A 60,948-nucleotide genomic window follows, 5' to 3' on the forward strand; every position below is an offset into this window, starting at 1 on the left:
TGCACTATACTATACAGTGCACAGTGTACAATATGTAGTTATATCATTACTGCAGCCATCTTTGACGGCAGACAATGGAGCTCAGAACCAGCGGATCAGAGGGTAGCGGAGAACAACAGCAGGTAATATACACCCTGGAGGTTTGCTTTAATGTATTGTATGTCCATGCCAGGGCGCTGATAAATAACGCTCTGTCTACTATGGGGATGTGCAACATGTCCACAAAAACAAAGGCATCATAGAGCCATGCTGAATCAAAAAAAAATTAAAAAACCTTGAAACAATGCAAGGATAAAATAAAATTCATGTGGTCACCAAGGCTAAAATTGGTGTCAGGTACAGCTGTTCCTCCGCATGTCGTCTGTCTCTAGCTGAGTCGCTCCCATTAAGAGACTGTATCTTGCTCTGGTGGACCCGGCCCATCCATGTATTACATGAACAGATTGGAGTTCACTAGAGATGAGCGAGCATACTACTAGGTGCGGTCTGACAGCAGAATCTACTAATGGGCGAACTCTAGAGATGAGCGAGCATACTCGCTAACGCAAACTACTCGAGCGAGTAGTGCCTTATGCGAGTACCTGCCCGCTCGTCTCTAAAGATTCGGGTGGCGGCGGGGGGCGGGGAGCGACAGGGGAGAGCGGGGAGGAATGGGGGGGAGATCTCTCTCTCACTCTCTCCCCCCTGCTCTTCCCTTCTCACTCCCGCAACTCACCGCTCTCCCCCGCCGGCACCCGAATCTTTATGCTATCCTATACGTCTTTTGACGATGGCTACATCAGAAAGCTGGCGCGGGTCTCTTGTGCCAGGGAGAGGAGGTGCTTGACTGTCGGATGACAGTCTGACACTTGTTCTAACAGCAGGTACCGAAGAAACCTCCGATCCCCGCTATTTAACCCTGTACATGGGTACATACCTGGTCATTGCCACCACCGCTCCCTGATGACAGGCTGGGTATGAAGAACACAGCGCTCCAGCTCTGTTCTCCATACCCCGCACGGAGTGCTCGGCTGTATAACAGCCAGGCGCTCCGTGCAGAAAACATCTAGATGCAGAAGACAAGTGCGGCCACCCCGCTTGTTTTCTGAATCTTCTACTGGGAGCGCTAAGCTATATGACAACTGGGCACTCGGAGTGGGGAACAGCTGGATGCAGAAGGCGAGCTGGGACACCCCACTTATCTTCTGCATCCTCCACTCTGAGCGCTCGGCTGTATAACAGCTAAACGCTCAGAGCGGGGAACAGCTGAATGCAGAAGACAAGTGCGGCCACCCTGCTTGTCTTCTGCATCCTCCGCTGGCAGCGCAAGGTGATCGCTCATCTTGAGCAATCATCTTGCGCTGTAAATGACGCAACGATTATCGCTTAAAAGTCGCTTGAGCGACATCTTTTAAGCGATAATCTTTGCGTATAAATGGGCCTTAACACAAATAGTTCATGGTTAAAAAAATAATACAAAAAACATGGCCGTGAATCCCGCCCTCATATCGCGTTCACCATCCATGGGAAATCCCAGAGGATGCAAGGTGTTTTCATGGCAAAACAGCCTTGCATCACTTCGAAGAAGAAGGGAATCCCCTGGAGGATCGTGGAGTTTCTCCCATTGTTTTCAATTGGAGATCTCGCATCGCATGCACAGAGCACATGGTGAGATGCTGCCACCGCTTCCATTGATCACAATATAGGCGCTGCGATGCAAGAGCACGCAGCAAGATAGAACATGCCACAAATTGTTTCCTGCATCACAAAAGAATGGAGTTCATAATTGTGCGAGATTTGTGCATCTCGCAACACACAGATCTCCCGCCCGCTGATTTACGCCACAGGAGTGCCTGCTGGTGATCGTGGAATTCCGTGCGGATTTGCGCGGACTTCATTAATGCTATATTAATGGACACCTCCCGCAGCGTGAATCCGCGGCGAATACAACATGTGATTTTTTTTCTGCTGCGGAAATCCGTGGCAGAATTCCACGTGTAAGCATTACCAGGCAGAAAGCTTTTAGGTTCAATAAAACCTAATAGCTGCAGAATTCATGCGCAGATTTCCCCGGCAGGAAACGCAGAAGTAATCCGTCCACGGGCATTTATCCTTAGTAAATCTTGTCATGGGGCACTTACTTCTGCAAGACCACAGAGGAAGCCCGCCTGTGACTAGGAGCAGAGACTGGAGCAGCATGCTTCTGCCGCTGAATATCCTCGGGCCCCTCTGGTGCCGAGAGTTTCTGCACTTGCATGATGGGCGCCAGTCAGGGCAACAGTGCGGGGACGGAAAGTAAATGCTCCCCCAGTGATGTATGTATTTGTGTGTCTGTAAATGGATGTGTATGACCCAGAGTTGTCACTGCTAATCGTACTCTAGAAAGATGGGATACAGTAAATGTTTTATGTGTTTTACATGTTATGATGGTTTAATATCTTTTAATATCCTTTGTATGGGATGAATTGATGTCTGCATTGGAGTTGGTGACTAGCGGATCAGAGAGTTTAATATAGAGGGATAGAAGAGCCTCAGTTACTCAGGATTTAGTGTGTTTGTCCTCTCCTCTGCCCCTCAGCTCTATGCTGCTGATCTATTCTAGAATCTTATGATTCAAAAGAGATTCATCTTGGAGGGTATCAGCTTTATCCTAAATAATAGTTATTTCAAATTTAATAATCAATTCTATATGCAAACCAAGGGGACGGCAATGGGAACTAAATTTGCCCAACCTTTACACGGGGGCATTTGAAGAACAAGTAAAAGACCCACATATTAAATTCTATATCAATTCTATAAACCCTTCATATACTTCATCCTATTTATATGGGATGGAACCTTGAAGGAAGTATATATTCAAAATCTAAAACAAATTCCTGGGGTTTGAATTTACAGGTTCAATTTGTCCTACGTCACTTTTCCGGAACTTTGCAAAACAGTGGAAGAAGTATGGACCATTTGGCCAGTTCAAACAAATAGGGCAGAATTGCTCCTCAACTCAAGTTTTAAAGGAACAATCAGAGATCCTTTATTAAAAGATTTAGGGCCAAATGATATCCTGAGAACCTTATCCAATCCTCATTCAAAAGAGCTGAATTGGAGGGAAGGTGTATGCGAAGAAATGAAGGTGAAACGGTAGAGATCAAAGAAAATAGTTCTGGGTTATACTTTATAACACAATATAATTCGAGACAAAATGAGTTGAAGAGCATCATTAAAGATCGTTGGAACATTTTGAAAGGTGATCCCATTTTTGTCAGAGCAGCTCTCAGACAATCCGAACATCGTCTTCAGAAGAAATAAGACCTTGAAGAACGTCTTAACTCCTTCGCATCCACGAAGGAGCCGTACTCTTCCTGTATCAGCAAAGTAGTGCCCTCTATTTTAGGTTCCTATAAATGCGGAAAAACTGGGTGCAAATGCTGTGAAAACATCTGTCACAAACACAAGACAGTAGACTCAGGATCTGTAAATATCCAGTTTCAAATCTCTCTCTCTCTCTCTACCCCCCGCTAACACCCGCCGCCGCCCTCCCGAACCTGCTCAGACCAGTAAGCAGTTACTTGAGCAGAGCGATGCTGGCTCGAGTAACTGCTTTACCCGAGCGTGCTCGCTCATCCCTAGATAAGATATCTTTTCAATCAAAATAATTTTTAGATAATAATTATCATACTTATCAGATGTTTTATATGTCACATATAGCTATCTGATAAAATTGGCTATTGTATGATATATTATACAAGTAATCTAATAATTTTCTGTTTTTGATAACAAGTTTTTGTGAATGAGTATTATGTAAAACCTATTAAGTTGAGTGTGGCTGATTTGACCCACCCATCTACTAGTCCAGACTGAGGATAATACCAATAAAGAACACCATTAGGAGACTGGGGTTGGAAGGATTTATGATAACATAATTATACAGTTCATCTCAAATTCACCACTTTTTAATAAAGCTAATTAATAGATGAACTAATGTCACCATATTTGGTTAATAGATTTCATAATTGTGTCCAGAAAAATATCCAGTTAGATGAAATACACCCTTTTGAAAATTAAGTGATGGGTGCATTGATGTCATTAAGCTTCTAATTGGAACGCACGTGATTATGCTGTTACCCCCCCCCCCCCCCCCCGTGTTAAAGCACGTGGGTTTCTGAGTTACGTGATGGACATATCTACGTCATCACCTCACACAAATGGAACGCACGTTCCGTGTACTAAAAAGAATTCCCGAGTCACGTGATGGATGTATGCACTTCATCACGCCTCTCTATTGGAGCACAGGTATGCGCTGTAAATGAATTCCTGGAACACGTGTTACGCGACGGATGGTTGCATCATCAGATGGTGCCACCACATCGCTGACACGAACGGAAAGGATGGGCAGGGGAGATAATGTTTTATGTGTGTGTGTCTATATGTGTAATTACTGAGATGTTTGAGCAAGGCTCTTTATAGAGCCGAAACGCCTTGCATATATTTTCCTGGAATAAATGGATTCTTCAGATGAGGAGTACTAGTACTGTATTGTCCGATTGGGAAAATCCCCCTGCTGGGAAAACTATTACCTATCTGGATTAGGGGTGCACTGCGAGGAGGCACCCCTGTAAAAGTAAGTGCCTTTCCACTTTCCAACCGTGCACTGGAACGCAGTTTTTTTTTTTAGTTTGGTGCCATTCACCTTGCACACTATTATTTTACTTTTCCGGCTATATATGTCTATATGCATTGGTCCCCCATTGATGCCCTCCACCATGTGATGTCCTTAGGACCAGTGCGTGCTTGCTGACCAGGATTTTGGACGTACCGTTGTTCCCCTAATGTGAGGGATACCCGGTTACGTCAGGGTGGGTCACCAACTCATCATTTTGTCATCCTATCATATTTGATTAAAATATTATATGTGAATGCTCTCTGACCCAGCTCTGGAGTGCTGCCTAGTTTGATTGCCGTGGAAAATATGCAACGTATACATCACATGTAGATTTACCCTAAAAGCACATTTAGTGTCCTTCTAAGGCTCTATCAGAGACTGTGGCACAGATCTGGCACAAGTTTTGTGTATGCAGGACTTTTTTATGCAGTAAAAATGCTTTGCCTGGGTAGGTTCGAGTCACTGTCTGCCATGGCAATTTAACACCACACCTCCATTCAAACTAATAAAGACCAACACCATATTTTGGATTAAATTGGCCACAGCAGCCATTTTTATTTCTCATGAATTTTATTAATTCTCAAAAGAGTAATGATACATTCCAAAAAAAAAAAGTAAACAACGCAGTCGATAATAAATGAGCAGTGGGTGAGGTGTAAAGATGATCGAACGTGCTCGTTTAGGGCAATTACTCGATCGAGCATCGCTTTTTTTGAGTAACTGCCTACTCGGTCGAAAAGATTCGGGGGGAGGCGGGGTGGAGCGTGGGGTAGCAGGGGGGAACAGGGGGGGGGGGCTCTCTCTCTCCCCCTGCTCCCTCTCGCAAGCCCCTGCTCACCCCCGGCGCCCGCCAAATCTTTTCGACCGAGTAGGCAGTTACTCGAAAAAAGCGATGCTCGATCGAGTAATTGCTCTAAACAAGCACGTTCAATCATCTCTAGTTAGGTGTATATCAATTTAAAAAAAAAAAGGCCTGTACAACACCTCTGGCAACCATAAGGAGATAACATTCCTCTTTTACTCATGCACAAAAAATTAGGTATATTGTTTATAGAAATACCGTACTAAGAATTCGTACCAGGGGCTAAGACACAAAGGGAAAGTAAGTATGGGGGTTAGGTTAAAGTTGGGCATATTTGTCTCCCTATGTCCCACTGAGTCCCTCCACTCTCATAGGTTCATTCAGCCCCTTCCCCTTTAACCCCTTAAGGATATGGCCTATTTTGGGCTTAAGGACTTAACGATTTTTGGCGGATTTTCTTCTCCATTTTTCAAAAGTCATAACTTTTTTATTTTCCGTCGACGCGGCCGTATAAGGGCTAGTTTTTTGCGTGGTGAACTGTAGTTTTTGATGGTGGCACTTTTGGGTACATTGACTATATTGTAAAACTTATTATTTTTTTATGATAGCAGGGAGAGAAAACGCATCAGTTCTGCCATAGATTTTTATTTTTTTACAGCTTTAATCATGCAGCATAAATGACACAATCCATTTTTTCTGCAGGTCGGTACAGTTACAACGATACCAAAATTCTTACATTTTTTTTTTAGGTTTTTATAACTTTTCTGCAATAAAATCTTCGGAAATCTTTTTTTTTTTTCTAAATCGCTGCATTCAAGGTCCTGTAACTTTTTTATTTTTCTATGTACGGAGCTCTGTGAGGGCTTATTTTTTGCGTGACGAGCTGTACTTTTTATTGGTACGATATTGGGGTATATACGGCATTTTTGATCACTTTTATTGCATTTTTAGGAAGGCAAAATGCTAAAAATTAGAATTTTGCCTCCGTTTTTTTGTGCTTTTTTTATGTTTTTTTCCGTGCACAGTCAAAAGCATATGCAGCTTATTGTATGCGTTGATTTAGGATGATTGGGTTCCAGATTTGCATGGTTAGAGAATATTGGTACCATGCTGCCCAGGTGCGAAGAGTTCTTGCTGGTCCGTTAGCAGGGAAGCCAACTTCTCATTGGTCATAGTCCACGAAAGTTTAACCTTAACAAGGTCTATGCGGACCGATGCCTTCCTCCAGGAGCGCGATAGCCATGCGAGCAGACAAAAAGCACAAGGAGCCCCACCGGGATGTATGTTTGGGTGTATCAGGTATCAGTCTACTCAGGAGCGCCTCCTGTGGGGATTTACGCAAATTTAGATTTGTGATGGAAAATATCAAGTTAAAAACTTGTATCCAGAATCGTCGTAACCTGGGGCGATTCCACCAGATATGTAAGAAAGTGCCCTGCCCCCCACAGCCTCAGAAACATAAGCCTGATGCCCCTGGGAACATCTTAGAAAGCCTCTGGAGGCTTAGGTACCACCTCATAAGGAGTTTATATCCTGCCTCTGTAATAGATGCATTTATAGACAACTTAGCCGTTGCACTAGCCATTTTATGCCAATCAGATGCTGGAATCTCCTCTCCCAATTCCTCCTCCCATTTACTCATATAACAGAGTTTACTCCGTGATATCGTAAATTGGGAATACATCTTGGAAATAGCTCCTGTGCCCCCTGGGCTTGAGTTGCAAATGCTTTCAAAGACAGACCTATTAGCTAGTGCGCGCCTATCCTCAGTCAGAGCACAGCAGCCATTTTTATTAAAATATTTTAACAATATATAACACAATCTTTTACTCCATAATGAAGTATACGAGGGGAGGTCCCTGGAGCCACACAATCTGGTGCTTATAAAATAACTTGAGTAAAATAGAACCTTGCCCTCAACCGTACTAAGCATTTTGAGGACACCACTAGCCACCTTAAGTGGCTTATATTACCGTAAAAATGGGCAGGGAGAGATTTCCCCATAGGTCTTTTCCCACAGCACCAGACACTAACATAACATCAAGATGGGAGTACTCAAGGTGAGGCCGTTCCCACCAGCCTCCGCACATCAAACAATATAAAACTGACTCCAAGGACCCACCCACCTGCCACAGCCAGCACGGCTTATATCTAAGCCTGCGCAGCCCCCACCACCGCTACCACTATCTATGCCACCGTACACCGCCAAAGCCTACAAATCAATCCCGATATCATTCAGGTGCACACCATCCACCAGCCCAAAATTACCCACCCCGGACTCAATATCCACATGTTGCACACTTACACCCCCATTTTTTACCACGAAAGCGGAAATATGTTATCCTGGCCTTATTAAGCTTTTCCACTGACAGCGCTAGCCTCCAGGACTTCCAAGGGACGATCTCCGACCACACAACCACCATATTAGGATACGGGGCACACAAATGTAAGATGATATATTAAATGTCCCTCCGCAGCTCCCTAGCCGGGCGGCTGCAGGGGTCGGATCCCCCCCCCCATTGTAGTACCAACACCTCCAGCACTCTATCCCTTGCAACAAAGCCATTCACCTTAGGCAGCACTCTGCAACACTTCATTCCTCTAGACCCCAACCAGCGAATAACTGCGATGTCTTCAGAAAATCCAAGCTGACTGCCGTTCTGTCTTCTCCTTGCTCTTTCTGCTGCCCAAAAAACAAAAGAATGGCCTAAAATCCATACCAAAGCTGCGGCATCCCGTCCTGTGTAAACAAAAAAAACTCATTATCAATGTGACCTTGCACCCCTTCCCCCAGATCGCCTAATTAACATACATCAACCAACTGAACACTACTGCCACCCCACCTCCATTTATAGCACCCCAATTTAACCTAGTCCAGACCAACAAACCATCCTTCTGACCTGACATAAGAGAGATATCAGTCAGATTCCTATCGCCCTGTCTTCTTCACAATATCCAGACTCAAACCCCACTCTGCGGCCTCCGTAGCCTGCGAAACAAATGCGATGAAAAACTCACCCCCTGTAAATCCAATTCCGCCAATACTTTTTTAAACACTGCCTTAAATTGAAATTGTGACAAAAACGACCCACCCAAATGCCGCAAAAAAAGGGCCTCCTGTCCATGCGATATAAGTCCGATAGGCCATAACCCATTGTACTGGGCACATGTTAGCATCAATCACCTTACACAGCTTCACCTTCAGCCCCTTACCCACCTGATCTGTTTAAGACAGACGCAACCATATCTCTACCCCAGAGGCGTAACTTGAAGCTCCTGGGCCCCAATGCAAATCCTAGAATGGGGCCCCCAACTATAACGCTTTATTCAAAGTACTGGGCTCCCTATATGGAGAAGAGAGGCCTTATAGGCCCCCGAAGGCTCCTGGGCCCGGGTGCAACCGCATCCCCTGCATCCTCTATAGTTACGCCCCTGCTCTACCCCCACATCCTTGAGGTGTATATCCAATAAGAAAAACCTTCCTTCCTTTGTCCTACTAGGCTAAACCAGTTCACTCAACGTAAAAGCCCCCAAAAATGCCAAAGCGAAAGCACACCAAAATAAACAAACTTCAAAAATGTTGACACAAATGTTTTCCAGGATGTTTTGTCCTTCCTCGCCTTTCCTTTTCAAACCCCCCTCAGGGCCTGTATCACCAAAAAATTCTTCGTAATGCCAATCAACCCCAGCATTTTAAAACCAAAGGCTAAGGTTGCTATCAAACGACTAACCTTGGACACCGACCATCCCATCACCATCCATTAATAACTCAGTCAAAATGATCAACCACTTCAGCCATAAACAAAGATTTCCCATTGTATTTTTCCAGAAAACTCCGCCAAACATCCAAATCGTTCTTCAGGCCCCCGGATAATCGTACAATGATGTGGCGCTTTAACACCTGACATCGCACTTCAAAGTAGTCGACAAAAACACACCTGATCTACATAATCCCACAGGCAATAATTCAATTTTCCCAGCAAGGAGTGTAAAGTCCTCAAGGGAATTTTTTTGGACCTTTGAGCCGTGATCAAATCCAGTCGCAATTATTCCAGCTTACCCTCCGGAAGCCGGCATTCTTTTCTCTGAGTATCAATAGTAATCCCCAGAAAACTAATGCACGTCACTGGGCCTTCTGTTTTTTCAGGGGCCAATGGGACACCAAAACGTTTGGCCATTGTACCGTGTCTAATAATGAGGAGCAAACCGCGGAATCAGCAGGACTCACGCAAAAAAGTATTCCAAGTAATGAATTACCGACTTCAGACCCGACAACCCAAACGACCCATTCGTGAAAACTGCTAAACGACTCGAAATACGCGCCGGAAATAGAACAACCCTTGGGCAGGCATTGATCAACGTAAAAGAAACCATCCCAGAAACACCCCAAGAAGTGGACACTTTCAGGATGCACTGGAAGCAAACAAAAAGCCAACTCAATGTCTGTCTTAGCTAGCAACGCGCCTGCACCACATCAAATGACGTTTAGACCACAGAGCAAAGATCGAGGTCTATACCGTCATTTACTGATACCCCTTTGGGGTACAACAAATGATGAATAAGCCGAAATTTATTCGGCTTCTTCTTTGGCATGACCACCAAAGACCACCACCAAATTTGAAATAGGAAGAGACTGAAATTGGCCCGCTATCCGGCCCAATCTCACCTCCTTTTCCAACTCTTCACCGACAATGGCCGGATAGCGCAATCCAGACTGCAAATTCTTAACTGAAAACTGAACTTTATGTACGGGAGAGGGAATACGAAATCCCTCTGCAAAACCCAACTGTAACAAAAGTGCTTTCTCCCTGTCACGATACCTACTTAGAAATGGCGCCGTCTCTTGAACCTTCACTGTGGTCATCCCTTTGCCCAGCACCATCCGTTTCTCTACCCTTTCCACGTTTAAAAGAACGTGATGCCCCATGCGATTCCCCCGCTACACATGGAACAGGCACGCTTAAATTTACAGTTACCTCCAAATTTACACTGCCCGTTGTTAAACTGCCCGCAAAATCCAGGTTTGTGCCCACTCGACAAACCCGATTGGGTGGCAGAACCGGCACTACTTCCAGAGTTGGATGCACCGGCCTAAAAGGGCTGCCTGTAACGCGATGACACCATAAACTTCAACCAAAGCCCAATATCCTTGTGATCTTACTGGATGTTTGGCCTGACCACCATTCTCTGATGAAATTGCTCATCGTAGCGGAGCCAAGCCTGGCCCCCATAGGTCCTGTAAGCCTCCCCAATAGAGTCAAGGTAGCAGAACCATGTCGAGCAATTCTCGGGCGCCTCTTCCTCAACTACCACCACCAAAATTGCAAAAGCCTGCAACCAATTAGTGAAGGTTTGTGGAGTAAGCTGCCACTGCCGCTTCTCATCATCCTCTTTCTTGGACACAGTCCTCTTCACCTTGTCTAGATTAAAATTTTCCAAATGAAGCAGGGAAAAAAAAATGTGACATACTTGTCTTCTCAAATATTTTCCCGCACTTCCTTTTTTCAAATGTGCTACCGATGCCCCTTAAAAGCATACTTTTATCTCCTCCTTATCGTCAAGCCGAATAGCATCCCCATCCTTTTCCGTCTGGATCCACATGGTCACCGCGGAACTGTGATCCGAACTCTGCCCCTGACCGAATACTGTTACCCCCACAAGCCGCCACCATGCTAGATACTGCCTGTGGAAGCCACGCTGCTACAGGAGAAGGATTTACAATCATCCCTTTACCCCTCCCCACTGCACACAGGATAGCAGCTTCTGCACATTACCCAACAACACCCGCAAAGCATCACCCACCCCTTGGCAACGGCATCCCTGTGAACACCTGGACCTAAATCTAACAACTCACCCCCAACATTACCCGCAATTGTATCATTAAATGAACAAGACATAGAATCATGCTGACCAAGCTGCATAAGAGCTGTGATCCCACCAGCCGGTCCGGTCCCATCTCCTGCTGCCACCAGCCGCTGTCGATGTCTCCACTCTCCCGGAACCACCTGGGCCAGGTTGTCGCCCGTCCTGGCGAGAAATTATCACTGCCAAATGTACTCGCGGGGGCCTTTTATTCCTGTTCCCGCCTGCTGCGCTCCTCCTGACTAGTGCCTGGGTCACTGCGCACCATCACTCCCAACTGCCTGCACGGACTCCTCCTGCGCTGCCTTCCCCTGCCCCTAGGTGTAGAGGGGGAGCAACAAAGCAAAGGGTCCCCCGGAAGGACTCCTCAGGCACTGAGAATCACCTTCTCTGCGATGAGCCTGGTGGGTGGCCTGCTCCGTTGCGCTGGTCTTCCCTGCTCCTGCACTCCATGTGTCGATATCAGGAGCCTACTCAGCGCCCCCGCTGCGCAGTCCTGCAACCAGCCAGCGCCGTGAATGCTGGCAACTGCCCTCAACTCCTGCAGAACCTGCTCGATGTCAGCCATGCTGTCTCCATAATTATGCACTCACTGACTTTCACTTGCTCCTGCTACCTAAAATGGCATCCCCTGACCAGTAAACACCCCCCTTTTATACTACTCCACCCTTCTTTAAAATTAACCCCCCCCCCTTTAGACTATGTCATGTTAACCCTCCCCTCACTACTCTACACATTACTTAACCCCTTCCTGCCCCTTTCCTAACCCCCCTGTCATGCAGGCCCTTCGCTATGGCCCCTTCCTGGACAGGTGCAGGAACAGAATGGATCCCCTTATAGTGAATGGGGGTCCATTTGTCACAGTTTGGTTCCGTTATGAGACAGATGTGTTCATCCAAGGGATTCCGTTTTCCAGCTTCCACAATCAAGCAGGAAGATGGAATCCCCAGTGCAGATGTGAATTCAGCCTTGTCTGCATCCGCAAGCATTTAAAATTTGCTATATTGCGGTGTGAGAAAAAATTCCTACGTTTGGGGCAGTTTTTGTAAACCTTGCATTAGATTTTCAAATGTTTCCAGGTCCCTACAAAACAGAAGACAAACTGTAAGGCTAGTAGGCCGCTGTCACACAAGTGTATATCAGCTCTGTATTTGGTCTGTCTTTTGCAGACAGAGCTAATGTAAATCTTTGTATCTACATCAAAACACAAGCTCTTCCTGGCTGTGACAGTGGATGTTGCTCTCAGGCTGACACAGTACCTGGCCACTGGGCGCTCTCGGGCTGACACAGTACCTGGCCACTGGGCGCTCTCGGGCTGACACAGTACCTGGCCACTGGGCGCTCTCGGGCTGACACAGTACCTGGCCACTGGGCGCTCTCGGGCTGACACAGTACCTGGCCACTGGGCGCTCTCGGGCTGACACAGTACCTGGCCACTGGGCGCTCTCGGGCTGACACAGTACCTGGCCACTGGGCGCTCTCGGGCTGACACAGTACCTGGCCACTGGGCGCTCTCGGGCTGACACAGTACCTGGCCACTGGGCGCTCTCGGGCTGACACAGTACCTGGCCACTGGGCGCTCTCGGGCTGACACAGTACCTGGCCACTGGGCGCTCTCGGGCTGACACAGTACCTGGCCACTGGGCGCTCTCGGGCTGACACAGTACCTGGCCACTGGGCGCTCTCGGGCTGACACAGTACCTGGCCACTGGGCGCTCTCGGGCTGACACAGTACCTGGCCACTGGGCGCTCTCGGGCTGACACAGTACCTGGCCACTGGGCGCTCTCGGGCTGACACAGTACCTGGCTACTGGGCACAGAGGCTTATTGTCAGGGTCAGTATTCAGCAATGTCTCATGCTATTGATCTGTAGTTTCCCCTTGTTGCAGGATTGATTTTTCAAATAATAAGTGAAGCCACAAAGTTTCAAGCCAAGTAATGAATGGTGAAACAATATATGCTAGTAGGTCAGCAGCAGAAGATGCGGACCTGCCTGCCTGACCGGGTGTAAGTGAATGAATGTCCGGGTGGAGGGGGGCGAAAAGCAGATGTCTCCTTGGAAAACTGGGAGAGTTGACATAGCTGCATTGATGACCTATCCTGAATATTTGTGCCTGAAAACCCTTTAAGCTAAGAGTTGCTTTACATTGTAATCAGAAGAGCATTGTGGTCATTGTATAAGATTCTTCTTTTTCCATTGCTTCTTTCAGGCCGTCTCGTGTCTGCAGCCGCACTCCTAGAAGATCTGGAGTCATTACAATGGATGAGAGGAAGCCGGCTGTAAGTTCTTATTTGTTGACCCCGTCTGATTCACACAGTGGCTAATTAAAACGCCTCCATGGTTGTTAAGCAGTTTTTGTTATAAATATTAGGACTAGCGACAAATAACCTTATACTCTATGCTCGCTTACTTATCTAAAATAACCATCAGACTTTCTGTTGGGTAAAATTGTGGGGTAGGCCACAGCTTTATTAAACCAACGCTTATCAAAAACTTTATTTTATTAAGAAAAAACCTTTGTGAGAAAAAACCTTTTCCATGCCGTAAACGTCCAACTTTGAGTCCACAATAGTCTCGAGGAAATTCGTGAGCCCAGGTCCTTGGCTGCTAACCTTCCTCGACTCTCCTTCTCCAGCATGGAAAAAACTCCAGGCCACGCGGAATGCGTCGTTTACTCCTACGCATGACGCCCCACCCCACCAACTCGTGCCAAAGCCATCTCCACCCCATCTTGCAAACCTGACAGAAAAGTGTCCAGACCGACATCGCTCAGGTGGACTCCATCATCTCTGAGTGCTCCTCTCTCCTTTTCTTCCAACTCCCAATGTCTGATAGCGATGCCGCCTAGCGACTGCACGAACTTTGAAATCTTTGAAAGTTAATTAATCTCCTGACCCTGTCTATCGCCTCCGGATCACGCACACCTCGCCAAATCCTTCTGGCCACTATATCTGACCAAACCAAAATTCCTTCTTGGAAGCAATCCCGGAACCTTAGCATGTCCTGCTTCATGATGACCAGTAAGTCTCTCATCTTCATCCTTCCTAGGTCATTCCCCCCGGCATGAATGACCAGTACGACTCTTCGGGGGGTCCACCTGCTGATGTCCATAACAATTCGTAACAAACTAGGCCACTGAAGCCCTTGGACTCCGCCAATTTACGGCAGTTCCGGTTAAATTCAAACTCCGACCTGATGGCCGTACGGCTGCCCTCTTTTTAGCCCAGTAAATGTAGGAATGTCCTATGATCCACGGCTCCACAGCTGGAAGTAAGCACAGAAAAAACACAAGAAAAACCCCGAAATGGCTAAGAAAAAACGTAACAAGCAAAAGAAAATTCACGGCCGACGAAAATATCATATAACCATCAGATCTGGCCTCACATACGATTTATATGCCTGAGACCTCCATCTTCCCAACCTTTTAACTTCTTCTTCGTTCATCCCGCCTAACTCGGCCGTCGTTGCCGCACCTATTCTGAACGAATGTGTGCCAAACTCCGAAGCCTCTAGGCCTACCGCGTGCAACGACGCGCGTAACACCGACGAAAATTGAAAACGAGTAAGCGGTAGTCCTGATGCATGAACCAAGAATTGCCCGCTTGTGACTCTTGAAGCCAAATAACGCTTGACCGTGTCCACCGGACACCAACGTGCACCCAGGCTGCCAATTGACAGCCATTCGCCTCTGCCATAGATGTCCGTTTTCGACCGACTCGCACGCGTAATGTATCGTTTAACAGCAACACGTCGTTAAAAAGGAGGCCTCCCTCTTTCTTCTTACTTGCGGGGACTAACTCGCTGATCCTTAACGCTGCGAAAAAAGCTAACATGAATGCAGCTCTAAACAACATCGTTTCCTCCGCACTAACGCACGTGGTTTCCAAAACGTCTAACAACTTGCATAATAAATTGTATGTAATGGGCCGGCGGGAATCCACCCGCCGCTTGTCCTTTTTCCACCCGCGCAATATTTGCCGGATGGCAAAGTCCTTTGTAACGTCCTCTAACCTGTGTAACTTCAACAAAAAGGCGACACCCGCCAAATGTTTCTTGGCGACGTCAAAAGACACTCGACGTGATCGTAGCGCGGATAACATATCCATTACTGCCCCGCGCGCGACGGAGCCCCCCGCAACGCGGCCACCTGTGAATGCCAACCATGCAGACCAGACCGAATTATAACTTCTCCACGTTCCCTTTGAAACCGACGCTTCCACCAGCTTCAACAACTCTTCTCGACTAGGTTCCATAAGAAAAGCGGGCAACGTACCCCCTCGGTCTCCGCCCGCGGGTGCCGTTCCCTGAACAAGTCCATCTGAAAACGAGAGAGTGCGTCAGCCGCTCCGTTCAAAAACCCCGGCACGTGCTTAGCGCGTAAGTATATATTCCGTTGCAAACAAATAAGTACGACGTGCCTCAGTAAAGCCAACACCGGCTGAGACCCCAAAGACAGTTTGTTGATATTTCGCACAACTGCCGCGTTGTCTGACCAAAAACAAATCTTGCTGTCCTGGAGCTCCGCTCCCCATAGCTCCAGGGCCACCACGACCGGGAAGAATTCCAGTAACGTTATATTTTTTACCAGCTGCTGTTGTATCCACGACCTTGGCCAGGACTCCCTGCACCAGTGGTCTTTGAATATCACTCCAGAACCGGCCGCATCCGCAAACAGGTTGACGTCGTCCCCGACCACTCCTCCTTTTGACACAACACTTGCCCGTTGAAAGTTTCCAAAAAGACTCGCCACATATGCAAATCATCTCTAATCCCGCGCGTGACCCGGATAAAATGATGGGGCTCGCAGACCCCCGCCGTAGCTAAAGACAACCGTCTAGAAAACGCGCGGCCCATGGGGATGACCTTGCACGCAAAATTGAGCAGCCCCATGAGAACCTGAAACTGGCGCAAAGTGGCTTTTTTACACCGCTCCACGTCCGCTACTGCTTGTCGTAGCCGTGCTATTTTTTCCGTTGGTAACCGAAAAACCATTTCTTCCATGTCAATCTCAATGCCCAAAAAGGTTAAACAGGTAACGGGGCCCATCGTCTTTTCCGCCGACAACGGGACCCCCCCCCCCCCCCCCGCATGAGATTCTGGAAAGTATTCAACAAAAACCCGCAAACGCCGGACGTTTCAGTACCGATAAACAAAAAATCGTCTAAATAATGCGTCACCGACGTGATGCCCGTTTCGTACCTAAGGATCCATTCCAAGAAGGAACTGAACAGCTCGAAAAAATAACACGAAATCGAGCAACCCATGGGCAGGCACATGTCATAAAAGAAAAAATTATCGATCATGCAACCCAAAAGATGAAAACAATCCGGGTGAACCGGCAATAAGCGGAAGGCGGATTCAATATCCGTCTTCGCCAATTGCGCCCGCTTGCCTGCCTTGGTAACCAAACGGACCGCGTGATCAAAAGAAGTATAGACCACTGAGGCTTGCTCTTTTGAAATACCATCATTCACCGACTCCCCTTTTGGGAAGGACAAATGATGGATCAGACGGAACTTGCCCGACTCCTTCTTGGGTACCAGACCCAGCGGGGACACACGTAAATTGGGAAATGGCGGTTCCGGGAAAGGGCCCGCCATGCGCCCCATTTCTACCTCTTTAAACAATTTTTCAATTACGAGCTCACGATTTTCCACAGCGGACTTTAAGTTGCGAGATAACGTGACGGCTGACTGCTCAACAAAAGGAATAACAAAACCGGTAGAAAATCCTTGCTCAAGGATTTTTGCTTCCTGCCTCCTGTGGTACTTGTCTAACCACGGAAGCAGGCGCTTGCTTCTCACCGGCGTTCGTTGCTCCGCTGGCACCCGCCACTGCTGGCGTTCTCTGCTTACGGAAACAGCGAACCGCCGCGTGTTGCCCTCCGCAGACAGAGCACTCGTGCCTGTACCTGCAGGAGGCATGAAATCTGCAGTGGCCCTCGTTGAAAAGCCAACATGAGCCGTTAGGTCGGGTTGCGGCCGCAGCGGGCTGTTGATTTCACCCCGCGGCTCCCCCTTGAAAAGGCGCTTTTTGCGGACGCTGTGACAAGATCAGCTGGATCCACACGTCAGTCGCTTTTGACGCCCAGCTAACATGACTCACGCCCCATACACGGTGCCGAAAATCCTCATCGTACCGCCACCACGCGGTCCCGCCGTGTAATTTGTAAGCACTAAAAATCGTATTCAAATAAACCATTAATTCAGGGCCTTTGTTCGGCTGATGTTGACAAGCAACGTAAGCCAACACAGAAAAAGCCTGTAACCAATTACCGAACGTTTTTGCAACCTTCTGCTTCTTTTCCGTGTTGCGTTCGGCTAATCTTTCTTTATCCACAGTAACATGATCCGCGGATAACAACGACCAAATATCAACGTATACACCTTTGCGGATTTTTTCCAACACATCCTCAGTTAAACCGACCCCTAATGGGGCAACACCACAAAATAGCGAATCCGCATATCTCAAACCTTCCAACGGATCTGTTTCAGAAACCATCTCAACCGCAGCTGGGCCCTCGCCCCCTGCTGCGCTTGAATCAACCTTGGTCAATAATGACTTTAAAACTGTAACCAAATCATTTTTGTCCGCTGCTCTCGCGGGATCCATCACATTAAACCAAGCTTTTTTATAGTCACACTCACCGGCTCGACCGACCTCCGGCATCGCCAAGGGCGTAGTCCCCGCCAGTCGACTCCCGATCCTGCTGTCCTGTCTGTTTGATGGCTGCCGATCCCTCGAACGTGTAGCCCTCTGCGCCGCTCCTGCTTGTGTAGCTCCGGGAAAGCCCCCATATGGCCGCTCCTGCTCGTCCTCGTGCCTCCTGCGGCGTATATAATCCCCGCTCGGGATGGTTGATGACGCCGCCACCGGCTGACGTTGGCTCTCTTGCTGGTAAAACGCCTGATGCGCCCTATGCCTGTCGCCTCTGCGCGCCTCTCGCTCCCTGAAAGCTTCTCTACCGCGCTCTGGGCCTACCCTGCCTTGCTCGCTCTCTCTGTCGCGCACGAAGCCCTCTCTACCGCTCCTTTCCTTCTGCCTGCGCCTAGCATTTTTCCCCTGGCGTCTGTTACCGGTGTGGCTAGCGGGGCTATGGGAAGAGTAACCGGAAGGGTCAGCGGCCGTGAACACGTACTTGGGGTTCACATAACAAATTCTATGGGACCTACTAGAGGCGGGCTCACCTCTCAATGGCCGGAGGTCACCTTGCCTATGGCGCTGTGAATCCTCGTGGGTAAGGTCGTGGGATGCTGGCCGTGGGCGGGTTTGCTGCTCATAAACGGACCCCTCAGAACTAGAGGTATACAAAGGGTTAATAACCCTATGGCCCGATGCCTGAAAGGGGCTGCGCCGATAACGCGGGCTCTCACTGCACTCCCGTGGGCTGACCCCCCCCCCTCTACCTGCCGCTAACGCGCTGCGTGCTGTGCTGCTTGCGCTGCTAAACTCACTATGCGATGGGCTACTTGGCTCCCTCCCCCTTGTGCCCCCCCTGGTGACTAACCCCCTACGCCTTGTCTCCCTCCAAGCTGAGGTGCCTCCTCCCCCTTGCGCTCCTACCTGCTCTACTCTACACGCGGCGCCGCCATCTTGCCTGAGCCTGCGGCCATACCGCGCGCTCCCCGACGCTTCCTCCGTTCTGCTCCGCTCCTCACCTCCTCCGGTTCGCGTCGTCCTGCGCCCGACAGCGCGCTGCTCAGTCGCTCCGGATCCCGCTGCCGCTGACAGACCCATCCTCCGCTCCATGCTCCCGACCGTTGGTGACCGCTGGCTCCTTGCACGCGCTACTTCCGGTGCGCGGTTTGAATTTGGCGCCTTCTTCCTTCCGACTGCTCCAGACTCCTTCGCTCCCTCGTCGCCCCGGCTCGTTCTGTCGCTGCGCCGTTTTGCCGCCGGGCTCGGGCTGAGCCTCGCTGGGGGATTTCTTCGCCTCTTCGGACGGCCACGCTCCTCTTCGCGCTCTTGGGCTGCGCTCCTCTCCGCTTCCTTCTCCGGTGCCTCTGACGCCGCGGGGATTCCGGACTCCGACTCGGCTCTGCAGGATCGCAGTAAGTCTTCCAGCCATGCTGTGCCGTCTTCCCGCACCGCCTGCTTTATTTGCGTTCTCAGCTCCTCCATCTTCTGTTCTTCTCCCGCTCACGCTGTCCCCGACTCCCGATTTCTTCTTTTCCACTCGACTGGACTTCTTTCCCCCGGTCTCCTCTTCAACTTGATTGTAGGAAGAAAAACAGTCTTTTGTGCTTATGAAAAATTCCTTCTTCTTTCTTTATCTCAATCTGGCTGCTTCTCTTCTTATGTCCTTCTTCCACGTTGTTCACCGCTGCACTGAGCTCCACTTCCTTCTTCTCCCCTTTCCTTTCCTGTCCTAGCTCCACCCACCTCCTCGCTCGCTTTTCTTTAACCCATTCCTATCCCCCTTGTCGCTCGTCCCATGCCGTCTCATTAATTCATTTCACGGCATAAGAGTACTGCAGCTTTTACATGCATTAGTACAAAACGGACTCTAGATGGCGCTCCCCTTGCAGGATAAATGTCATAGTGAGGTTAAGGCCTCATGTCCACGGGGAAAATCAGGCCCGCCGCAGATTCTCCATGCAGAATCCGCAGTGGGTCCCTCCTGCCCCGCGGACATGAGGCCTGAAAATAAGAATAAACTCACCTGTCCTTGACGCTGCGTGTCTCCCCTCCGTCGCGGCTGGATCTTCTTTCTTCGGCGTGGCGGATGTGCTCGGCACGCCGGCAGTGTGCCGCGCGCATGCGCCGGGCACATCCGCCGGGCCGAAGAAAGAAGATTTGGCCGCAAAGGAAGGGAAACCTGCAGCGTCCAGGACAGGTGAGTTTAATTATGGTACAGGTGTTCCGCGTATCCGGACAGCTTCCATAGGCTTCAATAGAAGCCTGAAGCCTGCGGGAGTCGTCCCCGCGGGAGACCCACACTAAAATGGAGCATGTCCATTTTTTTTCCCGCACGCGGATCCGCGCCTGAAGGGGGAAATGACATCCACAGGTATTTAACTACCTGCGGGTGTCTAATGCATCCCTATGGGGCGCGGATCCGCGTACGGGAAAAACGCTGCGGATTTTAACCCCGTGGACATGAGGCCTTAGTCTTTGTGCTGCTGAGATGTAACCACTTGGCATTAGTTAGACAAAATAAGCTGTTTTCCATCTGGTATAATGTACAGCAAAAGTAGCTTGGTGCTGTGTTTTAATGTAAAATGCATTATTAGAAAATATACAATAGATGGCGCACAAATTGCAGGATACATGTCAAGGTTAGAGATGAGCGAACGTACTCGGTAAGGGCGGTTTCGCAACTGAGCACCGCGATTTTCGAGTGCTTCACTACTCGGGTGAAAAGTACTTGGGTGCGCCGGAGGGCAGGGGGGGGGGGCGCGGCGGAGGGGGGGTAGCAGCGGGGAATAGGGGGGAGCCCTCTCTCTCTCCCCCCCCCCACTCCCCTCTGCAACCCCCCGCTCACCCACAGCGCCCCCGAGTACTTTTCACCCGAGTAGTGAAGTACTCGAAAATCGCGGTGCTCGGTTGCGAAATCGCCCTTACCGAGTACGTTCGCTCATCTCTAGTCAAGGTGAATAAGCCAAAAAAGAACTTATACACTGCAATCGTTTTATTACTATGCAGAGATAGCTTATGTAACTATATATCTAGGAGATCTAAGAGCATGTATTCCAAAAAAAAAATTTTTTTCCTTTCTCATGGACTTTGTTGGAATGTTTGCCTTCCAGATTCCTTTTCCCTTTAAAACTTTCACTTATTTCTCACTGTATAGATGTATTCAGATACTATTTTCTAGATATCCACATACATACTTGTTCCTCTGTCTGTTTTAAACTTTTTTGCAACAAATCTCTGTATGCTGGTTACAACATGTGGTGCAATTAACTCCTGAACACACCCTCCACACCATTCCTCAGCCATCTCTCCTCCTGACCAGCTAGCACACACAGGTATTGCTTCTTTGATTTTAATTTGTATTTTGTCTATAAATGCCTTGTGTATTTCATACCTCATAGCTGTTGATAAAGGCTACTATAGCCGAAACGCGTTCAGCGCGAACCTGTGAGCTGTATGCTTTTTTTTACTTGAAATTGTTTTAACAGTAGCAGCTCCCCTCCACTTCTATTTTTATATACATGTCAAGGTGAGTTCAAGTCTGTGTGCTGCTGAGTTGTAACCACTAGGGGGCATCCAGCACTTGTGATAAGCCGTTTTCCATCTGGTATAATTTACAGCAAAAGTCGTGTGGCACCATGTCAGATCATCAGTTTTTTTGCGATGGTCTCCTGGTGCAGTGTGACTTGTTTTTTACCCAAATACTGAAACATTTTAGTTAATGCACAGATTATGGTAAAATCATGATTTTACCATCACTTCATGTTGCCAAGGAGATCTAGGAGACCGATGGTCTGTGTGACAAAGATCACTGTATGCCCTATTCTCATCCATTTGCACGGACCAGAATGTCATGCAATGTGCATAGTTCCTGCAGAATGAACAACACAGACAGGTTTATCGGGTGCAACAAGAACCCAGCTGGATGAATAAGCCCTAACAGAAGAGGCAAAGGCCCATGTGCTGCTCCTGCACAGGTGAAGCAGGTGGTGCGGCGGTGACAGATGGGAGGCCGAGGAATCTTTTTGTTTCTTTTTAATTTAAAAAAACTAATTACTGAACCAAAACCGTATAAATGACGTTTCACTCCATTGGAGGGTACGTATACTTGAACATTACTTCATAACTCATGGCTTAAAATCCTAAAGAGGCTGTAGTCCCTTACTTATCACCCAGTATATGTATACTCATTAGCTGATGTTCTATACTGACATAATAACACTTCACCGGAAGTCACATTTACAATACGTCTCTATCTCAGTCCAGCAAGACACTCCAGTCTCTCCAGTTGTTGTCCTTTCTCATTCTAGTACTGCATACTTTACTTCAGGAGGTCCATGGCCTGTACTATCATCACAGCCTCCTGCACCTAATCCAGACCATCTTCTTCATCTATCAATAATTCCAGAGCTTCACAGCCTAGCGGACTCACTGCGCCATAGATGCAAGGTACATCATATAAACCTCAGACAGATTGCGGTACATCTTGACAGCCGGTACATCACTTTCATCTACTACACTTCTCATTTGTGCATAAAGTCTGATCAGATAAGCAGGCCACAGGTCTCGTTCCAGAAGGTGTATCCACTAGGGGGCACTTCTGAGCTCCAGAATAGATGAAGACATTTATTGTGGTGAATATAACATGAATCACACCACGGTCCCCACACTTTATTAATTTCCCAGGACACTTACGTCCCTGTAGACTATATAATTATATGGCACCACCGAATTGACCAGCTTTCTCCACATTGTAAGTGAGGGCTTCTTACGATCCGTCCACCGCACTGCAATCGTTTTTCTAGTAAGGAACAATGATTCGCTCTAGAAAAAAATTTATTTGGTGCTGCCAGCTTTCTTCATCTAATATTCCAAATAGACAAATCTCTGGGGTCGGTGAAACAGGGACCCCACAAGTTCAGAGAGGAAACCCTAAAAACCTTTAATAACGGGACATTCCCTCGTCATATGCCAAAAATCAGAATACTCGCAGGAACATCTAATGCAGTTTGTAGACTGTACTCTGCCCATTTCATACAATCTTGCTGGAGTGAGATAGCACTGGTACACTATATCAGTGTTGGCGAACCAATGGCACGCCGAGCCCTTTCTGCCGGCAGGCGTGCTGTTCGCTAGTATCACCCGCTCTTTCGCACTGCAGCTCAATGGGAGAGCTTCCATCCCTGGCAGAAGTATAGGTGGGCATTTCAAATCCTGAGGTGAAGGGTATTGCCGGCACACGCTGTTATCTAGCAGCTCCCCATTCCCCCCACCCCTCCGCACAGCAGCCCAATCAGAGCACTTCCTCCCCTGTCAGAAGGAAGGCGGGCAATTGAAATGTGGAGCCGACGGCAGCCTGCACTCAGAGTGATTGCCCTGTGAGCGGGGTGGAGCGGAGCTGGAGTGCAGCAGTAAGGAAAACCTGGGCGGAGGTTAAAAGGAAGACGATAGCTGCCTGGTTAATGTAAGATAATAGTGCTTACTGAAAAGAGAACGGCATGATTAGTATAAGATCCTGTAAGAAACACCTGAATGTACAGAAGCTTCAGGAAGAAAGTAACTGACAGAAGGATTTCACTGCTAACCACTCCTCAGCTCACCAACTGCCCGCTGCACACATGCACACGGGCGCATTTGCATTGCGGAATCCGGAGCAGGCGTCCGCCTCCAGACTCCACAGCAAATACTGCACATAGACATGCTGTGGAAAATCACTTTTCCAAGTCCACGAGCGGAAATCAATAGCGACTTTTTGCTCGCGGATGGAAAATCGCAGCATGTTCTATTTTGGCCAAATGCACACAGCGGATTTGCATTGCGGAGGCCACAGCGGGCATCCGCCTCCGGACTCCACAGCAAATACCGCCCCATAGCATGCTGGGGAAATATGTGGTTTCACTTCCATGAGCAGAAATTGATTGCGATTTTCTGCTTGCAGAGGAGAAATCGGAGCATGCAGCAACTCTGTGCGGGCTACGCACGGACGGCTTCTATTGAAGTCAATGGAAGCAGCTTGTCCTGCGCCCATTTTGCAGTCATGATTGCAGAACGGCCGCAGGACCCGTGTCAGTGCAGCATAATCTGTACTGCGCATACGTGCTGGCTGACACATCCGCAGTACAGATTATGAAGAATCCAGATAGGTACGCGGGGGTCACAGGCCGGGCACAGGGTTGGATTCGGCTGCAGGATCTGACCCAGCTGTGTGCAGGCATATTTAACCCCTTCATGACGCGGCCCCTTTTTTTTCCATTTTCGTTTTTTACTACCCCCTTTTAAAAAATCGTAACTCCTTTATTTATCTATCAATGTCGCTGTATGAGGGCTTGTTGTTTTTTGCAAGATGAGTTGTATCTTTCAATGGTGCTATTTAATGTACCGAAAAAATTCTAAGTGGAGTAAAATGGAAAAAAAAAACGTCATTCCGCCATCTTTCGGTGCGTCTTGATTCTACGGCGCACAAACTGCAACAAAAATGACCTGTTAACTTTTTACTACGGATCAGTACAATTACTACAAAACCAAACTTATAGTTTATTTTTTCTGTATTACTTTAATTTTTTTTTCAAAGACATCCAATTTTTAAAAATTATTTTCTGCCGCCATCTTCTGCGCGCAATAACTTTGTAATTTTTCCATCAACATAGTTGTGCGAGGGCTCATTTTTTGCAACATGTCCTGTAGTTTATTTTGGTATCATTTCGGAATATATAGGACTTTTTGATCGTTTCTTATTGCATTTTTTCTGGGAGACAGGGTGACTGAAAAAGTGCGTTTCTGGCATGCTTTATTTTTTTCGATGACGTTCACCGTGCGGGGTAAATATTGTGCTACTTTCACAGATCGGACTTTGGGCTGTTTCAGACGACCGTATATCGGCCAGGTATTCACGCCGGCCGATATAGGGAGTCTCTGTCTGCAGGGGGAGGAGGCTGGAAGAGCCGGGAGCAGTGCACTGAGCTCCCACCCCCTCTCTGCCTCCTCTCCACCCCCTTTCACCCGGAGTGGTATTCTGCAACATTTACAGTATTGGCAAAGTGGACAAGATTTTGAAAATTTTGTCCACAAGCTGCGGAAATAACCCGGACAAAAACATGTGCGAAACTGACTTGAGCCGAATTTAATCCGCGACCTGTCAATTTTATCGCTGTCTTTGTTGCAAAGTTCATCCCTCTCAATAAGGGCTCACACCCACTTGCGTTTTTTTTAACGCTGCGATTGTCAATTGGACTTTCTAATGTTAAAAACGAATCGCAGGTTTGTGCTGTGTGATTTTTGTGCGATGCGTTTTTAACATTAGAAAATCCCATTGACAATCACGTTAAAAAAACACAAGTGGGTGGGAGCCCTAAGCCTACCTTATCTCTGCCTACACAACTGAGCTGAAGACCAGAGTAGGCCATTTAGGGTGAAAACAGATAGCCGTATGTGCACCTCCGCTCACCAGCACGGGGCGCAGTTGCGCCTGAATGAGGCCATTCACACTCTGCACCAGAGCGCAAGAGTTTATAAAAACATGTGGGAAAATAGGTGTTGCCCGATCTTCCCCACACGATCTATTTACTACAGAGCAGGGCTAATCTTTTCTCAGCCATAGTATTAAAGGGCAAGTAAAGAACTAGTTAAAACAAAACCACTGAAATCCATTGGCTGCAGTGGTTTTTTTGTCCCGTTATACGGCCGTGATTATTACAGCAGCATAAGGGGGGAAACCACGTTCGCCTAAAAACTACCCCTAAGGGTTAAAACTGAAGGCCATATGTGCAATTATGCTCGCCACTACAGAGCATAGTTGCGCATGAACCTTTTTTTTTTTAATCAGGCCATTCAAACTCCTCTTAAACCGCCCTTCCGGTAACATTGCCGTATTGGCACTTTGCAATAAATAAGTCGGTGTTGGGTTGCAAATTGGGCACTCGGTCTCTAAAAGGTTCGCCATCACTGCTCTATATACAGCTGGAACATTTTATTATTTGCTGCTGGGGATACATATAGAGGAGATTCCAAAAGCTCTTGAAGTGTATCGTCGATTAGTGTCGGTATCGGTGTCCTCCATTTTAACAGGGCAGAGGGTATATCCTGAGAGGCTCGTAGTGAGATGAGGTGGGAGTATAGTGCCGATACGAGGCCCTGGGGGCCCTGGGAACAAAGGATGCCTAACTATTCCTAGTTTTTAACTCTTTCCAAGACCATTTCCCTGCCACCCTCACACTTCTAGGCTCTTATTTATTTTGGGTGGGAAAGTGGGTTGTGAATTCCTTGGAATATACATATGCAGAATGGTCTCTGACATTGTAGCTCTGTCCTGCATAGCGTAATATACAGAGCAACCTCTGACATTGGAGCGCTGTACTACAAAGTGGAATATAGACGTGCAAAACAGCCTCCAGCATTGGAGCGCTGACCTGCACAGCGTGATATACACGTACAGAACAGCCTCCGAAATCTGAGCTATGTCCTGCATAGTGTGATATACATATACAGAACAGCCTACAACATCGGAGCTCTGTCGTGCCTAATATTAGAAACGTGTTGGACCTCACCAGACATCAGAGCTATGCTGGGAAATCTGGTGAAATTTGCACTCTTAAGGCCCTTTTAGACACAACTATTTCCGCTCAAAAATCTCTCAAAGCCATCTTTTGAGCGATAATCGTTGTCTAACTGCACTGACATCGTGCAGTTTTCGTTAAGCCGTCGCTGATCTTTCAACATGCTGAAAGATCAGCAATTAGTTATCAGGAATTCACAGCGGAATATAGCTGATACTATTGTTTCAGCTGTATTCCGCTTCCTGAACACAGGTGAGGTAAGAAGAACACAGCGGTCCAGCTGTGTTCTTCATACCCCACTCGGAGCACTCAGCTGTACAACAGCCACGCACTCCGAGCAGAGAACAGCTGGATGCAGAAGACCAAAAGGCCCAGCTTGTCTTCTGCATCCCCCACTTGGAACGCAAGGTGATCGCTCAACGTTTGAGCGATTACCTTGCGCTGTAAAAAAGCACACTATTATCGCTCAAAAATCGCTTAAAAGATATCTTGAGCGATAATTGCTCTGTCTAAACCAGGCTTTACAAGCCTCGGCATTTCTTCACCGAGTATCGGCATGTTACAATTTAGTCGCTCCTGAACATCGATACTGCAGACTGTGTGTCCAGTATTGGCAAGGAGGGAAACTCACTCTCCTTCCATGTTCTGCGGGGTCCGCCAGTGATCCAGCCAGTCCTCCATTCAGCCGTCTCTTTAGTCCCAGGGTCATCAGTGCCCTTTTGGTCTCACGCCTGACTGCTCCCCAGCAGGGGGAAAGTGCCTGCTGCACGGTCTTCACCACTCTTTCTGCATACCCCTCTGTGCTGCCTCTTACACACTCTGTATTCTGAGCTGTGTCACAGTTTCAAGATGGCTGCTGGCCTTTCCCTACTGTCACACAGGGTCACAGAACCAATCATAGCTCCCTCTGGAAAATTCTCCATATAGTTCAATTGCACTATTTACTTGTATTAGTAATAGCTTTTAGTTGTATTGGAACTCCCTCTTGTGGCCAAAGCTGATATTGTAGTCTACATTATTGTGCTTTGTGCCTGTAATCAAGCTTCCTCCCTGCATACCTGCCTCTCTGCCAACTGATCGTCGTCCCGTATTACCAGACCTCGGCTATCTCCTGACTACTCTTCTGCCTGAACCCACATACTGCTCTGCCATCTTGTAAACCAGACCCCGGCTGCAGCACGAAATTGCAGTCCCGAGCCAGACCCGTGACATGTTTGCTATGTATTTATACGGGGCATTTTCCTGCGTGAGTTCCATCGAATTACGATATGGACGAAATTTGCACGTGAGAAGAACCCATTGATTTCAGTGAGTTTATACACATCAGCAATTTTTCTCTCCGACCCAGAGTCTAAGATGGAAAAATCACAGCATGTCATATTCTTGGGTGAGTCTTGCTCCAAAACGTATGTTATGTACATGCGAATCGCATAAAAGTCGCTGGTAAATGAGTGCATTGTAGGTCAAATTTTCACCGGCCTACATTGCACTTGCCCGTGTAAATACATGCTTATCATGGGCGCATGTATTGCCTCTTAATGGGGAAATCCACTTCTGGCCATGGTGACTAATGTGCCGTGCATCTGAAATACCCACTCTTCTCAACACAAGTACTATGTCTGTGTTTGTAACGATGTGTGGGATTGTCATCTTGCCCTACTCTCTAGGGTGGAGGGATCGGTTAATCCTGGCGGAGACAGTGGTGGGGGGGAGGAATCCCATATTTCTGGCAGGCGGTCACTTGCCTGTAATACAGTCGGTCTGTGGCTTGCTGGGAGCCCCAACAGCCGTCAATGGCTTTTCAGGGAAGGGCTTCATATGCCCTTCCCTGAAAAGCCTTTTAATATAGTGTGGAAAAAAAAAACTATACACACCTGCCAGGGCTCAGCCGCGGCTTCTGGCGCTGTACCCGGCTCTGTAGTACTGAGCTATCAGCAGCCGGGGATTTAAAATCCCCGCCTGCTAGTATCTCTAATTGTGATTGGCTGAGCACTTCAGCCAATCACAATCAGAGCTACCTGCAGGCGGGGATTATAAATCCCCGGCTGCTGATGGCTAAGCAGCACTACAGAGCCAGGGACAGTGGCAGAAGTTGCTGCTGAGCCTCGGCAGCTGTCAATGGCTTTTCAGGAAAGGGCTTCCGCTAAGCCTCGGCAGGTAGGTAAGTATAGATTTTTTTTTTTCTTCACACTATATTAAAAGGTTTTTCAGGGAAGGGCTTATAAAGCCATTGACGGCTGCCGGGGCTCAGCGGCAACTTCTGCCGCTGTCCCCGGCTCTATAGTTCTCAGCTTGCAGCATGCAGGGATTTAAAAATCCCCGCCTGCTGGTAGCTCTGATTGTGATTGGCTGAAGCACAGATGAAGAACAAGTATGCACAGACGCTGCTGCTGACTGCATCGGATGCAACTGCGGGCTTTGAATGCGGAATCCAGCTTTGCCGTGTGCAGGCGGTGGTAAGCTGATCACATGCTTCCCTCGCATCCAATCTAATTACAATAAGCATTTTACAATGAATAGTAAGGTTGTATATTGATAAGCATTTCATAAATAATATCTTATCAGTAATGTAACAATTAAAGTCAGTAAATGCACGTTTGAGAAAATACTGTTTTATTCAGTAACTAAGAACACCTCCTGGGAACAATGCCAGTGTATCTGGGGTATGAGGTACCCAAGACAAAGAACAGCTTATTACACCTTGTCCCCTGTGATAAGCAAATGTGCAAGGACATTTATCACAAAGAACACTATTAGAAATTATATTTAACTATTGCTGACCATTTGTTTTTAAAAAGAGACACAATGGCTGAAGGAACAATCTGCTTTTAAACCATTAATTGATTACTTTCACATTTTGCCCTCTTTTGTTCTTATACACTTAATTGCTGTTCCAAAAGAGGGGACTTTTTTTTCACTTTAAAGGACTTTTCTTCATCTATTCCCTAGTATAGTAATGCTTAAAGGGGTTCTGTAATTAGAAAAAAAATACATGCTTACCTATTCCTCCCCAGGCAGTCTTCTTACCGCATCTTCTCCTCGCCGAACTTCTCCTGTCTTCTGCAGCCCCCGGGTCTCCTCACTTCCAGCCGTCCGGATCCTCTTCTTCCTATGACGCTACACTGCCAGCATTCTCCTTTCTGCAGGGCAATGAACGCTACGTCACTAGTGACATAGTGTTCACTGCCTAGCAGGGAATGCCTAGCCATTGCCGAGACTGCGCATGTACAAGAGAGGTTTAATCCTTTCCACTATGTATGGTAATAAGTAGTGCTGTACGCCAGTTTGGGGGATTTTGGTGAACTTCTGGTGACAGAACTCCTTTTAAGGTTGTTGAAAGCTTTTGCAAGTGTTGGGTGTATAAGGTTGTTGAGTACTTAGATAAGCATCATCATATAGACGTGGTCTAGGGCTCACCACACTAGTAACTGTCTTAGTTCCTGTTTTGCAAGTTTTCAAAGTGCTAATGAACAGTCGTCCATACATCCGCGAGCTACTGAAGTTCGTAAATCACATGCAGCTCATATGCGAAAGCAGCATAGCAGAGCTGTGTGTGACGTGCATGTAGCAGAGCTGTGTACCAAAAAAAATGGGTACTATAATTTCCTAATAATTACTAGTAAACATATAAGGTATGCAATACATAAGCAACCTAATTATTATGTAAGCAATTACACACAACAGCAGTATCTGAAATATAGCTTGTATGATTCCCATGATCTATCATCTGTTCACATTCCACCCTGGCAGCTGTGGGGTAGTCAAGTACTGTTGTATATTCATTTTACCACCTAAATTAACTACAATATGTGGCGAAAAAACAATGTCAGAATCATTTGGATATGCAAAACCTTTACGGAGTTATTCTATGTTAAAGTGATACATGTCAGATTTTCAAAATTTGGCCTGGTCATTAAGGTGCAAACAGGCTCGGTCACCAAGTTAATGTTTCTTTGCAAGATGTAATATTCCTCTAGAACACGGAACTGTACAGTGGACACGTTATAAGTAACAGTTAACGGGGAGTGAAGGGGTTAACTAATCCAGGGGAATGCTGGGAGCTAAGGGGGCGAAGTTTTTACAGGTAAGTGTGAGAGGAAGAGAGGAGGAGCCAGACCAGTGGCTAAAGAACCAGGAGAAAGAAGAACAGAGCCATGGAAGAAGAGAGAAGATTGTGAGAAAACTGCAGAAAGAAGATTGAAGTTCGTGGGTCCAGCAGCAGCAGAAGTCCCAAGACTGAGGAGCAGTTTCTGAGGTCCGGTGAAAGAAAGAAGTAAGAGCCAGAAGAAGTTGGCTGCTACTTACCCAAGATGGAGACTGTGCTAGTGATGATCTAGGCAGCGGCGGAGAAACATGGCTAGAAATGGCTGACGCAGGAAGCTACAAGACCGGCTACAAGAGTGGTGAGAAAGAGGAGTCCGCGGAGGGCACGTGCGCTGGTGTGGCTGAGCCCTGGGCACATGCCTTCCTGCAGGCGCCGCGTCAGGAGTCAATCACAGGGCTCCCTGATTAGGCCCCCTCTCGCAATTCCACCGAACAGGGGGGGCCTGGGAGAAATTCCATGCGCTGTGTCTGGTACTGGGCCCTGTGCTGCGAGGGGGCCGGGGCCTAGTATCGGACAGTTGTCAGAGAGAAGAGATGCGGTGGCCCTTTCTCTGGGAGTTCCAGGGGTCAAGAGGCAACCCTCCCCACCGCGTGGCTGATCTAGCAGGAGCTGGTGGCTACTGTACAGAGGGAGACAGTGATAGAGGCAGGCTTGGGGAAAGGTCAGTGGGCGGCAGTCAGCAGCGACAGTGGTGGCCCGGTTCAGTTCGGCACCCAGAAGGTCCATGGCAGCTGTGAATACAGCGGAGTGGTCACAGCTAGGGAGAAGCTGGTTAGCGCAGAGAGACAGCAGCGATGAGAACCGGATGGATCCGCTAGAAGACGGATCGGCGGCTGGTGGGTTCACAGCCCCTGCGCAGCCAGGTAAGATATCATCTATACTTGGTATGTGTAAAGTGCTTAGTCAGTTGGCGCCTGCAGGAGGTAGTTGGGGGGAATTTGCAGGGTAGGGTAGGCACTTGCGGGTGCACCAGACATTGGTGAGCAGATAAGGGCCTTAGTGGGGTGTATGTGGGAGTTCTTATGGCACTAAAAGTTAGGGCGAACATCGTCGCCTGCGGTGGCGCGAAGCATGCTGGGGAGCGCGTCATCATTTGAAGAAGGTGGTATGGAAAAGAATTTGTGGCGATGAGTACGTTGAGATATTCTCCCACTTGCCATTAAAACTTCAGTTGGGCAAGGGAAAATGGACAGAGTACAAAAAGGAGTAAAAGGGCAGGTGGACATTCACAAACTGGTTACAGGCTTTTACCATTTTGGTTAGCGTCAGATGAAAAGACGCCAGAAAATTGTTCCAGCCTTTTCCTGCTACTTGGAGTCGATCGGGGAAGCTTATAGGGTTTATGGGGGTCAAACCTGGCTGCACTATGATGAGCAGTTCAGGCAGAGGAAAGCGGTCCGTCCTTTAATTCGATGGGATCAAGAGAATATTGGGTTGGGGCTGAGAGTAATGGCCCCAGTTCATTTTGGGCTGCCTTGCAGGGGGGAGCCGGGTCTTCTGGCTCAGCATCCACATCCGTGGCAATGAGTCTAGGGGGAGGGAAACAAATTTGGCTTTTGTTGGCAGTTCAATGAAGGCCAGTGTAGGTTTGATGCAGCATACAAGTTTAAGCATGCCTGCTTCCATTGTAGCGCAGCGTCGCACGGAGCATCAAAATGCTTTTTAAAAAAGGCGGCGGCACGGTTTTTGAGAAAAGAGAGGACTCTGGTGAAATTGGCAGAGATCGTGCTGTTTCTAAATACATATCCGGACAGGGAGAAAAAGGCATTATTGTTTAAGAGTTTTTATCGAGGGGTTCGTTTTTTCTGCCCTCTGCATATAAAGTCCAGTTTTTCCATGGAAAATCTGAGCTCAGTACTTGGGTACCAGAGTGTGATGTTAGAGAAACTGGGTAAGGAGGTTAGCTAAGGCTGTATGTCAGGTCCGTTTAGGAACCCCCCTCAACAGGATTTGGTGGTGTCCCCGCTGGGTGTAGACATAAAGGAAGGAACCGAACAAGCTTCAGTTAAATTCATCACTAGTCCTACCACAAAGGGTCGTCTCTGTAGAGATGAGCGAACGTACTCGGATAAGCACTACTCGTCCGAGTAATGTGCTTTATCCGAGTACCGCTGTACTCGTGCTGAAAGATTCGGGGCGCTCCGCTGCTGACAGGTGAGTCGCAGCGGGGAGCGGGGCAGAGCGGGCGGGAGAGAAGGAGAGAAAGATCTCCCCTCCGTTCCTCCCCGCTCTCCCCTGCAGCTCCCCGCTCCGCAGCGCGTCCCGAATCTTTCAGCACGAGTACAGCGGTACTCGGATAAGGCACATTACTCGGACGAGTAGTGCTTATCCGAGTACGTTCGCTCATCTCTAGTCGTCTGTAAATGATGGCAGAGACCCTGACTTTTGTTCGGTGGTTTATGCGTCCTTTGATGCCGCATTGCGTTGGGTGTGGACACAGGGCTTTACTGGAAAAGGTAAATATCGCATTGGCCTTTCGCTTGCTACCGGTGACGCCAGAGAGCACTAGGATATTGGAATATTTTGGGAAGGAAGTTATTTTGCTGATCGTTGTTTGCCCATGGGATGTTTTATCTCATGCGCATATTTTTTGAAGTGTTTAGCTCATTCCTAGAGTGGGGAATGCAAGATCCAGTCGGGTATTAGTTACCTGGATGATTTTGTGCCTGGGGCAAACGGGTCGCCGGTGTGCATCTTTGGTGGCTGTTTTAATGGACTGCTCAGCGTTTTGGGGTGCCATTGGCCTGGATAAGAGGGAGGGGCCCACTACATGTTTACATTTTTGGGCATAACCATTGACACAGAGGCAATTGGTTTCCGATTGCCCAAGGAAAGTTGTAGGATTTAAAGAAGGAGGCGGCAAAGGCCTAAGGAAAAATAAAATTTCCTTGCGAGAGCTGCAGTCGCAGCTGGGAAAACTTTACTTTGCGTGCAAGACATTGCCCATGGGCCGTGTCTTCTGTAGGAGATTGGCAGGAGCCACGGCTGGTGTAAAGGCCTCGCATCATTTCATTAGATTGGGAAAAGGTCACAAAGGTGAACTGGCTGTGTGGGCCTCCTTCCTAAAAAAGTATAATGGCAGATTGGTAAGAATTGAGGGAATAAGTGAGAACGCTGATTTGGAGTTATATACGGATGCAGCGGGCAGTGCTGGGTTCGGTGCATATTTCCAAGGACAGAGGAGTGGCCCGAGGCTTGGAAACAGGCTGGCTTGGTACGGAAGCTGGTGTTATTGGATCTTTTTTCCAATAGTGGGGGCTGTAGTGCTTTGGGGTGCTCACTTCCGGAGCAGGAAGCTGAGGTTTCATGGTGATAACCTGGAAGTGGTTTAGGTAGTTAACACGCTTACGGCCTTCTATTCCCCAGTGGTGACTTTACTGCGCCATCTGGTATTAGAAGCATTACCATTGAACGTGCGGATAGTGGCAGTGCACATCTCTTGCGGATGCTCTCTCTAGTTTTCAGTGGGAGCGGTTCAGGATGCTGGCTCCGGAAGCAGATGTGGAGGGGAAGACCTGCACGGTTTGGCTCTGGAAGGTTGTAAGCGAGCAGTTGGACACCTGATTAGGGTCACTGGCTTGGGTATGAGAGTGGCATACGATGCAGCGTGGCATGAGTGGGAGGCCTGGATATTAAAGTGTGGGGCTGCGGACTCTGAGGATGACAGGGTGGGGGGGCCTTGTTGAGTTGGCTTGGTACGGTTTTGGAGGAGAAGTGATCAGTAGTATCGGTTTATGGCCAGGGTGGCGTTTATTGGGGGGTTGGGAGTAGTTGAGAGGCTTGAGGAATGTTGCAAATAATTTTTTAGTTAAGCAGGCAGTGAGAGGATTTAGGAGGGAGAAGGTGCAGCACGTTCTCAGTGGCGGTTTTTGGGGCACTAAGGATAGGGGAGTTAGTTTTGTCTAGAAAAATGTGGGGGGGGAGGGCGGTTTACAGGTGGAGGATGTTAGATTGGTGGATGGGAGGCTAGAATTTTTCATTTAGCGGTCAAAGATGGATCAAGGGGGTTGTGGACAGAGGGTGTGCATTGGAGTGGTTAAAAGGGGCGCGGATGTGCCCCGTATGGGCGTGGGAAGACTACAGGAGTAGTGAAGATAGGTGGTGTTTTAGGGGTAATTAATTATTCTGTGTTTCTGTTTTTGTTAAAGGTCATCAGCCTGCATTAGTGTGGATTTTGGGGGCACTCCTACATTTTCTGGGGGGCTGCACCAGTTAGACCGGAAGGGAGGCAGTTAAGGTTTGAAAGGAGCAAGGCGGTCATTAAGTAGATTGGCTTGAGAGGGAGGTGGTGGTCAGGGTGTTAGAAGAAGTGGAGAGGATGGTGAGTCTGGATAGAGTGTCAGATATACTATTTTTGCACGTGGGGGAGAACAATTTAGGCAGGAGACCATTCAGGGACCTCTCGAGGGATATTAAGTCTGACATGTGACGGCTGCTTACATCATACTGGGGCCTGGTAATTGTATGGTTGGAGAGAGGGCCTAGGAGGAGTTGGAGGGGAGTGAGGTCGGTGATGGGTGTGAAGAAGGCCAGGATAAAACAGGGGGGGGGTTTCTTGTTGTATAGGTCTCAAGGGCGGGGTGGCAGTTAGGTATTTAGATTTGGAGACAGGCACAAGTAAGTACTGCAGATCAGACGGGGATCATGGAAACGTCATAGGGATGGATTTGTGCTCAAAAGGAATTCAAGAGGGCTTTGAACGAGCTCTAGTGTTGTGGAGGGCGGCGCAGGCTTGAGGGGGTCAAGCCATGCTGGCTGTGGCGGTGAGGGGAAGGGTCCTTGGAGTCAGCAAAAAAGTATGGTGGGGGGAAGGCAGGGGCTAGATAGCTACCTTCCCCTTTGATTCTTTAATTGGTGGGTCTGTCGCCTCTTTGCTTTGCCAGGTCGGTGCCCTGCAAAGTTGGTGGGTGTGGCTAGCCAAAGTATGGCTAGTCGGTCTCGGGGTCGGCGAGTTGGTGAGCCTCCCGAGTCAGTTGGTTTGTGGCGGGAGGCATGTGTTGGGAAATAGAGTCGACCGAGTTGGTTATTATGCGACGAGCGGCAGTTACAACTATTTGCTGGGTGTTGAGGCGACAGAGTGGTGCAAGGCTCCAAGGATCTATCCCCAGTTTTTCCAGAGGGTTATAAAATGTTGTTTTATGTTAATGTTGTTTGTCAATAAATATGGCTGCTGTGGCCAAAATTATTCAAAAATGAATTGGTGTCAGTGGTTACTTTAGGTAAATGGGGTGAGGAAGGTTTTGAGGGGGGAATGGCTACAGTGAAGACGACTACGTTATACCCAGGTCAAGAAATTCCGAAGCTGAGCACAGTGGGCAATAAGCGTAGACAGCATGACAGGGTTAACAGGAAGTGAAGGGGTTAACTAATCCAGGGGAATGCTGGGAGCTAAGGTGGTGAAGTTTTTACAGGAAAGTGTGAGAGGAAGAAAGGAGGAGCCAGACCAGTGGCTAAAGAACCAGGACAAAGAAGAACAGAGCCATGGAAGAAGAAGAGACCCGCCCGCCCTAGGATTAGGGGAGAGGGAGGATGGCCAAAAGGGGTTAGGAAGCATTGTCATGGCAGCGGTGAGGGGAGGGGTCCTTGAAGTCAGCAGAAAAGTATGGTGGGGGGGGGGGGGGAAGGCAGGGGCTGGATAACTACCTTCCCCTTTGATTCTTAAATTGGTGGGTCTGTCGCCTCTTTGCTTTGCCAGGTCGGTGCCCTGCAAAGTTGGTGGGTGTGGCTACCCAGAGTATGGCTAGTCGGTCTCGGTGTCGGGAGGTCGGCGACTAGAGGCGAGTTGGTGAGCCTCCCGAGTCAGTTGGTTTGTGGCGGGAGGCATGTGTTGGGAAATAGAGTCGACCAAGTCGGTTATTATGCGACGGGCGGCAGTTACAACTGTTTCCCGGGTGGTGAGGCGACAGTGGTGCAAGGCTCCAAGGATCTATCCCCAGTTTTTCCAGAGGGTTATAAAATGTTGTTTTATGTTAATGTTGTTTGTCAATAAATATGGCTGCTGTGGCCAAAATTATCCAAAAATGAAATGGTGTCAGTGGTTACTTTAGGTAAGTGGGGTGAGGGAGGTTTTGAAGGGGGAATGGCTACAGCGGAGACGACTCCGTTATACCCAGGTCATGGAAAAACTGACTTGTTGATGACAGGACACTGATTAAGATGCTGTTATTGGCACGCCAAATTCTCAATTTTTATGCCCTTTGTGGACTTGATTACTAAGGTCACTGCCTATCCATTTGGGGAGGCTGCTACTTACCGACAGGCTCACCATTGTGTTGTGCTTTTGCACAATAGCTCCAGGCAACACTATTCCTGTCTGTGTGTCCCCGGTTGACAGTGTGCTGCACCATAGAATGCTTTTTGTCCATGACATTCCTACTGGGTTGTTTGCATCACAACAAAAACTGCATCTGAAATTTCACTAGGCCACATCACACTATTCTATGTTTTTGGTGACACAAGTCCCAAGCAGAAAAAAACAAGCCTAACTGTACACCCCCCCCCCCCCCCCCCACACACACACACACACACACACACACACACACAGATAAACACACACACACACACACACACACACACGCACACAGATAAACACACACACACACACACTGGAGCATTACATGTTCACGACTTAAGATAAGGAGCTACATATATGAAAATCAGTGTACACCGTTATATTGAGGTGAATGGGGTCGGAGTGCAAGTCATAGATTGCGGCTGCAGGTCGCAGGTTGCAAAAAATCCGCAGTGTGGAGGCTATGGGACTAAAACATATACATATATATTTCATCCTGTCTCCTATGAACATCTTTGATGTATGCTTGTAGATTCATGTGTTGTTTGCACAGCAAGATTGCATTGTTACAGGAATAAGAAATAGAAAATAGTACTTATCAAAAGTATATATATATCTTACATTCTTCCTTATCTCCTGTTACACTGTTCAAAGGTCAGTGTGCAATAGTGTCCAGTAAAGACAAAGCCTTAATGATTAACTGCTATCTATGTAAAAGCACTATATTGACAATAGAGCACTGTCCTTTAAAATACTATATAAAGAAAGAGGTTTTGTAATAAAGGTAGATTGCTTTTAGACACGGTCATGATGTCTTTGTCCATAGCTTTCTCACGGCGGCCGCCATAACCACCTCTAATTTGGAGCCTCACAGCATACTGACGGAATGATTGAATTTCTTTAACAGCGATCTTTATTCATAAGTTGTCACTTAGCCCCAGATTTAGATGAATGCATTGGCACACTGAATATCATAGTGGTCAGCCAACATGCCCTAACTATAACCACATGAGCGTATGGTAATTGCATATTACACGCGAGGTTTTGGGTGCATAATACACTGTACCAGTATCGCATAGGCGGCCATGTTGCCACTTACACAAATTGCATATATATATCACATGCAAGAAAAATCACAGCATGTACTATTTTGGAGTGTATTACACGTGTGAGATAGTACATGGAGATGGGCGTCATGCAGCCCTATGCAATGTCATTGTGTACTGGCTGCATGCCGCTCCTTTGAGCCTGGCTTTAACCTTGCTTCCGTTTGTAGTAATGAACAACAGATCAAGAATTGTTTTTTTTTTCATTACATTTTAAAATTCAATAAAATTTTCATTGTAAACAAAATATTACTCTGCATAGAAATCTGAACCTTGAATATTACACAAAATTCACTAATAAATCTGTATGTACAAAACTTGGAGAAACTTCCAACAGTAAAAATCACTTTTAGAGTGCATTCACACGACCGTATATCGGTTGGGTTTTCACGTCCAGCTGATATACGGCATCTCTCTCTGCAGGGGGAGGAGGCTGGAAGAGCCGGGATTAGTGCTCTGAGCTCCCGCCCCCTCTCTGCCTCCTCTCCACCCCTCTGCACTATTTGCAATGAGAGGAGGCGGAATGGGGTGGGGCTAAGTTCCGGGAATTAGCTCCGCCCCTGTCCCACCTCTCCTCATTAAAAATAGTGCAGGGGGGTGGAGAGGAGGCAGAGAGGGGGCGGAAGCTCAGAGCACTGCTCTCGCTTCTTCCAGCCTCCTCCCCCTACAGAGATAGACGCCGTATATCGGCTGGGCGTGAAAACCCAGCCGATATACTGTCGTGTGAATGCACCCTTAAACATTAAATCATTTCCACCTAAGGTAAAAAAAAATAAAACACCTTCTATGAGAACAACAATGTATAAATATTGTGCCACGTCCTTCTTTGCTTGTTCCCCTGGATTCAATTTTTGATTAAACTGGCCCCAATTCTTCATCCAGTTTTTCTATATGCCTAAGGCCGCCTGCACACGGGCGGAAATCCCGCGGCGGGATTTCCGCCACTGAAAACCTGCTTAGGAGTGCATTACAATACGCACTCCTATGCAGACGGCCGCGGTTTGGCCGCGCAAAATGTCGCGCAGCAAACAAACCGCGGCATGTCCTATTTCTGTGCGGGGCTCGCAGAGTCTCGCACAGAGACGTCACTCACCCGGCCGCCGGCTCCGGTCTGAGCATGCGCCGGCTGCCCGGCAGCCGGCACATGAAAGAGCCGGGGCCGCCAGGCCAGGGTGAGTACGCACTGCTCCCTGCAGGCGCTCGGGTCGGGTCCCGCTTCGAGAATTCTCGCCACCGGATCTGACCCGCCCGTCTGCAGGCGGCTATTTCCAGCAATATGAACATTGAGGATGTCTGTACATAAGCATTGTGACTGCTCTTCAGCTGGCCATGTTGCTTGTCACTAAACTTTGCGAATGGCTAAAACAAAGATATGGTGGAACAGAAATTGTGATTCCTTAAGAATGACTCACAACCCAGAATTGTTGAGATTTTTTTTTCACTCTTAGGTGAAAATGCTCTTTAACTATGTTTTAGTTTTCCAGTTTAAAGAAATTTGTTTTAGCACTTGGTTAACCCTTCTAATCAATGAAACATTGTATTTCCAAATCGTCCTGTCATCGATCAGTTGTGACCTACTGAGGTTTGGTTGATGAGGCCCTCTGCAATGACGAACAAGGGCAGTCTTTAGGGGAACATTTAGAGTCTTCCCAAAACTTTTTAAAACCGAGTGAACTGAAAGCTGGAAAGTTTTTCTTGGATCGACAATCATCTTCCGAGCATTGTATAACTCCGGTCTGTCTGGTTCTCTGTGGACATAATTTAGTAAGTTGAAGCCTGGGACATCTTTCCACGATGAAATTCCGGTAAAGTCTCCATTAGTGACTGCCGTTTGAGGGAAAGTATGGCTTTCAAACAAGAAAACGCCTGCATCCGGGTTTTCTCGTTGAAGCTCTTCCATCATGCCATCCCATGTCATGTGCTCAAATGGTAAAATAATCTCGTCCAGGTCATTGAATAGCACATACTTACTTGTGTACATGTTTTTATAAAGGCAGTCATTCAGTGTTGATATTTGCCCATAGTAGCCAATGTCATTGTCATCGTTGTCGTCATGAAACCATTGGTTAGAAGGCCGTAAGTATTTTTGAATGGGCCATGGTACGACTTCCACTAAACCTTCCTTGCTGTAATAGTCCAGGATTCTTTCCACCCACAGACTGCAGTTTTTAACATAGATTGTAACTTTTTGCGCCCCCAGTAATTTGTACATCTCCATGGTCTGAATGAACTGTAAAACATTATTGAAATTTCCATACATGGTAGAAATGCAGACGGTAAAATTGGCAGAAAACTCCTTACGTTCACGATTTCGAATTTCAAACCTGGACAGTGATGTGAAGTCTCTGTCTGAACAGTTGGCAAGATACATATAACTTGCTTGACAGTCTGGTGGTTCATAACAGTTTATATCCGCTAAGCCAAAGGGAAAGCCAAAGCGATCTGAATGAATATCTATCATTCCCTCAACTGAAACTAAACTTTTCTGCCCATTGCAACAAAAATAACAGCAGAGTTGTTTGACTTCTGTGTGATGGACAATTCCTAAAACTCGAACCAAGCTTCCTTGTCTGTTGTCATAGTAAGGGGCAATGATGAATGTTTTGTTACCCTTGAGAGGTGTGAGGGTGTCCTGGGCTATTTTGCCAACGTTGTATTCTGACAAGATGATGATGCTGTACCGGATTCCCGTCTGTGAGTAGATCACGATAAATAGTATTATGCAGATGGCTGCTAGGAAGCAGACCATCACAAAGCTTCGCTTTAGGGAAGACATACTCTTTCTATTTCTCCAAATGGATATCTGCTGAAAGAAAATAATGCATTATTAATTTCATCGAGTGGAGACCCATCAATTAACAGTTAAGTGATTCCTATGTATTTGCCAAGCAAGCTATGTACCGGTAAGTGTCTCCATCCCGAACGTCAGAGGTTATATCGACCTACTTCATAGTCTCTGGCCTAATGTGGACTCTGACTTCTCACTAGTTACAAGTTCAGAACTGAAACCAAACTTCAGGTCCGCTATGATTCATCTCTGACGTTTCGATCTCTTATATTTAGCTGGGAACACATTCCTCTTCCAGCTTTGTCTTTTTGGCACTGCAGTCACTGGCTAGGTGCCCCAAATCTGAGCCAGCTGTCACAGTGAAGGAAATGAGACTCTGACTGTAAACAGAATTTAGTTGTCATTTTTCTAGTGCGTCTTATTGGCTAAAAATAAAATCAGATCTCGTGGGGAATACTCCCACTGTACATTTCCTTGTAGACTTCATAAGCATGTCAAAGGACTCCTAAGATCAGACTTCATCTTTACTCTAACACTAAGACCTGTCAGCAGTAGAGATGAGCGAGCATACTCGCTAAGGGCAATTACTCGAGCGAGTATTGTCCTTAGCGAGTACCTGCCCGCTCGGAAGAAAAGATTCGGGTGCCGTCGAGGGGCAGGGGAGAGCGGGGAGGAACGGAGGGGAGATCTCCCTCTCCCCCCGCTCCCCCCTGCTCACTCCCGCAGCTCACCGCTCACCCGCGTCGGCACCCGAATCTTTTCTTCCGAGCGGGGAGGTACTCGCTAAGGACAATACTCGCTCGAGTAATTGTCGCTGGATCTCTGGCTTCTCGCTCCATGCTTCACCTTATATGTGAAGCACTGAGTGGGAACATTAACATAGAATGCGAAGCCAGGGATAGCTTTTATGGTGAAAGTCAGCAATTATGATCTGCGAACAAATAGTGAGCAATTTTTCCATCAAGACTGGAAGCTATAGGCTTTGTCTGCTGCTTTATTAATTTGGTGCACCTCACCACAACCTCTTCCCATCTTTTTGTTACTCAGTCTGTCTTCACTCTGACAGCAATATAGGATTAGAGGTAGCGCCATTTAATCTTTAGGGTTTTACTCTAGGCTATATTTTATAGCCTGTCCGGTTCATATGCATATATCAATATGAGCTTGGAAACCATTGAGTCTCCATATGATGATCTAGTACTTCATCTTGGCCAGCTTGGGAGGACTGCCTAATCTGGGTGTGAACTAATCCATTTTATTGGGGTTAAACCTCCTATTTTTTTATAAGCACAATCCCTACTTAAGGCAGTTTTTGTGAGCGGGAAGGGGGGGGTGGATCATTTACTCCTCTACCTCTCCTAAAGGACCGAAGTAATAGGTCCTTAGCTATTTTTTTTTCGGTTTGAATTGACAGGTATATCTAGGTCATACGACAGAAACGCGTCGAACCAGTTGTTACAAATTAAACCAGTAATTCTGAACCAGTTATGAACCGAACCATTAATTCTGAACCGTGAATTATCACACCCCATGAAGTAAGCGATGATCTAATTTTTTTTTTCACTTTGCTCTCTACCCATTATTGTGATCGGTTACACCCCTGAGTGCTGTGTTATATTTTTTCCCCCTATATACTGTGATTCCTGAACCAGGACCATTTGGATCTCTGGCACAGGACCAGTGTACTCTCCTGCTTGGATGTCCATGTGCAACAGAGGAACCAAGTGAAATCAGCAGTGATTATCTAAAGGGGTTTTCTGTTCTTGTATTCCTCTGAATAGTTAATCAGTAGTTGATAGACAGGGTGGGGGGGGGGGACGCTCAGGACCGTGTCCATCAGCTGATCATCCAGCCGGCTCTCATCAGTGGTCAGCACAGGAAGTTGAAGCACCAGCTTCACTCCTTTTGAAGTCAATGGGAGCGCCGCCCTGCTACTCCACTTCCTGCTTCTCTCCTGCTCAGGTTGTCACAGGAGTGCGGCTCTCATTCATTTCATTGGAAGTAATGATGACTCTCCCATTTCCTTCCTGTTCAGGATTATAAAAAAAGAAGGTTGTTCCCAAACCCCTCACCTCGAAACAGCGCCACTCTTGTCCATGGACTGTGTCTGGTATTGCATTAACTTGAATGGGGGTCAGCTGTAATACCAGATACAGTCCATAAACAAATGAGGTGCTTTTTCTGAGAGCGAAAACCCAGAAGATCTTTTTTTCTACATGACCCACCCTGTAAAGATTGTGATCTGGAATTCTAAGTAATACAGCTCTGGAAATTAAGCAATTACGTATCAGACCTGGAAGTCGAACTTCATAAAATATTCAGAATCTGTTTAAAATGAAATAATGGAACGATAGTGGTTTGTGGACAATGAAATGTGAGGAACATTAGAGACTGTAAAAGCAACATAACTGGTGGAACAAAGCTATAAAGCTATAGTAGCAGTGGGTGAAATTGTCTGTAACGTCTTGGAGATAACAGAATCCTAAATAAATAAGGGACAAATGTGAATCTGTTGGCTGCCAGGCGGAATGATACCCCGGTTCCCTGAAAATAAGCCCTAGCATGGTTTTTAAATAGTGCCTGGGCAACTATACATATAAAATAAATATTTTAGAGCAAATATTAATATAGGAACTTGTCTTATTTTCGGAGAAGCACAGTGCCAGATGGGCATATCGCATGGCCACCACACTGCATGGAGCTTATACACTGGTATCCCTGGGGTCCTAGTATAGTACATTGTGGGAGATCCGCTCTGCAAAGAGCGGAAGCACAGGATAGCCATATGGCCAATTTGTCAGGGGTTTCGATACGACATTATCGAAATAAGCAAATAAGTGCAGCAGCACTCCACTGGAATGCACCATTAGGTGCTAAGGGGAAAGGTCTGGTGTGCAAAGCTCAGCAAGTCCTGACTCCAAGGACTAACAACGTCATCCAAAGACAAAGTGAATTGAGCAGTGTTCCCAGATAGTACTTCTTTATTGATCCATAAAGGGCAGAGCAGCAACGTTTCAACTCCTTCCGGAGTCTTTGTCAAGTTGTCATTTAAGTGCCAGTTTGGGCGCCTAATTCTCCTGCCCTCGTTCCCACGAGGGCTTGCGGTCAGATCACAGGTGGGTGATCTGACCACAAGAATGGATCAAACGTTCCGGATCGTTGTTCAACAGGCAATGTGATATAAATATGTGCTCTAGTATGTATTATGGGCTAGCGAGTGAAAGCTATAGTCTTTTGTCCCTGGGTGTAGTGTCCGCCACATGTCAATCAGTTGTTAACTCACCAAGACTTTTTTTAGTCTGAGTGTTGAACTTCTAGACATGGATGAACGGCCCGTCAAAGTATCCATTGCTGGCTCTAATGTCCATGTTAAAGTCACCACCCAAGATGACTCCAGACCCCTCTGCAAACTCGACCAGATCCCGGAGAGCTCCAGTCCCAAAGAGAATCTGCTCCTGGTTGGGAAACTATAGATTAGCAATGGTATAGACAGAATTAAATACCTGGATCTTCAGGAAGATAAATCTACCAGTTTCATCAGTCTTTGACGAAAGAACCACAGGTTTAAAGAGGTTGTGAAAAGCCTGAAACGCATGTGAAAAACATAGAACCACGTACGATAGTATTTATTCCGACACTGGGGGATCCTGGAGGCCACAAAATGGGTCTCTTGAAACATCACTATTAAGATTCTTTTTTTTATGGAGCCTATATAATACGTGCGACCGTTTCTCGAGTATATTGAGTCCTCTTGTATTGTATTTCAGAATGTTAGCAACCTCATTTTATTATTCTGAGGAGGTAGACTACTTGAAGGTTCGATCTACGTCCCAGGGTTGGGTTTAGGCGAGTATACGACAAGTAAAAGAGGAAAAAGGAAACAGAAATAGACAAAAAGAGAAGAGACTGTTACCCCATACATTGAGTAGAACAGAAAAGCACAGTAAATAGAGATGAGCGAGTGTACTCGCTAAGGGCGAGTATTGCCTTTTGCGAGTACCTGCCCACTCGTCTCAAAAGATTTGGGTGCCGGCGGGGAGCAGCGGGGGAGAACGGGGAGGAACGGGGGGAGATCTCTCTCTCTCTCTCTCTCCCTCCCCCCCGTTTCCTCTGCTCACTCCCACAACTCACCGCTCACCCCCGCCGTCACCCAAATCTTTTGAGACAAGTGGGCAGGTACTTGCAAAAGGCACTACTCGCTCGAGTATTTGCCCTTAGCGAGTACGCTCGCTCATCTCTAGTAGTAAACTTAGATTTACACATGCAGGTGTACAGTCTCTCAAGCCTAGCAATTGACTTTTGTCATTACAACAGATCATGTTATATATGGGGAGAGGAATAGCCAATATCCAGAACTATGTCTCCCTTTCACCCCGCCCATGTGTATAACCAAGTACTGCTACCTAAATAGCCCTATGTTTATTTAATTATGTATCTCAGGGAGAGACGCGAGGTCTCAGTGGAGTGGGCCTCCCCCAAGGCTGATTCGTTTTTATCTGTATAACAATAAATATATATATATATATATATATATATATATATATATATATATATATTGTCATTAGTCCTGTTATTAACGGGAACTTGTTATTCCCTATAAACGCCATAAACTAGGTTTATGACTTTAGGAGTCCAGCAATGTGCTTTTTATGCTTACCTGGCTTCCCTTTTCTATGCTGTCAGCCTTGGAAACTGGCACTTGGTCCAGGCATCGGACTCATCTCTGCAATCAGTGCGCACGAGCATGCACACACCGCTCTCTATGGGTGCGCATGCGCACTAATGGCAAAGATGAGTGTGCTGCATGGACTGAGCCCCGGATTCCACGGCTGACAGTAAGTGAATGGGTAAGAGAAGCACTTCCCAGAACTCTTCGCTACCGTCCTATCAACCATAAGCTCAGTTTATGGTGCTTATAGGTGATGATAGGTTCACTTTAAAGAGGTTAGGTGATACCTTGTTGCCTATAGTAAGTGTATGCTCTACTGTGCCATAAACTTGATGTCTTTATGAAGATATTTGAAGTGCTGGATATGGCATTTTTGTATGACATTTATCGAGACTGGAACGGCTGTCATTCTGTGCACTGAAGTGAAGATGTTCGGTTGGGGATACAACTTGATCTAGAGGAGCTGGTTAACAGAATTTTTCTATTTCTGGTTAGGAAAAGCATACACCTACTCTATCGGCCCCCAGTAAGCAAAGCACAAAACCTAGTGCTCCAGATTGAAAAAAAATTGCCTAGCCCCTAAACTGGAAAATTTAGGAGCCAAATTTGAATATCTATAAAATTAAGAGTTTTCTAGGTCTTAAAGGGGTTGTCCCGCGGCAGCAAGTGGGTCTATACACTTCTGTATGGCCATATTAATGCACTTTGTAATGTACATTGTGCATTAATTATGAGCCATACAGAAGTTATAAAAAGTTTTATACTTACCTGTTCCGTTGCTGGCGTCCTCGTTCCCATGGAGCCGACTAATTTTCGCCCTCCGATGGCCAAATTAGCCGCGCTTGCGCAGTCCGGGTCTTCTGCTCTCTTCAATGGAGCCGCTCGTGCAGAATGCCGGCTCCGTGTAGCTCCGCCCCGTCACGTGCCGATTCCAGCCAATCAGGAGGCTGGAATCGGCAATGGACCGCACAGAAGAGCTGCGGTCCACGGAGGGAGCAGACCCCGGCGGCCATCTTCAGCAGGTAAGTATGAAGACGCCGGACCGCCGGGATTCAGGTAAGCGCTGAGCGGTTTGTTTTTTTAACCCCTGCATCGGGGTTGTCTCGCGCCGAACGGGGGGGGGGTTAAAAGAAAAAAAAAACCTGTTTCGGCGCGGGACAACCCCTTTAACTTATTCTGTGGATAGGTCATCAATTTTTATCAGCAGCTGTTCAGCAGGGGTCTGCCATCAGTTGTGATCCTGTATAGAGCAGGACGCTAATAGCTCTGTACACTGTGCAGTGGCCCGGGTGGTATTGCAGGCCCAGTTCCCATTGAAATGAATGATGGTAGCTGTGCCTGCAATACATATACTCATCCAGAGTGCTACATTACGCCAGTATAATCTGCACAGATTATCCCAAAATAACCCCTCTGAAACTATCTACACATCCAGAGTGAAGCTCCTTCACTATAACACATAGTGCCACAACCTAGCATACACAACGAAACCCCTAAAGTAGAATAATCACATCCATTGCGCCCCCACAATATAATAATCACATCCAAAACAGGCTGGCTGGGTCAGTCTCAAAATATAACCAGGGTATTTGCCTTGGACCTAACTACATTAGTCCCCAGGCTAGAAGTAGTCAGAAGCACTAGTGATGTACAGGGCGGTCTCTACTCGCGGGCGAGCTCTCATTCCAACAGGACTAGTCGCACTCAGCTGTATCTGGATTACTTTCTGCCACACTTGACACAAATATTTATTAGGGCATATGGTGCTCTACTTGCCCTCGGTACAGTGGGCACAGCTTACCTCTGGGAGCGGTCCGTAAGCATTTGAGAAAGGACCATACTGCTTTGGTACAAAATGCGTAGGTATTTGTCATGTTCCCACTGTTGATTCTGGTTGTATCAATAAACAAACTACATGCTTCTGTGAAGATATTTCTATTAAAAGGCTGACATTTGATGTGGTTCTTGATGAGGAAATGATGTGGATTTTGCTAAATAATAATAATAATCTTTATTTGTATAGCGCCAACATATTCCGCAGCGCTTACATAGACAGGGGGGAAAAAAGATTTTCTGTTGTAGACATCCGGTATTGTAGCATTCATCTGACTAGGACTGAGTAGCAACATCTGATACTCAAATGGGCAAGTGTGGCGCTGTTTGTGTATTAACCCATTAAGACCCGGCACAGTAAATTTATGGCGCCTGGTCCTGGGCTTAAAGCACCGCCGCCGTATGTAAAATTACAGCTGACAGCTGATAACCCGGAGAAGAAGGCAGGAGGGGTATTTAACTCTTTCTGCCTTCTGCTTCCCGAGTACACAGTACTCAATGAGCACTGGGTACTAGAAAGTGAAAGTAACATGTAACTTTCACTACGGGAGCATGTGACCGCCAGGGTTCCCTGCTACAGCAGAGCTGGAGGGTCACGCTAGACCTTGGCCAGCTCTGCCAGTGACTAAAATCACTGCAGGGGTTGCTTTCCCCTGTAATTGGGCTCCTATGAATGCCCCAGCTACAATGGGAAAGTGCCAAAAAAAGTTTTTTTTTTAAATGTGAATGTCCCCCAGAGGTCTTATATGACATCATGGGGGACGTAGATAGTAAAAAACACAATTACATACATAAGTAAAACAAAATTGCTGAATAAAACAACAATATATACATAAGAAAGAAAATAACACAAAGCTGATGCCAACCTAAACCCTCACTGTATGCGGCCTGTAAACCAAAACCATACATACTATAAATCAAAACGGCCGAAACAAAGAGGAACCCGTTCCCATACTTTATTTTAGCGTAAATTTTAAAAAACAACTATAAATGTTTTTTAAAAAATCATTTTTTTGCATTTTTCCCCTCAATAAAACTAAAAAACGGACAAAAAGTCAGTGAAAAAGATATTTTTAAAAATCGCCCTATATGTCACGGGAAAAAAATGCAGTAAAAATAATTTTGGTAGCTAAAGGAAAAAAAAATATGGCAGTAAAACCACCACATGGGTAAAATCCCTAAAAAGTGTCTGGTCCTTAGGGTACAAAACAGCTTGGTCCTTAAGGGGTTAAAGAAAAACTTTTTCTAATCCTAAAACCTCACTGAGAATCTAGAGACCAGTCCTGTCACAACATAAAATTGCCCTGGTCAGTTAGACTTTTCTGTCCTCAGAGCTGGACCTTCTTGTCATATAAATGCACATACTACAAGGTGCTCTGACACTTGATAAAATCTTACAGAAATACCTTTTCATGTGAAACCTTTTTATACTCACTTTCACTTCCCAGCAATAGAAGTCACGAGAAAAGTATTTTGAGCCGGAGAGAAGTGTGATTATGAGAAGAGGCAGGATGGCGGGGGAGTCGTGATTAAATTACTGTTCAGTGATCCCAAAATAGTGACACTCAGATGTCCTTATGATGTTTTTATTTTTTTGGAGTGGGGGGTAAAGGGTGGTTCATTAGAAATTTGGGACCTGACCATTATCTGACAACTCGAGAGTCTTGCTGTACAAAGATTTTTTTTGGTAAGCCTGGTTACATCCGGTGCTGATGCCATCCTAGTTACATGGAGACAGAAGCAGCATTGGATTCACATAACGTGTAAACCACCCTAAAACATCCAGATTCCATACCATGGTGATCAATAGCCTCGCTGTATAGAACTTCATATGTAAACCATATCGGTGTACTTTTAAGAAATTCCAGCACATCAAGGAGTTGTCTGCTTGAGAAAACCCATTTTCCTAAATTTAACTTGTAAATGTTGAGTAAGGCTAGGTGCACATAGTAGTGTGTCCAGGTAATTCCTCAGGCAGCACACAGCCCAATTATAGCCTGAAAGGCTATGCACTAGAGATGAGCGAGTATACTCGCTAAGGCACATTACTCGAGCGAGTAGTGCCTTAGCCGAGTATCTCCCCGCTCGTCTCTAAAGATTCGGGGGCCGGCGCCGGTGACAGGTGAGTTGCGGCGGGGAGCAGGGGATCTCCCCTCCGTTCCTCCCCGCTCTCCCCCCCCCCCCCCCCCCGAATCTTTAGGAAAAATAGGACATGCTACGCTGTTGAATGCGCAACAACTGTGCATATGAGGCAGCACACCGACCCCAGTTGCATGCAAGTCCCCTGGACGCAACTCTGTTACTGCCATGTGCATCTAACCTTAGGCTCCTTCTACACAGAACGGTTTTCATTCAGTTAATTGGTGGATCGCTCATTGTAAACACGGCCAACGACTGTACAACAAATGATACCTCGTTCGCTTATCGTTTGTCATTCAGTTTATGCAGGCATAAACACCTGCTGATAATTGGCTCATGTAAACAGGCAGTTCATCTATTAACGGCTGCCGGTTTATTCTAAAGGCGGCTGTAAAGCACCGCCTGCCTGCTCCACCTGTATTCAGTGAGCGATCATCACTCCTGTGTCCCATGTAGAAGGGCCATTAATTGAGGGACTATTTGGGAAACTCATCTATTGGCCAAAGCAGAGAGCAGCTACAAAGTGTCTCTAGAGGATCTGCACAATTATGCATTACTTGGACCGTGATAAGAACTGTGTAATGTATTTATTTCCCCTGTGGTGGCATTGCACCTTGGTCCCAAAAAGACCTTTAAAATAAACCTGCCCCCACCCTCCCCCAAAAAAACAAACAAACCTTGCCCTTTCTTTAAAAAAAAACCCTCCCATTGTAACCACAACACTAGCATTAAAATACTTCAAAATAAATAATGGCGAATACTATATCCAATCTATTTTAGTGTAATGTTATTATATATGATTACTATTAAAAAAGGACAACCCCTTTAATGCTCTTTCTATGGTCTATAGGACTGTTGCTAGTATGGAGTTCAGTTCTGACCTATTGTTAATCAGGATTCTACAGCTGTAAGAAAATGGATCCTCTTTCTTTAGCAGCAGCACTGAAACTGAGAGGGAAGAGAAACTTCAACAGTTTACACCAAAAATTGTACCAAACTTGGCATACAATGGCATATTTAAGTCATATTCACTTTTGCACAAGGCTATACACCTCTTTGTTAGACCTGTCGTAAAAAGTGTCCAAAAGTGCCTAAAAAAACGCATCATAAGGCCTTAGTCACACGGGCGTTTTTTCGCGCGATTTGCGGATCGCATGACAGATGCGCATCTGCAAATCGCGTGACCGGGGCCAAAAAAAAAATCGCCCGAAAAATCCGCTCCTAGCCGCGTTTCATTAGAAACAGGCTGGAGCTGTCCAGCGCATTGAATTCAATGGAGCCGGCAATACAGCCGGCTCTATTGAAAGCAATGCGCTGCGGGCGAGCGCAGGATGAATTGTCGGGAAGGGCTTAAATATATAAGCGCTGAGCCAATCAGAGGCAAGTCTGACTCACACCCCCTTCACACCCACTGCAGGCCGGCCGCTCTGAACTCCGTCTGCCGGGACAAGGTGAGTATATAGATTTTTTTTATTTTTACACTTTTCTGGATGAATTGCAGGGAAGGGCTTATATATTTAAGCCCTTCCCGACAATTCATCCTGCGCTCGCCCGCAGCGCATTGCTTTCAATAGAGCCGGCTGTATTGCCGGCTCCATTGAATTCAATGGGCAAACATCATTCTTCTCTGTTCCAGCTGTGGCAGAGAAGAATGATTTGTCTTCTATATGTTCTCCATGGGGTCGGCGCTGCTGCCGCCGGCCCCATTGAGCGCATATACAGAAGAGAACAGGAATCGCAGATCGCACATAGGTGCGATCTGTGATTTCTGTTCTATAATTTATCGGACGAGCGCATAAAAAGCGCTCATGTGTCCGATACCATTGCAAAGCAATGGTTTTAAAAAATCGCCGGACGCATGCGCAAATCGCGCGAAAAAACGCCCGTCTGACTAAGGCCTAAATGTGCAAATCATCTAAGAGAGTTTTCTGGTGCAACTTGCAAAGGAACACTGGGGAATTTTCAGTAATAAATATGCCCCACATGCGTTTGAGTACAAACATGTTTATTTGCTGTATTTGTGTGTATTGAAATGAATGAGCTGTAGTGTAAAAAATGGCACTAATTTTACAAATTACAAGTCAAATATTAAAAAACAAAAATCATCAGCACCCCAAACTGTCCACCTCACCATACTGTGCACATCTCCACCTCACCATACTGTGCACATCTCCACCTCACCATACTGTGCACATCTCCACCTCACCATACCGTGCACATCTCCACCTCACCATACCGTGCACATCTCCACCTCACCATACTGTGCACATCTCCACCTCACCATACTGTGCACATCTCCACCTCACCATACCGTGCACATCTCCACCTCACCATACTGTGCACATCTCCCCCTCACCATACCGTGCACATCTCCACCTCACCATACTGTGCACATCTCCCCCTCACCATACTGTGCACATCTCCCCCTCACCATACTGTGCACATCTCCACCTCACCATACTGTGCACATCTCCACCTCACCATACTGTGCACATCTCCACCTCACCATACTGTGCACATCTCCACCTCACCATACTGTGCACATCTCCACCTCACCATACTGTGCACATCTCCACCTCACCATACTGTGCACATCTCCACCTCACCATACTGTGCACATCTCCACCTCACCATACCGTGCACATCTCCACCTCACCATACTGTGCACATCTCCACCTCACCATACTGTGCACATCTCCACCTCACCATACCGTGCACATCTCCACCTCACCATACTGTGCACATCTCCCCCTCACCATACCGTGCACATCTCCACCTCACCATACTGTGCACATCTCCCCCTCACCATACTGTGCACATCTCCACCTCACCATACTGTGCACATCTCCACCTCACCATACTGTGCACATCTCCACCTCACCATACTGTGCACATCTCCACCTCACCATACTGTGCACATCTCCACCTCACCATACTGTGCACATCTCCACCTCACCATACTGTGCACATCTCCACCTCACCATACTGTGCACATCTCCACCTCACCATACTGTGCACATCTCCACCTCACCATACTGTGCACATCTCCACCTCACCATACCGTGCACATCTCCACCTCACCATACCGTGCACATCTCCACCTCACCATACTGTGCACATCTCCAGCCTTTATCTTCTGTATCACCTCATCATCTGCCTCCATTAATAATAATAATCTTTATTTGTATAGCGCCAACATATTCCGCAGCGCACCATTAGTTGATTACTAGATGTAACCGTTGTTTTGTTTTCCATCCCACCCCCCTCCCCCCCGTCTTGTAAGCGCTGAGGAATATGTTGACGCTATATAAAGATTATTGTCATATGAAAAATGATAGCCAAAAAAAAGTTTATATTTTTTAAACTAACATGCACTAAAACAACCAAAATACATATCCAGTCAAATCCTCCATCTAGTAAACTGTTTTACCCCCGCAAGGTAAGAACGAGCCCGACTCCAGCAGCCTGCCGGCACAGCATTGCCACACTGCTTACTTTAGAACTTTGTCTATACTGGCTAGAAGAGCAGCATCTCTGCTGATAAGGCAGATCATCATCTTGTGTGTATTCATATGTACACATATATAATAAGGTGGTCTGTGCTTCCTTCTGATATCACTCTGTCTCATCACCCCACCTTAATCCGGCAGAGAAGACACCAATAAACTGAAAGCATTGTTTTAAGAACTGGAGTGGGGTTACTGACATTTCCTCATTTTGTTTCGGACGTTTTGATATATAATATGTATGCTTTTCGATTACAGGGCGCTTATAGCGACGGTTTTGGTTGGCGTCGGTTTGGGGTTATTTTTTTTCTTATGTATATATTATTTTATTTGTTTTACTTATTTATGTAATTATTTTTTTACTATCTATGTCCCCCATGATGTCATGTAAGACCTCTGGGGAACATTCACATGTTTTTGTCTTTTTTTATTTGACACTTTCCCACTGTAGCTGGGGCATCCATAGGAGCCTCAGTTACAGGGGAAAACATCCCCTGTAGTGACATTATTCACTGGCAGAGCTGGTCAGGGTCTAGTACGACCATGCAGCTCTGCTATAGCAGGGGATGCTGGCAGTCATGTGACCCCCCACTCTCCCGTAGTTGAAGTTACACTTCCGTTTTCACTTTCTAGTACACAGCGCTCATTGAGCACTGTGTACTCAGGAAAGGAAAAGGCAGATAGGGTTAAAAGCCCCTCTTGCCTTCTCCTCCCAGTTATCAGCTGTCACTAACGGCTCACAGCCCATCTTGCCTCTGATTGATTGAAGAGGTTTAACTGCCCGCCGTAATTTTACTATCGGCTGGGCTTTAAACCCAGGACCAAGTGCGGTATATTTACTGTGCCTGCTCCTAAACGGGTTAAAAATAATATTCTTCTGCTGATATAACACTGTACTAAATGGCTCGTGTTGTCCACTGCTGTGTTTTCATTGATCCATGCACATGAGTGTTTAGACACCGCGTATCGGTACCCACCAGAAATAGATTGCAGCATGCTCTATTTCTTGGCATACCAGGCAGCATGAGCCAGGGGCGTAGCTAAAGGCTCATGGGCCCGAATGCAAAAGTTCATCTTGGGGCCCCCCAACTTCTCTTAACCCCTTAACGCAGAGGCGTAACTTGAAACTCTGTTTTTTGATATATTATATGTTACATTAATTGCACCGTTGAAAAATATAACTCATCCCGCAAAAAACAAGCCCTCAGACATCTACGTCAATGGATAAATAAAAGACTTACAATTTTTTAAAAGAGGAGAGGAAAAACGAAAATGAAAAAAAAGGGCTGCGTCCTTGAGGGGCTATTGAGACACTTTTGGCCCATTAGCTTTTGGAAAAATCATTAATGCAGAGTATAACTTACGTTTTCTCCCAGCACTGTAGACATTTACTCAATGTGTTGGTAAGATTGATAGTACATTTCTGCTGTGTTCCTGTCCCACAGTCATCCATCCTGTGGTCAATCAGTGTAGTTAGTTAGTGTCAGGGTGGCCCAGTAATTACCCAGTGTCTTGTGGTTACTTCCTAATAAAATTTTTGTCTGTGTTTTTTTTTTTTTTTTGGCAGCACGAGGAAGTTTACTGTGGAGGAGGCTTACGCAATAATTGCACCTGAGTCAGACTTTTTTTTGGCTTTCTCCTCTTCATCATCAAGTGAGTCTGAATCCCCATGTAACCCTGAGAAGGTGTCCAACGACTGCCACTTCAGAGGACCCTGGTTCACCTAATGCCCAGTGGATTACCCCAGAAAATTTCAGACCCCAGACTTTACTGGTAACTCAGGGATACAATTTAATACAGCAGGGCTTAGAGGGGTGGACTTTAGGTTTTTTTAAATTTTTTTTGGGGGGAGGGGGGAGGGGGTGATTTTATTGCCCACGTTGTTACCCAAACTAATTTATATGTCCATAATTTCATCTGAGAAAGCCCCAAACCCAAACAGGTGAATCCCTGTGGATGCGTCAGAAATCACAAAATTTGGGGGCATTGTATTATGTGCGGGGAAAGTAAAGAAGCCGAGCAGTAGGGCCTACTGGAATACAGATATTTTATGGTTATGTCAGGGATGTCTTTTGAAGCTATCATAAAATGTTGTGCATTATAATGACAATATGTAGTGCTCACCCAGCGGTGACCCCAATTATGAACGCTTGTATAAAATGAGGCCGGTAATAGAGCATTTTAATGCTAAGTTTGACCAAGTGTACAACCTGACAAAACATTTCTGTAGATGAGTACATTTCAAAGGGAGGCGTCGAGTCTGCCAGTAAGAGGGCATGGTATGGCATGAAAATGCACAAGCTGTGTGAGAGTACGTCAGGGTACACCCATACCTTCCAGATTTATGAAGGCAACGAATTGCCCCCCCAGAATGACCCTTCTTTCTGGAAATTACAAGAATAATTGTATGGGAATTGGTGCCCCCACTACTGGACCCGGGTTACCACTTCTACCTGGATAATTTTTACACTAGTGTTCCATTGTTCCATCAAGGCCCTAATATTTGGAGAACAGCAGGAAGGGGGGAGCCCAGCACCTCTATAAGCCAGGCCACAAGTATTTTACCATGTGATATGTGCCCTACACAACCCCGTCTGTGCATACACATGGAAGCCGTCCGCGCGTACACCCGCGGCAAATAGAGCATGCCGCGGGTGAGGACGGGTGATTTTACAGTGCGGAATTCTAGTGAGCATTCTGCTATTAGGTTCAATAGAACCTAATAGCTGAGGGCAACGCGCCGGAAATCCGCCGCGTAATACGTGGTGGAGATCCGCCCGTGTGCAGTCACCCTTACGCTTGAAAATGATTGCAGTATGAAGTAGGACTAAGAGAAACGCTAATTGTTAACTCGTTTGTAGTGTTTGACTATATGTCTCACAAGATTGTGGATTTAAAACAAAAATTTCTGTAATTTCTTAATTTTTTTTCATTAATGAAGACAAACTTTATTGATGAAAATTTACCACTAACACAAACTACAATCTCAGAATCGCGTTGATTAATAAGAGAATTCAAAAAGTGACAGATGTCAGGTTTGAAAAAATAAGGCTTGGTCCTTAAGACACAAAATAGCTCGTCACTAAGGGGTTAATGTAATAAATGCAGCCAATCAGCAAATGCCTGCTGCAAAAAGGAAGGAAAATGTACTGTATGTAGACTGACTGGCCACTTTATTTGAAACAATGGCCCTGTCACAATTGGATCATTCCTGGAAATAAGAGCCGTGACCCCGGAGTGCAGCCTAAAATCCTTATGTCAGTTTCCGTCTACATTAGATGGGAAAATCTGAGCGACTTCCAAGGTGTGGTCATCGGTGCTAGACTAGCCCCCATGGATCCGATCCATGAGGGTAGCTGAATCTTTAACTTTATTAAAACTTTTTTTCACTTTAATGCATTGCCGTGGAAGAAGGCCCGCTGCCCGGGATGACAGCTCCATATTGTCGGCTACCTCCGGGCACTGACAGTATGGAGCTGTCACGTCCACAGCCCACTGGGCTTTAATCCCTGCAGTATGCATGATTTTACAACCCACTTAGGCAGGATGTAAAAACACTATGGGCTGGTCACTAAGGGGATAATAATTGTATGTGTAAATTTCCAAGTAACTGTAGATCCTCCGCTACCTGACTGATGGTTGTAGACAAAAACCATTTTGGAGGTAATTTATTAAGCCCGGCATTTCCGACCCCCGTCCCCCCCCCATCCTTTCATGTATTACGCGCATCTCGGCAGCTCCATGCACATTCAGAGAAATATATATGCCAGGTCCGACTTAGTACCCATCTGGGGTATAATGTACTCCAGGTTTTGGCGTAAATTATACAGAAGTCTGTTGGTCCATGGCAGCCACACACACTCCCAACAAACCTTGCCCATTTTTCAAAAAAGTGACAGGGCTGGTGCAGATAGAAGAAAAGCCCTAAATTTTTTGCGACTTTTTTTGCCCAAAAGTGGCATAAAAAGATTCACTAATGTCCCCCTTTGCTTTTAAATTTCTTCTTACAACCAGTCACCATATCTTTCCTATTGATCTTCCAATTAGGCCGGGCTCACACATGCGTAATTTAATGTGTGTGTGTTGTGTGCATGTACAAGGTGCGTGCAGCAGCGCTGTGTAGGAGTATAATATGAGTTTATGTGCTCGCGCCATTGTTTGAATGGACACACTAGGTTTAATAGGAGCGCACTGTTCAGTGTTAACTCCCCTTTTCTATACTAGAACACCAAAGTTAATGCCCGCAGCCCCTCCACTTTGTTAGACGCCCAGAGATGTTTACATTAGTATGAAATATTTTATCTTGTTTTCTGCTCTCTAATCCTGGGTGCCTCTTATAGTCCGAAAAATATGGTATGCCTTTTTTTCAGCTTTAACACTGTGTTACTATGTAACTTCCTGTCCTAATACTGAAATCATCGATATTGTGCTGTGTAAAGGCCTATTTACACGGAGTGATGATAGCTAAAAAAAGAAATCACTAAAAGGCGATCGTTTTATCGATAATCATAGCGTCTAAATGTGGAGAACAAAGAATCTGAAAGCTGATAAGAGCCCTCGGGCTATTAACTGCTTTCAGCTAAGGCTTCATTTGAACACTTAATTGCTCTTAAGTAGCTGCTTAATAGTTTATGCAAAATGATCGCTCACAGCTGTCACCCAAACTGTCATTTGAGTGATCTTTGAGCGATCATCGGCTGGTGTAAATGGGCCTTAATAGATGTTGCGTTCCTTGTCTTACACCTGTCCCTCAGCATAGGCTATAGGGAATCCGACAACTTTCTACATTCAGGGGAGGCACATCCCATAATAATGGCCAGGATTATACACAGACTGGAATAACTAGTATTTCTAGTTGCGGCCCATAAGGCTGTTTTGAGTGACAGCACAAATATCTAGCTCACCACATACCTGAAACACAAATATATGTAATAGTTGAAATACTACACTTTGTTTGCACGATGATTTGCGATGAGGAGGAGCAAGGTTCCTTGGGCAGGTCTCCACATCGCAAGCTGAAGCTGCTGTCATGCGATTTTCTGCATTTCTTTCCATTTCTTTATTTTTTTTTCTCCAATGGAAATCAACATTTTGTTGCTGGCCCATCACAAGGATGAACAATTGTGACTACGATTGGTTGCTCCCATACAGCCGGCTGTACATCTCCCTGTTCACATGAGGAGATACCAGGGAGCATTTTCATGCTTACTATAAAGCAATAGCTAACCGACAAACAAGCAATTGCCAATTACAGCTTACTCACCGGTCACTGCTATTGGCTGCAGCAGCCTGTCATGTCCCGTAATTAGGCTGCTGCAGCCTGTAAACATTACATCACAGGGGAGACCCGGAGTGGACATAGTGGGAAGCTGGGAAAGGTATGACTGTTTATGTTGTGGCTGTTATTCCATGGACAGCATACTATTATAGACCTACGAGGTTATGCACATTGATGTTTTTTCACACAAACTGATGGTCCATATGAAAAAACCTATGGCATTCCTATTCCTGTTCATTTCATGCATGAGAAATAGAACATGCCAATGCATGTTACTGTGCTCTGTCTGCGTAAAGCGATTCCCGTACGCGGAGGAAAAATTGCAGCATGTTCTATTTTGCTGCAGGCTCAGAGCGCGCGGCTTCCATTGAAGTCAATGGAAGCTGTGTGACCCGCAGCCCATCCGCTATTGACATTGCGGATAGGCCTGCAGGTACCTGTATTGTAACCTAGCAAAGGCGCAGGAAAAATGGATATTTAAAAGAAAAATCTGTCCTGCGCATGACCGACTGCAAATGTCCGCGGTCATCCTCATTACAGTAAAGACCAAGTACGTAGAGTTGCCTGCCGGCCGGGGTCCGTGCCGGATTCCGCTGCGGGCTCCCTAAGTCCTAATTCATTAGGACTTAGGAAACTGTTACACTTTTCACTCTTTTCACTCTGAGGAAATTACAAGATTCTGAAACCACAGAAAAACCACCTAGCCATGGCTAGAAAAAAAAAAGTTGTACTTGAACTTTTTGCTAATGTCCTAGCCTTAAGCCCTCTGTAAATTACATATGCACTAACTGGTCAAGAAAAAAAAGCCATCAGTCATTAATCAAAGCCAAGACAGCAACGTGCAGCTACCAAGAGTACAAATGTATTGCTAGCAACCAAGACAAATGCAGACAATGCCTTACCTTGTGAACTGGCTGTAGCGAGACCAAAGACTGATGAGGAAACAAATCTCGAATGCAATTAATTCTGAATCTGACTTTCTCTCACTCATCATTAGTCGTTAACTCCACATTCAGGGAGGATCCCATATGGGACGTCCAACAAGTTTTACCTGCCTGTTTGTGGGTTTTTTTCTTCATTCTTCCTTCTACTTCTGCTGCAATGTAAGATATTGATAATCCGCCTCTGTTGTAGTCCTGTATCTGTGGAGAGGTTACAGCAGCCGTCCACAATGCATCATGGATTATGTGTGTGTGTGTTACAGTCTGCAGCGTGCGATCACATCCACCACTCCCTTTGAACCGGTTAAGACAAGTGACACGTAAGGAGTCGGAGCTAATAATAAGTCAGAGGTGTTCAGTCGACAAAGTCACGTCAACCTAATTGCTGAGTTGCAGAATTTGCCAGTTCTCTTTTTGCAACCAGCTGTGTAAACATTGGATTTTTCAATTCTGATTTAAGGAGCTTTTATACAAAACGATCATCTTTGAACTTTTTTTTTTTTTTTTAAACACATAAAAGTGAACGATAAACTTTCAGTCTGAACGCAGCCAACGATCGAATGATACATCGTTCGCTTTTTATTCATCGTTCACTTTCTGCAAGCATAAGAATCGTCATTTGCTCATTCACTAAGGCCTGATGTCCATGGGTACGCACGGCTTCCAAGTGTGGAATCCCGCAGCAGTTTCCACCCGTACCCGGAGCCATGAGGCCTAACAAACATTTTCTTACCTAACCAGAGTCGGTGCCGGTCTTCTCCGTCTGTCGACGGATCTTCTTTCTTTTGCACTGCGGATACCACACACATGCGCAGTACTTTTTTCTTTTCTTTTTCCTAACTCATGCTTTCCCGCGTATCCGCCGCACGTCCACAGTGTCGGCAGTGGGATGCCGCAGATTGGACGACTTTCTATTGACTTCAATGGAAGCCATCCGTGCGGAAATCCGCAAAAAATGGAGCATGCTGCGATTTTGTCCCATGTATGCGATCCACACGCTGGGGGAAAAAATCACATCTGCATGCTTTAAATTGTTTTGCGGATGCTAATCCATGCCTATGGGCGGCTTGATTTGTGGATGTCCCACAAGTCAAATCCGCCCGTGGACATTGGGCCTAATTGTCTGGTTTAACCCCTTAAGGACATGGCCTATTTAGGGTTAAAGGACACAATTTTTGGCGGATTTTAATCTCCATTTTTTTAAAAGCCATAACTTTTTTATTTTTCCGTCGACGCGGCCGTATAAGGGCTTGTTTGTTGCGTGGTGAGCTGTAGTTTCTATTGGGGTCATTTTTGGGTACATAGACTATATTGTAAAACTTTTAGTATTTTTTTTTTTATGATCACAGGGAGAGAAAACACATCAATTCTGCCATAGATTTTTTTGGAGTTGTTTTCTTAAACGTTAATTATGCACACTATACATTTTTTTTAGGCGGACCAGTACAATTACAATGTACCAAAATTCTTATTTTTTTTTAGGTTTTTCCACTTTTCTGCAATTAAAACCCTGTTTTGGGAATTTTTTTTCTAAATCGGTGCATTTGAAGTCCTCTAACGTTTTTATTTTTCCATGGACAGAGCTCTGTGAGAGTTTATTTTTTGCGAAACGAGCTGTAGTTTTTTTTGGTACCATTTTAGGGTACATAGGGCTTTATTGTTTAACTTTTATTGTGTTTTTTGGCAGGGAAATTAGCATTTTGCATCAGTTTTTTATCGTTTTATTTACACTTTTTGCCGTGCAGGATAAAAAGCATGTTCAACTAATTGTACACGTCGTTACGGACGCGACTATACCAAAT

The 60,948-nt window shown here is 46.4% G+C and overlaps 1 protein-coding gene across 10 annotated transcripts; it reads right to left on the reverse strand.

The window, feature by feature from the left end:
- Positions 1–38,631: 38,631 nt before the first annotated feature.
- LOC136580121 (uncharacterized) lies at positions 38,632–59,441 on the reverse strand. 10 transcript variants are annotated; one of them, XM_066580411.1, is made up of 4 exons: positions 59,257–59,441; positions 59,108–59,137; positions 44,064–44,235; positions 38,632–40,798 (listed from the first exon to the last, which is right to left on the reverse strand). In XM_066580411.1, exons 3-4 carry the CDS (start codon positions 44,127–44,129, stop codon positions 39,458–39,460), a joined length of 1,407 nt encoding a protein of 468 aa, XP_066436508.1. In that variant the 5' UTR covers positions 44,130–44,235; positions 59,108–59,137; positions 59,257–59,441; the 3' UTR covers positions 38,632–39,457. The 10 variants fall into 10 exon arrangements, with proteins under 10 accessions (XP_066436508.1, XP_066436509.1, XP_066436507.1 ...); XM_066580412.1 differs by lacking the exon at positions 59,108–59,137 and having other exon boundaries at positions 59,261–59,441; XM_066580410.1 differs by lacking the exon at positions 59,108–59,137.
- Positions 59,442–60,948: the final 1,507 nt, after the last annotated feature.

Source organism: Eleutherodactylus coqui, chromosome 10 (assembly GCF_035609145.1).
Source record: "Eleutherodactylus coqui strain aEleCoq1 chromosome 10, aEleCoq1.hap1, whole genome shotgun sequence".
Classification (NCBI taxonomy): domain Eukaryota; kingdom Metazoa; phylum Chordata; class Amphibia; order Anura; family Eleutherodactylidae; genus Eleutherodactylus; species Eleutherodactylus coqui.

Coding starts and splice junctions, on each gene's coding strand:
- LOC136580121 (XM_066580408.1), bottom strand. CDS start 59,199: ATGATGAGTGAGAGAAAGTCAGATTCAGAATTAATTGCATTCGAGATT. Junction 44,236..59,107: donor CGCTACAGCCAGTTCACAAG/GTAAGGCATTGT, acceptor TTTCCCAACCAG/GAGCAGATTCTCTTTGGGAC. Junction 40,799..44,063: donor TCAGACTAAAAAAAGTCTTG/GTGAGTTAACAA, acceptor ATTTTCTTTCAG/CAGATATCCATTTGGAGAAA.